Raw genomic sequence first — 72,089 nt, forward strand, 5'->3', positions numbered from 1 at the left:
TGCGACGAAACCTTTGTGTCGGCGCCGCTAATCCTCCGGGAGCAGGAAGGTAGCACGCGCTTTGTTTCGGGAGTGAATGAAGAGGAACGCCTGCACCTTGGCGCTAACCAGACAATAAACTAATCCACTCGAAGGTTGTTATCTGAGATGGGAGCTCAGCCCCACATACTGTACCGGGGAAGGGGTTTATTTCCAACCCCTTTTCGTTCCTTTAAAAAAGAGAGAGAGAGAGAAAAAAAAAAAGAAATGAAGTCAAACAAATCAGTGCTTCCAAATAAAGGGGAAAGGCCTTTTATTATTAATGATTGGAAGCGCTTTGGTGATGGGGGCGCAGCTTTTGGGCTCAAGGCCACGCCCACCTTTACAGCCCCCAAGGTGCGCGCTCCCCACCCCACCCTCGCCCCCATCCAGGACTTATTCTGCTCTGAATTCCCCTGCAGAGTTCACCTACCCAGAAAGCTTTCGCTAGCCTGAAATGGGAAGGATGTTAGCAGAGCGTCTCCCAAGTGGCTCTCCAAACTTGTAATAGAGATGGGGGGGGGTGCGTGGATGCCGTCGGAAGATGCCCACTTCATCCGCAGGAACACACTGAGCCAGTGGTGGAGGCCTCGCCTCATTTTCCAAAAGTATCTTCCTTTCTTGGCTTGTTTGCTACTGTTGAGAGCTCGTCGCTCCCCCGATAGGGGGCGTGAAGCCCGGGTGTAGGGAAGTGAGACGCTGGGAACGCAGAGAGCACCAGGGCCGCCCCCATGCCCCAGAGCGCAGAAAAAGGCTCTCATGTTTGAGCTACCTGGGAAAGTAAACAGGTAAACACTGGGCCTCCTTGGAGGGCCACTTGTCCTGGAGTGGGGCCACTTAGTCTGTGTACATTCGCCTCCCCTCCTGCACCTCGCCGCGATTGTTCAGCTCCGCCGTCGCCCCCTCGGACCGCCGGCGCCGAGCTTCCACACGTCCCGGATCCCAGAGCAGCAGAGGCGAGCTGAGCGCCCGAGAAGCCTCCCAGTGGGGGCTCCTCTCTAGCCTCCAAGGAGAGCAGTTCTCTTCCTCCCCTCCCCCAATTCCCTTGGGGACTGCAACTCTCTGCGCCCCTCCTTGTAGCTGAAGGTAGAAGCATGAGTACAGATTAAAACGATTTGTAAGGGACCTCAAACGCTGAGAATAAAGACCAGGGGCAGGGGCACCAGCCGCTCAGGTGAACCAGCAGGGGTGCATGGGAGGTCGGACCACCAAAGAGTCGCCAAGCACGCTAGGCCCAGAACGTCCAACCCTGGTCCCAACTTTGTCTCCCAAGTTTGTAGGGGAACGAGAAGCAGGGCAGAGCTCTCAAGAGCTCGCCACCGGCAGCTGAGCCCAAAGTCCACCCCTCTCGTGCTCCAGTGAACCAGTAGGGGCCTTCAGCTTCTCCTGGCTGCAGAAGGAATCTGGAAAGATTTAAGAAAAAATCCCTAGTGGGGAATGGGCAGTGTGGGGAAGGGTAGAGAGACTGCAAGTTGAGCTGGAACTGATGCAGGCCGACACTGATGTTTCAGGACATGCAATGGGGACATTAGTAGAGGACTCTGGGGAGAGGGCAAGGCGGCGGGCCTTGGGCCTTCTCTGCACCCTGGGTGTTCAGGGGCGCGGAACAACTTCCCGGACTAGAAAAGGCCAGGCTCTAGCGCTCTCGGCAAGGCCTCTTGGGTAGCTCTCAGGGTGCAAGCACCTTTTAATTTGTATGGAAAAGGTGTTTTTGGCATCTGGCCCCCTCGGCTATTCCGGCCGCAAGCCGGGCGCTCGCAGTCCGGGAGAGGCTGAAGCGTGCTCTTGGGCACCACGCTTGTCCCCGCCTGACCGCCAGCTGGGCCCGCGCGGCCTCCCAGCGTCCGCAGGACGCTCCTGGGGGACTTGCATTTTATGATCTTCCTCTAACAAGCCCAGTTTCTCCCCTTCAATTACGGACCTCCCAGCGGACTCCCTGAGCCTTTTCAATTGCAAATGTCAGCGCTTTGGAAGCGGACGCTGGAACCACAGGGAAGACGAAGCGATGGGGAAAATGGAGTCGCGAGGTCCCGGGAGAGAGACGCCGAGCGCCGCGGATCCGGGCGCAGAGCGCGGCGGGGGAGGCAAGGCCTAGGCGCTCTCCAGCTCCCTCCGTCCCTGCCCGGCCGCCCCAAGGCCGGGTAGAAGGAAAAACGCGAGCACAGACCCGGCTGAGGGAGGAGGAGGGGGTGGAGGTCCAGGCGGTGGCCTAGGCGGGCAGGGGAAGAGTGGCGCCAGCAGGTGCTCCTGGAAGGGGAAGGGCTTCGGCCGGTTGAGGCCAGGGAGGGGCGGCGGACAGGTGCCGAGGCTAGCTCGGCCTCTGTGAACTGGGCTGGGGGCCTCCTCCTCACTGCGCCCTTGTCAGCAACCCCTACCCCCTATGATAAATTCCCAGGAGCCTGGATTCCCGTAGGAAAACAATTGCCTCTCAGGTGCTCTGCGCACCTTGCAGACTCCCAAGGGTGAGGGGAGGGGACATGCTCAGGGGCTGCAGCGCCGATTAGATCCTGAAAAGAAAGGCCCACTATGCTGGGGGGAGGGGGTGGAAGTTGGGACTAAATGGAACTGGATGATTCCAAGCTAGGAAAACGTGCAGGTTCGTGGAAGGCATCTAGGGAGCGGCCCCCTCCGCCAAAGATGGCTCTGGGATATGGGAAGAGGGTGAGTTCTTGCCAGAAGAACCGGTTTCCATCCTACCCAAGAATTGGCCCAACCAGGCTCCATTCCGGCCTCAGTCCCCATCCCTGTCCCCAAGAACCAACCCCCCCCCCACACACACACACACACTGGGATAAGAGAACGGACAAAAGAAGTGTCTCTGCTGCAATACTTGGATCGAGGAACTTTTTCTCGCCAGTTATTTATTTAGCAGCTGAGTAACAATGGCCCTAACAGGCTTCCCCCACCCCCTCCCCATATCCAAACTCTGTGCCTCCCCGACTCCTGGAGAACAAACTTCCCTCCTCCGACAGGGCAGGGCAGCGAGCTCCCACGTGAAAAGGGGAGGGAGCGGCACCGGAGAGGGAGACTGAGAAAGACAGAGGCTGGAAAGAGAGCAAAAGAAAGAAAGAAAAGCACGAAAAGTGATGGGTTCGAGGAACACGATTCAAACCCGTTTCTAATTCTTGCAGGGAAACGGGGAAAGGAGGGGGAGAAAACAGAAAAGAAAAAGGAGGAGAAAGAGAGGAATCGGGGAGCGTCGACATGAAGGAGTTTCCTTAATATTGTGGACGGATTCAGAAATGAATGAAGAGATAGTCCATTGAAAAGGGTTGAATGCCATGACAACTAGGAACAACCTTAGATTTATTCCAAACAGTTAGGACACATTGAAAGAGAGCGTCAATCATGTATTATTTCGCCACTGAAATAAATGCAAAAACCGAGCCGGGACAAAGGCTTCCAACGGGAGCGGGACATTTGTCTACATTTCGCTCATTGTCCGCAGCTTAGCAATCGGTTTGTATTTGTGTTTGCCCGGGTCCGACCACCCAGGACGCGCCGCCGAGGGGCTCGCTCTAACCTGGGCCATTGTCACCCACATCACATACTGGGGGCGAGGCAGGGAGGGCTGCAGAAAGCCGCCAAGCGGCTTGGGGAGCGGCGCCCTCGCCGGGCACTGGCAACCAGGGGGCGGCGGGGGCGCGCCGGTGGCCACAGCTGCGCACCAGGAGGACGTTGCGCTCCGATCGGCTCTCGCAGAGGCGGCCCTGGGTGGTGGGTAATGGGGGGGATGAGGAGGGTAGGCGAGACTCAGACCCCCATAGGGGCCTTCTCTGCCTCTTCCGCCCTCACGCAAAGCATCTCCTTGACTCTCCTTTGGGGTGACTGAGCATCAGGTGGCAGGGCTTCCACCCCTCCAAAAAAAATTAGAACTGGAAGAAGGTGGAGAGGGGTGTTGGAGAAGTGCGTCGTGGACTTTTCCTCCTCAGCGCCGAGAAGGAGGTTCCATCCCGGGAAAGTTCAGTTTCCAGGGTGGCGAGAGTCTGGGAACGTTAACACAAACCTAAGGCAGGCGGGGGTCCTGGAGTACCTCCCCGGAACGCGCTCCTGGGGCGCCCAAAAGGAAACGATATGAAAGGCCTCGCTTGGGAGAGGAAAACTCTGGAGAGGGCGCAGCACAATCCGCCCTCCCTGCGATTCTCCCCTTCCCCGAGGCTTTAGGGGTCTTCACCCGGGCCGGAGACACTTAGCCCTGGCCCCTCCCCCACAACTCCCCCCTTCCCCTTCCAGCCGCTCCACAACCTGCTCGGAGGCTGGAGAGGAAGGGGGCCCGGGAGGGAGGCATAATAGAGGGCAGGGAGGGCGCAGAGCGGTCTGCCTTTCCCTCCTGCCAGCCCAGAGCCGGCCCTAGCCCCAGAACGCGGCCCGGGGAACCCAGAGGCGGAGGGGCCGGGCTCCGAACCCGGCGCAAGTTAGAGGCGGCCGCCCACTCCGCGCATCCCGGGGCCGCCGGCAAAGCTGAAAGTGAACTGCGCGTCCTCTTGGGCAGCAGAGAAATGGCGGGGGGGGGGGGGGGAGGTGCGGAATGAGGGGAAATAAATGAGTCTTTAGCAAATAAAGGGAGGCGGAGGGGGCGGGTGGGAGGCGGGAGGGCGCTGGGTGGCGGTGGCTCGGGCCGGCCCCGAGCCTACCCTCTCCCGGGTTTCGGGCTCTTTTCGGCGTTAACTAGAATCAATTACTTGCCTTGTCATTTCTAGTACTCATCCTTAAGCCTCAACCAAAATATTGACCTAGGAGGCTTACAGAAGTTGGGCCCTTGCCATTTGAACCGGATCTTGTTTGGGGAACCCTGAGCGATGGGCAGGAGAGATTTCCGCGGCTCAGCCTTCGCCCCCTCCCCCTTTTCCAAAAGCTCCACAAATCGCCGATTTCCCGGCTTGCTGGGGGCGGGGGCGGAGGGGGAGGGGGTTAGGAACCCGTGAATGTTAAAGAGGATTTTTTTCTCCTTCCCCTCCTCCTAGTTTCTGTTTTGTTCCATCACCCCCCCCACCCCGCATTTTTTTTTTTTTTTAAGATGCAATTTGTTAAAATGGCCCTTTCAAGTGTGCGGACTCGCGAGCGACAGCGGTGGTCCTTTGTATGTAAATACTGGGTTAAAAAAAAAAAGGCTCGCCCAGTCTTTGCAATTAATTGACACGTTACACCTCTCATCTTGCTGTAGAGGGCCGTTGGCTGGGAGCGCAGAGCTCCCCAAAACCCACAATTTCACATCTGCAAATACTGTCTTCATCCACTTGACTTCAAGACCTGCCCACACGTGGCCAACCTTTGCGTTTTAATGTCTCCCCCCCCCTTTTTTTTGTCCACCCTTCTCTCGCTCCCTCCCTCGCTCCCCCTCCCTCCCTCTCTCCTTCCCTCCCTCCCTCTCTTTCTCCCCCTCTCCCCCCAGGTTCGTGAGTGGAGCCCAGCCTTATATGGACTGATCGCTCGGGCAATGGCCCATTTTTTCCTCGCCACCAGCCGCCACTGCGCGCCGAGCGGTCGCCGGAGCCCGAGCTAACGCCGCCTTGGCACCCCTCCTGGAGTTACAAACTACTGCCCGGCCCGCGGCGCCCAGCGCGCAGGCCTCGGGGCGCCTCCGTCCATTTCCGCGTGGTTTCCGAGAAGATAGAGGCTCGGGGGTGGGCGGGCTATTTTCCCTCCCCTTCCCCACGGTTTGGTTGGTATCTTTTTTTCTTTTTTCTTTTTTAAATAATAATTATCCCAATAATTAAAGCCCGGCCCCCCTCCCCCCATCCTCCCCTCCCCGTCTCCCCCTCCCCCCGCCCCCGCCCGCCCGGGCTGGGGAGCGCCACGAATTGACCAAGTGAAGCTACAACTTTGCGGCATAAATTGTGGGGGGCCGAACCATGTCGCTGACCAACACAAAGACAGGCTTTTCGGTCAAGGACATCTTGGATCTGCCGGACACCAACGATGAGGAGGGCTCGGTGGCCGAAGGGCCGGAGGAGGAGAGCGAGGGGCCGGAGCCCGCCAAGAGGGCCGGGCCGCTGGGGCAGGGCGCCCTGGACGCGGTGCAGAGCCTGCCCTTGAAGAACCCCTTCTACGACAGCAGCGACAACCCGTACACGCGCTGGCTGGCCAGCGCCGAGGGCCTCCAGTACTCCCGTAAGTAGCGAAACTTCGCCGCCGCCGCCTGGGTTCCTGAGGCCTCGCCCGGGGCAGGATGCCGGGGAAGAAGGAGACAGGAGCCATTTAAGCCCGGGCCCCCTCTTCCCAGGACCCTAGAGAGGCTGTAACACTTTTTAGGATGCTCCGACTCTTTTCTCTTTGCCAGGCCCCCCTAGTCCTGGAAAAATACTTGATGTCGGATATTTTTTCAAGGCGAAGATTTGGATGGGGGTGAGGGGGAGGAGAAATGCTTCCCAAGGGTCGGTTACGGTGGCGAACCGGGTCTGATGGCTCCGGCGGGGAGCCTCCCTCCCCTGGCTCCGACTGCCCGAAGGGACTGGCCCGGCGCCCTGGAGCGAGTCAGCGAGCTCCCCATGCGGGCTTGGGCAAAGGATGGGAGAGGCTCCGGGTTGCCCGGGTATAAATAGCTTACCCTGCCCCCTGCGCTCTCATAGAGGACTCTTTGTGCGGCGCGGGGGGTGTCCGAAGAGCCCGAAAGCAAAAACGAAAGCCCCCAAAATCCTGCCCTAAATGGCCAAGCCGATCAATGCCGGGATTGTGGGGTTTTTCTTTTTAAAAATCTACCCACGTCTCTCCGGAGAGGAAAGCGCTTAAGGGGGCCGGAGCACTTAACCCGCGATGATCTTCACGCGCCACTCCCCCAAAATCCGTCCCCACACTGTGCGAACCCCTATAAACGCGAGACCCGAGCCCCTCCCCCATCGGCCGCTCCTCTTCTTTCCCCTGGGGGGACCGGGACGGCTTTGGCCAGGCGGGGGTCACGGTGAGGGCAGCGGGGGCGCACGGCGAAGGATCTGGGGCGCGCAGGCTCTGGCCCCGGTGGCGCGCGGCCTCCTGGCGCCTGACGCGCTTCTCTATCCCGCAGTGCACGGGCTGGCGGCCGGCGCCGCTCCCCAGGACTCGAGCACCAAGTCCCCAGAGCCCTCGGCCGACGAGTCGCCGGACAATGACAAGGAGACCCCGGGCGGCGGGGGTGACGCGGGCAAGAAGCGGAAGCGGCGGGTGCTTTTCTCCAAGGCGCAGACCTACGAGCTGGAGCGGCGCTTCCGGCAGCAGCGGTACCTGTCGGCGCCGGAGCGCGAGCACCTGGCCAGCCTCATCCGCCTCACGCCCACGCAGGTCAAGATCTGGTTCCAGAACCACCGTTACAAGATGAAGCGCGCCCGGGCCGAGAAAGGTATGGAGGTGACGCCCCTGCCCTCGCCCCGCCGGGTGGCCGTGCCCGTCTTGGTCAGGGACGGCAAGCCGTGCCACGCGCTCAAAGCCCAGGACCTGGCAGCCGCCACCTTCCAGGCCGGCATCCCCTTTTCGGCCTACAGCGCGCAGTCGCTGCAGCACATGCAGTACAACGCCCAGTACAGCTCGGCCAGCACCCCTCAGTACCCGACAGCACACCCCCTGGTCCAGGCCCAGCAGTGGACTTGGTGAGCGCCGGCTCCTCCGAGACTCGCGGCCCAGGCCCAAGGCCCCACTCCGGCGCGGCGGCGGTGGAGAGGAGAACTCGGTCCATATTGCGGTTATTATTATTATAATTATTATTACGGAGTCGAGTTGACTCTCGGTTGCGTTGGGGAGGCTCCGGGCGGTTGCCTGGATCCCCCTGGAGTGGCAGATTCCATCCGCCCGGCTCTGTCCCACCCAACTCTCCTTTTAAACCTTTGGAGGAGGCTGAACTATAAGCCGTGTTTACAGAATGTTTGCGCAGCTTCGATTCTTTGCTTCTCCCGGGGGCGGGGGGGGGGGCGATGGGGGGGCCCAACCCGTCCCAGCGTTACCGTCGTCACTTGAGAAAAAGACCAACGCCCTGCCCCTCGCTTTCGTGAATTTTGTAAAGTATGTTTGTGTGAGTAGCGATATTGTCAGTTGTCTTCTTCTAAAGCAAATGGAGAATACTTTAAAGATAGAAGATTTTCTCTCCCCACCCCTTTTTTTTTTAAATAAGAAAACGCTATTTATGGCCATGTAAACGTTCGGACAACTGGCAGCAGATTTCGGTTTTCGTTGTAAATATCGGTGGTGATTGTTGCCAAAATGACCTTCTGGACAGGCCTGTTCGCCCTCGGGGCCCAACTCCTTTGTGGTTTGTTTTGGTTTGGTTATGTTTGGGTTATTCCCACTTTACTTTCCTCCTTCCTTCCTTCCTTTTTTTTTTTTTTCTTTCAATTTTGTTCAGTGCAAACATTTCTCAAATGTGAAAAAAGAAAAATTGTGTAAGAGAGAAGCCCCTGCCCCCATCCTCCCGGGTCCTGAGTCCCGGAACTCAGCGGTTCGGTGCGGTTCCCCACGAGCGCCGGACGCTGGAAGCTTTCGATTTTTTTAAATAAGAATTTTAATAAAAATTCTGTGTTAAAAAAAAAAAAAAAAAAAAAAAAAGGTCGGTCCTCCCGTTTGTCTGACTTTTGTCGCCCTGTCCCGGGCCAGAGGCCTTCCTTCGGCAGGAACCGGGCGGGACTACATGCAGCTCTCCCCGCGCGGGTCGCAGGCCAGGGACGCCGGAGGGGCTCCCCGGGCGGACCTCATCCAGGTGCCCGGCGGGACCCAGCGCCTCGAAGCCAAGCCCGGGCGGAGGCAGGTGCGCTCCGGCTGCGGCCTGCGAGCTGTGGGCCCCAAGCCCGGGGTCGCTCACCCTCACCCGGTTGCTCTCTCTGGGCATGGCGAGCTGTCGGAACCCCGGGCGGCAGCGTCCCAGCTTGGGAAAGGAAAGTGACTTTGGGAAACGCCAAGGGGCGGAGAGAGCCCCCCTCGCTCGCCCAAATCTACGAGTGGCTCCTTCAGTCTGAGAAGCTGTTGAAGCCACTACACTCGATGACTTTCACTTTGTTGCGTTTGATTTACCTCGCGCTAAGAAGGTGGGGGTGGGGGTAGATGAGGTTGAGACTGGTCAGCTCTCTCCCTCTCCTCCCCACCCCTTTTCGAAATCGGCGGACGGGAGGCAGCCTAGGAGAGGGCTCGAGGCCTGGGGTTGGAGAGCGGCAGGGCGCCTGAGGCTCTGACTTTAAGTAGCGACTGGGGGACCTGGGTGCGGGTGCTGCGGGGACTGAGTCCTTCCCTGGGCTCTACGGCCCGGGGAACCCGGGAGCTGCAGCGGGATTCAGTGGCGTTTGCTTCAAACAGCGCCTTTCCCCCTCCCTTCCGCCCATCTCCGGGATTTCCAGGCCTCACTCTCCGCACTGGATCCAGCGCATCGTCCCCTCTCTGGATTTGGCAGCGCGCGGTCCCCCAGGCCTAGCCCCTGGGCTTGGCGCTAGGGAATTGCTAGAAAGTTGCGGTGTGGAGGTGGGGGGAGGATTGTGAAGGGGGGAGCGGGCTCTCCTCCCCACCCCAGGGAGAGCGCATCCGCCGTTGTCCAGTAGGAACTGAACCGTTTCATCCTGGTCGCTGGGAGCAGATCTCCTCGGCAGATGCTGGCGCACACTTTGCCGCGCGGGGGAGCGTCTCAGCGGGCCCAGGGAGGCCTGGGGGGTGCGCCTTTCTCGTCTCTTGCGCCAATTCCCGAAAAACCCCGGGGCTCTGCGGCTCAGAGCCCAGCAGGCGCTCGGAGCCGCTTCAGGATTGAAAGTCCGCCCAATCGGAAATTGTCTCTCTCCTTCCCTCCCGAGCTCCATCATCAAGGCTGGGGGGGCCGGGGAGGGGGGCGAGGAGGCCGGGCAAAGGGAGCCGTCCCAGCTGACTTTCTTGCTCTCTCTAGTTGATAATCAGATTTAATTCAATATCTAAAGCAAACATTATCTGTGTGACCAAATCTGCGCCTCAGTAGCACTGGGTGCAACATGCCCAGGGACGTGCTTCGCGTCATTCCCGCGTGGCACATCAGCCCCTGGATAATCGAGGGCGCGGGGGTCTTTCTAATATCCCCTTAAATGTCTTTTCTCATCTCCAGGTTCAGCTGGGGGGAGGGGGTGTGGTATTCCTAAATGCGGAAAATTCCCGCTTTGTTCTTCATCCTAGCTTGGAAATGTTTGGGGAGGGGGGTCTTTCCTGTTTTTCAAGGCCAGTGAATTTCCCCCAAATCGTTTGTTTTGCCTTGGTACTAGCCATCCAACATCCCACTCACAACTTCCTGTAACCCCGGAATCCTCCCGGAAGAGCGCTGAGTCCCTTGAAGCGGGATTGTCACAGGGCCCCAAGGGGGTCAAGTTGATTTTGAGTGTTCCAGGCCGGAGGCCGGGAATGATCATCGGAGCCCCCCCGGGCCTCCAGGGTGAGGAAGGTCCAAACCTCGCAGGCTTCCACTGAGTGCCGTTAGGGGCACTTTGGGGGCGGTGGCCAGGCCCGCAAGCCTGAAGTCTGGGTGTGTGCTGGCGCAGCCGGGAGCCGGGGAGGTGGGCCTTGGCGCCCGCCTCTCTCTGTCCTCAGGTCCCCATGGAGTCAATAAAAGCGCCCGCGAAGCCCTGTGTGGCCCTAACCCCAGCGCCCTGAGCGCGCACCCGGCGCGGGGGCAGCTTCGGCAGTCTATCTTCGCCCAATCTACAGCGGGCGGTACAAAACGGCACAATGGGAGAGCTGGGAGCTGGGGATGTTAGAGGCGTGCATATTAAAAAGGGAGAGAAAAGCTTGCAGGGGACAGAGAGAGGGGAAGAGGGAGAAGGGGCCCGCCCCCCCACCACCACCACCACCACTGCACCATTCAGTGCGCTTATCGCGGGCAGTGAATCCCGGAGTCAGGCAGAAGTCTCCTTAGGGTTTTGTTGGGCCTGTCACTGGGTCCCTTTGTCATCCGCGGGCTCCATGCTGGATTCCATATGGCCAGCTGGGCCGAGGGAGCGCGAGGAGGGACCCGCACAAAACCCAAATTGTGTCCGGCTTTCAAACCCTGTATTGTTGTCTGTGAAAGGAAGACGCATTAAAAATTCGTGCTATATCTATTGGAGGGGGGCAGGCTGGAAGAGGGGGAAAAAAGCCACCCCTGTCTTTGATGGCATCAGAGGGCGCTTGCCCCTTCTAGGCCGCGTGACACGCTGTTAGCTGGATCTCTCTCTCTTTCTGACTCTCTCTCGCTCTCTGTCTCTTCTACAGTGGCTCTAAAACTCCGGCGCGGGTCCGTGAACCTGCAGCCATCAGGGTTTGATTCTTTGTGAGCACTTTGCGCGCTCCTGGGCGTCGGCTCTAGCAGCTAGTCTTCTCCCGCCTGGAACCCCGGCGTCGCAGTTGTCGGATAGTGCCCAGACTCGGGAGGTGGTTCGGAGTGCCTGGGGCCTAGGGGATGCTTGGCTCCCCTCCGGCTTCGTGACGCCAAATTAGACGAAAATGCAGTCCTTTTGTTCCCGCCCTGAGGCGCCGCGCACGGAGTTGCTCCTTTGCGCACGCAGGAAAGGCTCTGAGAGTCTGAGACGGACGCACAGGCTTTGGCCCAACTCGGCGTCGGCCGCAGCGGGTTCCGAGGCCACTTCCGCCTGGCCCGGCCCCTCGTTCACCAACCCGGAGCAGCTAAGGGGCGCCCCCTTTCGTTCGAATTACGTGCGGTATCCCACTGGCGTCTCAGGGCTACGGGAAACCTGTACAAAAACTTCCAGTCTTTTCTCCTCCCCATGTTGGAGGGAGGACGAAATTCCTCTTTAATACCTCAATGTCTTCTTCGTTTTTACTTGCAAAGTTCAATAAGAGGGAGATAAAATCAAGGCTTCCAAGAATTTTGCCCATTTTTGCTTCATCCAAAGCGGACCAAGCTTGGGGCAATGGAAGAATTTGGGTGATGCCCATCCCCCAATAGCCGGGTTAAAAAACTCTCATTAAGCAGCCCAAACAATCAGTATGTACCAAAGAAAAGAGCTCACGCCCCGCACTGTGGAAGTAAAAATAGAACCAAGACGTCCCCCATGGGTCAAAGTCGCCCAATCCTTAAGGAGCACTACTGAGATGGCAGAAATTCCAGCTAATACGAAGCTTTGCACCCGCTCTCCCCCTCCCCTTTGTTTTCCCATTTAGTCCTGTTTAGTAGAATTAGATAACTTGATAAGAGTGGGAACCCCCTTCTCAGCTCCCCAACCCTAGCCAGGGAAAGAACTTATTTTCCTTACCTATTGACTGTTGGGCTTAGTTGAGACCTGGTTTGGATCTCTCGAGCCTTTTCAAGAGCCTGGTCATTGAAAAGCTAATCCAATATTTACCGAGCATAAGGACAGTTCTCAGATGTATTTATTAAGGTCCATCACTAAGTGAATTACTTGGACCAAAGACAAAGGCAAGGGGGAGTGGGCGTTGAGACGCACCAAATCCTGCGCGGGTGGGGTCTTCGCCCCCCCCGAACTGTGGAGCCAGGCACGAATTGGTGAGATGCTGAGGCTTTCCTCCCGAGCTTAAGTGGCATGTGGATTAGATATTGTGTTGGGCGATATTTCAGGAAATATGTACTTGTGGCTTCCTGAGAGGCCAGGCGCATGATACTCTAAACTGTGTCGATATATCATCTTTTATCCAGGATCTGCAAATAAACCGCTGATCCCCCCGGCGCATTATAGCCGCGCTATCTCGCCGAGGAAACGATCTGAGTTTTATTGCTTTCACCAGCCCCCCAACTCACACACACACCCTCCCTTCTCCCACCCTGTTTTTTAAATGATCTTTTTTTTTCTCCTCGCGGGGCATCGTTATTAATAAAGAGGCGGATAGGCCTTGGCGCCGCGGTCCGAGCCTCAGGGGGAACGGAGGCGAGTGGTACGCGGGTGGAACCCGGGTGCCCGGGACGCACCTCTCTGGACCTGAGAAACTTGTGTGTCCCGCGGATCGCCGCCGCCAGGAGGCGTCCGAGCTCCGCGCTCCAGCCGCGTCGCCGCCGCGCTGGGCCTTGTCCCCCGGGAGCGCCGGGGAGCAGGTCCAGTTCCCGAAGTTCCAAGCTGCGTTTCCACCCGAGCGCGACCTTTGGTCCGAGCTGGGCGAAGGAGCCGAGAGGAAATCAGCGGCTCCAAACCCGCAGGGTCAGAGCGCATGAGTCGGACCGCGGCGGGAGTCCCAGCACCCGCTCCACCCTTAGTTTGCTGGTGGACTTGCGTCCCGGAAAGTGCGCCATCAACAGAGGACCACCTACACTTGCGGACAAGCCTATGCTTCGATTGAAATTGTTTCCTCGACCTTTTCGCTCCACATCCCGTCCCCGCCCCAGCTTACAGCGCGATTGGGCGGAAGCAACAGCAAACTGGTCCTCTGGTCCAGGCGCGCTCTGGCCGCTGGGAGAGCCCCACGGAGCCACTACAGCGCGTCCGCGTGGTCCTGAGCAGATCCACGAACGCAGGGCGCGGCGTCTGCCTCTTCTGGTGAATGCGGAGTGGGCAGCTCTGTGAGGGTGCGGTGAGTGGGTGCCCAGGTTCCGTGCCAAGGAGTGGTCCAGGGACGATGCCAAGGAGGGATTCTGATTTGGGTCCAGGTTCCGGAAAGCGGAGAGTAGTAAAAAGGACAGCCCCTTACCTTTGCTTGAGCCACTCCTGCTCATCCCAGATGCGCTGCGGGAATCCTGGTGTCTGCCGCAGACAGACCGTGGGCGGGCGGTGCAGTGGCGCCGCCTGGCCACCAGGGGGAGACGCGGCTCTGGGGCTGGGCTCGGGGGTCTGGGCGGAGGAGGCCCGAACCCCCTACCCCAGTTGTGAGCATCCGGGTGACCCCGACCCTGTGTGGAAGCCTCGACTGGCGCACAGAGGTTTCCAAGAAGGGAAGGGGCACCAGAGTGTGAACTGCCTCCACCCCAGACCTGGTGCCTTTCTGAGGGGCTGGTTCTGAGGCAGCGGACTAGAGGCCGAGAGGGTTAAATTCCAGGAATTTGAGAGTTACCAGCGCCGCCCCCACTTTTCCAGGCATAGCTGAAATCTTAGACTTGGTTCCTGTTGGTCCTCAACGCCCGCCAAAATAAAAAGGACCCCAATTCCGCCTTGTTTCGTTGGTCGGTGGGTGCAAGAAGTGGAACTGCCTCCCGTCAAAGCTCCAAAAGTTGATCCCTTTGCTTTCTGAGGCCCGGGGTCCCAACGCCAGCGGGTGGCAGTCAGCTTCGGGAGTCCGCAGTGCCCAAGTCGTCCGCGCGATGGCGCGATTGGATAAGGAAAGACTTGTCCGTCGGCGGCTGTCCGGGGCCACGGAGCGCAGCTCGGACACCTGCAGCGTTTGGGACGTCTCTCCGTGAGCTGTCCCTTACACCAGGGCAGAAAACCCTCCTTTGTTTACAGGTGTGTGTGTATGTGTGTGTGTGTGTCAGTGTTGTCCTTATTTTGGAGGAGGGAAAAATTGTTAAACCTTAATCCCGAAAGAATTAAAAACCTCTGCCCTTGAACTTGGAGCCTGGAGTGTGCTGGAAGAGGCTGAGGGTGTCTATTCCAACCCAGTCCCCGCTTTCCCCCGGTCTTCACGCGGCTAATGCTGACACCCGCCACCACTGTTTTATTGTAACTAACGAATAAGGTAATCCTTACAGGAATCAAATGAGAGCCTTAGATGAAACATCCCACCCCTTAAGGGAGCTGCTTGTTTACACCTCGTTTTCCTTCATTCATAAAATGGTACTAATAAAGCCATAGTCCTCTGACTCCAGCTCCCCTACCTTGACAGACTGATAACAACCACTTGTGCACCTGCCATGTGCTTCTCCTACATCCCCTTATCTGATCCTCTTGCCCAATCTGTCCTTTTACACATGAGGAAACAGTCTCAGAGAAGTTCAGCTCCGTGCGCTTAGGAACAAGGCAGTGTTCTTACAAATAAAGAAGTTCTGGAAGTGTGTGTGTGGGGGGGGTGGGATAGAGTAGGGGGTGCGTTTTACCAGTCTGTCCTATTTCCTGAGAATGGGGGAGGGGGCAGGGACAAAGCCTCCATCCTGTTCTGCAGAAGGCAGCTGGGTGGCAGGCTTCTCCGCGGATCGTGCAGGGCACGCCAGCCCCTTCCAGGAAGGCTGAACACTGGGTGGGTACCTGTGGCCATGCTGGGCCAGCAGGTGTTCCATGAAAATTGAGGGGGAACAGGCCCAGGGTTCTCCAGACGGCCATACTCTGGGCCCTTGCTTTTGGTGACATAAGCAACTCCCCCTTGCCCCAGAATAATAAAGGGTACAGGAAAAATATATTTTCACCTGCCAACTGACCTTTTTCCTTTAATTAGATGATTACCTGATGTGAAGGGCAAATAGTTTAATGGGTTCTTTGGGATATAGTGCTGGTCTCCCTAATTTGAGTGATTTAGAAGAACAAACAAACATTGATGAGGCAATCCTTTTATTTTGCAGTGAGCAGAGTTCAAGAAACATGGAGAAGTCTGGAATTCAATATTAACTTAAAACTGCCTTTCCATGCTCCCTTATCTCTGCTCACCACAAAATAAAAGGATCACCTTATCCATGTCTGTAGAAGAGGCTAAACTGTATAGAATGAGGGTAAAAATGGGAGAAAGATTTATTAGGTAAAGGCAAAGAAATCAGATCTTTGTGTGGGGGAGGTCTGGGTAAGATAAAACCAAGAGAAAACTCAACCTTTTTGAGGTTCTGGAGGGTTAGTCTCTGGTAGAGGATGGGTTCTTGACAGCCTGAACAGGAGGGCACCTTGCAGAAATCTCTAGTCCTCGGCCGATTAGCATAGTCAGCTCCCCCACCCCGAAGAGACATAGCCGGAGTTTCTGTTGCTTTGACCACCCGGAGGGGAAGAAGTTTGGGTTGCTGCAGTAGGCACTGTCAACATGGTACCCACAACCCCCCCAAGGCCCTGTCCTCAGATGTGCCGTGGGCTGCCCTGCTGGCTCCTGCGTGCCTCGGCCTGAAGATCCTTGGGAAATGCTGGGAAGTTAACCACCCTCAACCAATTTCAGGTGGAGTTTGATGGCTAGATGACCCTTCAGGACGCATCTGAGGCAGGTTCTGCATCGCCTCCCAGAGGCCCCGGTGGGACTGACCCCCACTGCCCTCAACGGCGTTCTGCTCAACATGCCCATTCTGGCTTCCTTCCTTTCCCTCTCTTACTCCCCCACTTCCTTGTTGGTACTTCTGGAATCATCTCCCTATAACCACTTGCACGTGAATCCTTGTTTCAAGATCTGCTTCCAGGGGAGACCAAACTTAAGATACTTGAGACCTCACTTCTGCCTTCATCTTGGGCCTGGAGTTGGTCTCTCAGAGGTCACCCAGTGGCTGAATGGCCCATCCCAGTGTCCTCTTCGCCCATGTGTTCCTTGAGAATCTCCACCATTAGCACATCTTTCTGTACTAGTTAGAGTTTCGGGTAGCAAGGAAGCGATGGAGCCAGGCAACTGTGTAACGAGGGGCATGAAGACTAAGCAACAGCTGAGCGGTCACTGACCCCTCACGTCCTGGAACTAGAGCTGGCCTCACATGGGTCCAGAATGAAGGCTCTCGTTCTCTCCGGCCCCAACCCCAAGGCCGGAGACTTGGTCTTTTCCCATCAGAAAGGAGCTCCCAGCTGCTCTGAGTGCAGTTCACATTCCTGTCTCCAAGCAGGGGAATCTGGTTGGATCTGGGAGGTGCCTCCAGCCGGGAGAAGGCCCCTTGGTCAGGCTCTGGATCCAAACCACTGAAAGGCGTCAGCCTACAGGGGTGCTTTAGGCTTGGGCACGCAGGACCCAGGGGCACACAGCACAGACCCAGGGAGTGACAACTGCACCCACGAAGAGCTGCTCTCACTCCTCCAGAGGCTGTGCAGGTGGAGGTGCTTAGAGCCTCGTGGCCTAAACATATTCTACTCTGAATTTCACCCTGCCTTACTGTACCCTGAATCCCACCTCATTCTCTACCTCTCCTGTAGGTTGAGATGGCCACTGTCCCACGTTCTAGTCTGGTGGAATCAGGGTCTTTCTTCCCTCTAGTAAGAGGCAATGATGTCCCTCCAGCCTCCAGTGCACTCTGGGACATCAAGCAGCTGCTCCTAGAGCCATTAGGTGACTCGGCTGCACTTTCTAAAGTCCACCTACCCCGAAGCAAATCCCAGAGAAGCAATACTTTAATTCCTGGTGTCAAAGGTCTTGCAGGACCACGGGGTACCCATGAGAAGGCTGCTCCAAGTCAGGGAGACCGGGTTTCACTGTAATGAGCTGTCGGGTAGAGGTTGGAGTTGGAAATGAAGAGTCTCTAAGCCAGTAGACTCCAGAGCCAAAAGTGTTGTCCATGAATCCTCCCCATGTTTCTTGAGAACCTTTTGCACAGAAGGAAACAGATGGAGGACAGAATACAGCTCCACAGAGGGATGGCGCTCAAAGCAGAAAACGCCAAAGGGAGTAGCCACTGTCAACCTGGCAGGGAGGGCTGGCAGTGCTGGGCAGTCTCCTGGGTTGCTGACTCCCTGATGGCAGATTTATGTGCAGGTGAGTTGCTTTATTCTTGTCTCTCTAGGGCTGGGATGAGAGTTTCTCAAACTTTGAGGTGCAAATGAATCACCTGGGATTTTGAAAAGATGCAGATTCTGATTCAGCAGGCCTGAAATGCTGCCTTTCGAACAAACTCCCAGAGGATGCTAATGTCTCTGGTCCAGGACCACATGTTGGATGGTGAGGGCTTATATTACACCTCCAGATGTCTTACTGGAGATGACCTTTTCTTAAATGAATGATACGAAGCATGCCAGAATGACCGCCACCCACAAAATAAGGGCAGGGAAGCTTGTTTTTTTAGTGGCCAGTGAATAAATAAATAAATCAAGAGCCATGTGAGTAGAAATAATCTAAAATATGTGTTGCCTTTTAGAGCCAGAAGAAGTCTTAGCATTATTTTGCACCAGCTCCCTCTCCAAATTTTCCAGATGAGGAACCTCAGATCCAGAGAGGGAAAGAATTTGCCACAGATCGCACAGCAGATCTTCCCGCTCCCATTTCAACACTCTTTCCACAAAGATACCCTGCTGGAGAGATGGAGCAAGTGCTAAACTTACCTATTTTTAAACTTAAGACCACCTGACTTCAATAAATATTTTAAGACACAAACTACAAGAAGCCTGTTCCAGAAATCAGAAGATGGCTTGTGCCCATGTGCAACCTTGGACAAATTGGTTATTTAAGCTCTCTGAGCCTCTGTTTCCCCACTGGCTAAAAAACATTATAATAAAGGATATACCTGTCCTCCCTAATCCAAAGGGAGTCACAAGGAAGTAATTAATGCACTGAACCATTTGGAAATGGTGGAGCTGAACTCATGGTGGGAATGCCATCACACACATCTTTTCATGGTAAAGGACCTCAGTAAGGCGAGGGAGGTGGTGAGTCAAACATTCAGAGAATGAGCAACGATGGGAGGTGAAAGGCATTGGGGTAGAACAGGAGGAAGCCAGAGGGACAGCCCCAGGTGAGGCTCTGAGGTGAGTTGGGGAATCAAGGGAAAGAACTAGAAAGCCATCCAATGGAGACTTTCTTGGCAATGGAATTATTCCACGTCTGTACTCTAATATGATAGCCACCAGTCATATGTGGTTGTTGGTGCTTGAAGTGTGGCTAGTGTGACTGAGGAACTAGTTTTTAAATTTTTATCTAATTTTTATTAATTTAAATTGAAATAACCACATGTGGCCAGTGGGTACCCTACTAGACAGCACAGGCCTAAGACGACCCCACACGTTGCTTTGCAGCTGTCAAAGGAAAAGTATGTGTCATCCCTTCTCACCTCCCTTTAAAATGCTAATTAGCATCACTGCGGTTAATTACCATTCATAGCTCTTCAGCTGCTCTTATGAAACGTTCAGTTCACCCTGGAACAAATAGCCACAGTGGCAAGGGCTGGGGAATGGGGTGGACTGGGGAAAGTATATTTATCCCTTTGCACACTCTTTCTCTTCTCAATCTGAATGCTTCAGGCTGGATAAAATCCTATAAATAAAAAAGAGAGGCTTTTAAAAAATTGTGAGTCTTGGTTGATTCCTAACTATATATCTGGTGGGGATGGGGCTTGCTCAGAAAGGCTGACTGCTGATCAGCTGGAAGGAGGAACGGGGCCATCTTCCAGAATTAACCTTTTGTGTACCAAGGACCCCTTTGGCATACTGGAAGATCCTATAAAGCCCGTCTCAGAAGAATGAATTTGGGTGGTACAGGAAATTAGACTGAAATATAATTCTACCCCTTGGGGACCAGCAATTACAGATTTTGAAGTCACCCTTGGACAGCGTCATGTTGAGACGATGGAGGGGACACAATCAGAGTGCAACAATGACTCCAAGCAGAACTTGGCTCTTAATGGGGATGTGGGCTGGGTGAGGTGCTGAGAGGTGGGCTGCAGCATTTGCTCCCTTGTTAACCCTTCCCCACTCCCATTTCCCTCCTTTCTATGGGCATAATGACATTTCATAAAATTAGCCATGATATCAGCCACAGGAGAAAATAATTTAACGAGGCAAATTGAAATACCACTCTTGATGCAGATACCCTTTTAAAGTTTACCACCCTGATCCTGTGCAATTAGACAAAGCAATTATGAACACCGTTGTCAGGCACCCTCCCCAGATGGGCTGGTTGAAATGAAAGCCCTCTAATGGGGACTTGGTCATAAGGCTGGAGAGGCAGCCGGGGATGGAGAGGGAGGAGGGGGGGTGGAATAGTGGGGAAAGGGGAGACAGAGAAACAATTATTGCAGCTGGGTTAATTAATCACACGAGGAAAGAGGATAAAAACTCATCTTGCAGCAGTAACCCAGAGAGTTCCAATGCAGAAGGTGTGAAATAAGGATATCCATTCTTACCTGAATCCTTCCTTTTAATGACCGTAAAGTTGGAGGCTCTCGCTGTGATTGAGTTCAACTACATCGTTGAAAAGGAAGAGAAGACAGTGCTAACAGTTAATAAACATCCCCGAATAATAAACTGGTAGTATCAGATCCCACAGGATTGTCTCCATTTTCAGGTTGTTGTTTTTCTTGCTGCTCGCCCAGCATTCATAATATGTACACTTATGCCACAATATATGCTTCATGGATTCTGCTAAAGCTAGTTTTAAAAACAGATTTGTTTCTTTAAAGTTCTACACCACATCAATTTAAAACGTTCTTCAGATTTTGCAAGGCATGCAAGTTATTCAAATAGGATTGATATGCACATTTAAATGCATATTTAGTGATGGTTGGAAGGAGGCTGTTCATAGCTGTCACATATTTAAAACATACTTTTACTTCAAATAGTAACATTTTAGAGCTCTTGGCTGAAAATATTAATAAAGTCTGTTTCTAAAAGGTACCATGGGCTAATAATGCCTCTTAGTAAAAGAAAATAATAAGCTGTACCGTATTATATGCCATTCAGATTTTTGATAAGCATTCAAAAGATGTGCACTTTCTGGGGTAAATAAACAATTTAGAAGCAGTGTTAATAACCACCAGAACTAAAACAGAGATGAAGAAATATGGTATCTCTGAGAAGTAGGGCTAGAAGATTCTAACTTTTCCTTTGGTACTTGCTACACTGCTTGGATGTTTATTTCTACATGCATAATAACTTGAACACTCATAATGGTAATAAATATTAATAACAGTTAAAGGTTTGTCTTTTCAGATAAACAGTTGAGCAGAAGTTAAAAGGCAATACTTTGAAATGTAAAACTCTCAAATTATTCCAAATGATTTTTGCGTGAGTGAAAATTCCTTCCTTTTATATAAGATTTCAGAAAATTAAGGGCATTACCAAGTAAAACCTACCCATCTTTGAAGACTGGATTATTTATTGTTAATAATTTCAAACTCACTAATGACTGCCCTATTATTTAATACACCCTCTGTCTTAGTTTGCTGTTCTGCTGTGACAAATACCACACAGTGGTTTGCCTTAAACAACAAGCATTTATTGGCTCACAGTTTGGGAGGCTAAAAGTCCAAAATCAAGGCATTGGCAAGGCCATGTTTCCTCCCCGAAGTCTGCAGTGTTCTGGTGCTGGCTGGTTGCAATCCGTGGGGCTCCTCGGCTTGCATCTCTGCCTCTGCCACTTGGTGCTCTCTTCTCTTATGTCTGCTCTTCCAGTTTCCGCTGACTTCCGCTCCTCCCTGTGGCTTCCTCTGACTTCTGGCTTCTGGTTTGGCCACAGCTTAGCTCAAAATAACACCTTCGAAAGGTCCTGTTTGCACATGAGTTCACACCCACAGGAACACTGATTGAGATTAAGAACACGTCTTTTGTTGGGGCACATAATTCAACCTACCACACCCTCCAAAAATTCTAATACTGTTTAGATAAAACTCAAAGAGATGCACCCCTTTCTTCTTGTAATGGGTACCATCCTTTCTGTTTGTTTGTTCATAAAACCAGGAAGTGATTCTCAGCTTGCTGAAAGCAAAACAGCACCCCGTCCTCCCTCTCCACTGGCTGCCCACTTGGCTTTCCCGGATGCCCTCAGCCATGCACCACTGTCTTCAGGCACACAAGCCTGATGTTATATTTCACTCCTTGTCCCTCCCTCCCCACATTCATAGTGCTCAGGTCAGTTTTTCACTTCATTCCACTCCCACCACAGTGGTCCAGGCCTTTATCATTGCAATGAGAAGGTGAGAGCTACCTGACAACCCCACTCCCAGTACCAAATGTGTGCAAAGCACCAGAACACCACCTGGCTGCCAGGGCCGTTTGATACATGGCCCTTTCCCTTATTATCATTATAATCACTGCCATCATCATTTGAATGTTGCATACCAGTTAAAAATCCCAGGTCTGTGACCAGTTAACACAAGTGTGCCGGTTTGAATGTATTATGTCCCCTAAAACGCCATTATCTTTGATGTAATCTGGTGTGAGCAGACATACCAGTGTTGATTAGATTGTAATTCTTTGAGTGTTCCCATGGAGATGTGACCCACCCAACTGTGGATGATGACTCTGATTGGATAATTTCCATAGAGGTGTGGTCCCACCCATTCAGTTTGGGCCTTGATTAGTTTACTGGAGCACTATATAAGCTCAGACAGAAGGAGCAAGTTTGCTACAGCCAAGAGGGACTCTTTGAAGAATGCACAGAAGCTGAGAGAGTAGCTGCAGATGAAAGACAGTTTGAAGACGGCCATTGAAAGCAGACTCTTGCTCCAGGGAAGCTTAGAGAGGACAAACACCCCAAGAGCAACTAAGAGTGACATTTTTGAGGAACTGCAGCCTAGAGAGGAATGTCCAGGGAGAAAGCCATTTTGAAACCAGAACTTTGGAGAATATGCCAACCATGTGCCTTCCCAGCTAACAGAGGTTTTCTGGACACCATTGGCCATCCTCCAGTGAAGGTACCCGATTGTTGATGTGTTACCTTGGACACTTTATGGCCTTAAAACTGTAACTTTGTAACCAAATAAACCCCCGTTTATAAAAGCTGATCCATTTCTGGTGTTCTGCATTCCAGCAGCATTAACAAACTAGGACAAGTTTTAATGAAATTTACTTTTGTGACCTTGATAAGACTATGCTACTCAAAATCTCAACTCTCCCTTTTCGTATCTATAAAATGGGGACAATAGAAACTTAGTCCCTAGGGACACTGGGTGGATTAAATGGGATTATGAATATTAGCTGCTTTTATTAGCAACACCTACCAGTTAGTGTTCTTGTCTTAGTTTTTTATTTTTTTCCCTCAGTCCTGACTGTTTCTACATATTGCTTCAAATAAATCTTTCTAATAAAATTTTATTTGTTCTTACTTTAAAAAGTTGACTGGCTTCTCACCATCCATGTAATAAAATACCATATTTTTTTTTGGTTTGGCCAGGGAGGCCTTCCCACTTGGATGCCCACCCATTTTTCATCCAGTCCCCCTACTACTTGCCTTCTGCCCTAGCCCCAGACATTCTTTCCTCTACCCTAAAATTCAGCACCTCTTTCCTGCCCTGATGCCTATGCTTCTAGATTTTATTTTGGTTGACAGTGGGTTTAGTCCTTTGCATTCATCCTACTCCTCAGCTAGGCTGGCAGTGGCTTCAGGGTGCTACTCCTGATAGGGACTCAATCAATGTTTGCTGTTGCTACTGAAAAAAAAAAAAAATGGGGAAATGCTATTAAACCCACAAAGCATGGCATAAACTGAAGCTGTCAATTATAGTGTAACCTTTACATAGATTATTAGTCATCGCCATGATGAAAGAACTCTGAAGTGCATCAACCGTGAATCCAGAATTCTTCCAGGTTATCTATCTTTCTTCCTGGCATTTTTCACCTAATGAATCTTAGATGTTTGGCCTATGAATGCTCCCATTTAATATGAATCCAAATGAGAGAAAACACTAGGGAAAAAAAAGTTTTAAAAGCCCTGGATCAACTTTGTAAAGAGCAGAGGAGTTTCTCAAGGAATAAAAACTCACACTTTTTCCATCCTCCCCTCATGCCAGTACCTCAGTGAATCATGAAACCTCTTAACTGAAGAAAACACCATTAGGTTTCCTACTATGCTTCCAAAAGTCAGGATTTGGGATAATATAGGACAAGTTGCCAGTTTGGACAAATATAAAGTTCTTTCCACTCAGCTACAGTTAAATTTTGCAATATATTCAGTGCATCTTTTTACTTTCACTGAATTAAAAAATGATACATTACATCATCAGGCAAAGTTTATTTTTTTGGTATTTCAATTTGTTCTATAAGGTGGAAAGAATCAGTTTTAAAAAGCTCATTATCATAATTCATTTTTTGAAGCAAGAATCCTACAATTTTACAACTTTATGTCTGCCAGGCCTATGAAACCTGCCAAAGCAACTACTTGTATTTGAAGACTTCCTGTTGAGAAGGACACCTTTTTATTCTTTTTTTTTTTTAATTTTTTTTGAAATTATTTTAGAATTTATGAGAGTTTCAAAAATGTTTCAGAGAGTTCCTTCCTATCTATCCCTCACCCAGATTTCTCTGTTAACATCTTACATAGCTATGGTATGATGATCAAAACCAGGAAATTAAGATTGGTACAATACTCCTGAGTAAAGACTTTCTTTGTTTTCATCAGATCCTTTTTATGGTCCCAAATCCAAGCCAGGATCCCACTTTCCATATAGTTGTCATGTCTCCTTAGTCTTCCCTAATCTGTGACAGTTCCTAGTCTTTCCTTGTCTTTTATGACCTCAATACTTTTAAAGAGTACTGGTTGGTTACTTTGTAAATTGTCTTTCGATTTGGATTTGTCTGACATTTTCTCATGATTGAGATTGAAATTGTGTATTTTGGGCAGGAATTCTACAGAAGTGATGTTGGGTTCTTCTCAGTATCTGGGGTATATTATGTTAATATGTCTTATTAATAGAGATGTTAACCTTGGTCACTTAGCTAAGGAAGGGTCTGCCTGGTTTCTCCAGGGTAAGGTTACTGCTTTTGCCTTTGTAATTAACAAATATCTTGGGGAAGATATTTAGACTATGCAAATATCCTGTTGCTCTTCAAACTTTTGCCCACGGATTTTAGCATCCATCAATGGACCATGCCTGCAGCCATATTACTGTGATGTTGGCTGTGCCAGTTTGTATATATTATGCCCCCAAGAAAAAGCCTTATTCTTTCATGCTGTCTTGTGGGGCAGATTGAGTAATTGTTTTGATTAGGGTGTGACCTCTTGATTGGATGTTTCCATGGAGATTTGACCCTGCCCATTCAGGGTAGGTCCTGATTAGATTACTGGAGTCCTTTGAATGGAGCTTGTACAGAGAGCAGAGAGAGGAAGATGCCCCGGGATATGCTAAGCCAGGAAACACAGATGTTAGAGGCTTGGAAGCCAACAGAGTTGCTTGCTGACTCTTTGAGATGCTGGCCCAGAGTTTGCTCAGGAGAAGCTAAGAGAGGACAAACACCCCAACGGCAGCTGAGAGAGACTTTTGGAGAGACACTTGGGGGCTAATGCTTAGAAATTCTTGGAGACGCAGACAGAAGGATGTTTGGAGATGCTAAGCTAAGAGAAACCCAGCGACATTTTGGAGAAAGTCATTTTGAAACCAGAACCCCAGAGCAAGGAATCAGCAGGCGCCAGCCACATGCCTTCCCAGCTAACAGAGGATTTCTAGACACTATCAGCTGTTCTTCAGTGAAAATATACTCTTGTCGAAGCCTTAGTCTGGACTCGTCTATGGCCTTAGAACTGTGACTTTGTAACCAAATAAATGCCCTTTATAAAAGTCGATCCATTTCTGGTATTTTGCATAATGTCAGCATTAGCAAACCAGAATATTGGCCTAATGTGATTCTGTGTTTCTCTCATTCAGAAGGACACTTTTGAATAGATCTGCAGGTCTTTCAAAATGGGGTTCCTGTACTTGACAATTTCTTCCTAAGAGTAATATCCAAAGATATTCATCTTAAGAGCTATCCATAGGGTATTTACTCCCCTCCCCTTGCCTCAATGATTGCTCACAGTTGATGTTTGGTCTGGTCAAATCAAACATTAAAGGCAACTTCAAATATGAAATGTTGAAAAATGATGTCATGAACATTGAGAGAAGGGAAAGAAGGAAGAGGAAAGATTGATACTGAGCAACCAGTCAGGATCCACACCTCTCCTCCCCATTTTTATACACTTTTTGGAAGCAGCCACTTTTTTAAAAATTCAGTTTTATTGAGATATATTCATATACCACACAATCATCCATTGTGTACAATCAGCTGTTCACAGTACCATCATATAGTTGTGCTGTCATTACCCAATCTATTTTTTGAATATTTTCCTTGTACCAGAAAAAGTAAAAATAAGAATAAAAAATAAAAGTAAAAAAGAACACCCAAATCACCCCCCACCCTATTTTTCATTTAGTTTTTATCCCCATTTTTCTCCTCATCCATCCATACACTGGATAAAGGGAGTGTGATCCACAAGGTTTTCACAACCACACTGTCACCCTTGTAAGCTACATTGTTATACAATCATCTTCAAGAGACAAGGCTACTGGGTTGGAGTTTGGTAGTTTCAGGTATTTACTTCTAGCTCTTCCAATATATTAAAACCTAAAAAGTGTTGTCTATATAGTGCATAAGACTACCCACCAGAGCAACCTCTCGACTCCATTTGAAATCTCTCAGCCACCAAAACTTTATTTTGTTTCATTTTGCATCCCCCTTTTGGCCAAGAAGATGTTCTCAATCCCACGATGCTGGGTCCATATTCATTCCTGGGAGTCATATCCTGCATTGCCAGGGAGATTTACACCCCTGGGAGTCAGGTCCCACGTAGGGAGGAGGGCAGTGAGTTCACCTGCCAAGGTGGCTTAGCTAGAGAGAGAGAGGGCCACATCTGAGCAACAAAGAGACACTCAGGGGGAAACTCTTAGGCACAATTATAAGCAGGTTTAGCTTCTCCTTTGCAGGAATGAAGGAAACAGGCATTTTTAATAGGAGATACATTTAAAATGTGCTGTTTGTATCTCTATCTGTGGGAGTTTATTTTAGTGTTCATTAACTGGAATCTTCTTCTAAACATGATAGCAGTTGTCCTCAAAGCAACTAAGAACATGCCAGGATGGCTCTGAATATCCATGTTCAATATGAGTACTGTATTCTTTGGTTGATTTCCCAGAAAAATATATGATCAAGGGGTGACTGTTGTTTGCCCAGGAGATGGGGGATTCAGTGATCTTCCACCCAAAATTACAAAAGGCTTAGATAAAAAACTTGTTATGAAAGGACTGAGGCTGCCTGGGAGCTATGAGTTTCTCAGACCCTGCAGGGCTGGTGAAGGCAGCTTTGATTTTCATAAGACATTGAAACACATACAGACTGAGAAAAGGGTTGTTGAAAACATTGTCTGCAAAGACAAACAACAGAATGGGAGAAAATAGTTTGAGACCATGTATCTGATAAGGATTTAATATCCAGAATAGATAAAGAGCTCCTGCAACTCAACAACAAGAAGACAAACAGCCCAATTTAAAAATGGGGAAAAGGCTTGAATAGACACTTCTCCAAAAATATATAAATGGTCAATAAGCACATGAAAAGAAGCTCAACATCATTTGTCATTAGGGAAATGCAAATCAAAACCACAATGAGATACCACCTCACATTCACTAGAATGGCTTTTCCTTAAAAACTGGAAAATAAGAATTGCTGACAAGGATATGGAGAAATAGGAAACTTAGTACATCATTAGTGAGAATGTATAATGGAGCAGCTGATATGGAATATGGTTTGGCTGTTCCTCAAAAAATTAATCATAGAAATACCATATTGCCAAGCAACCCCACTTCTAGGTATATACCCAAATAATTGAAAGCAGGGACTGGGACAGATATTTGTACACCGGTGTTCATAGCTGTATTATTCATTATAGCTAAAAGGTGGAAGCAACTCAAATGTCCATCAGCAGATGAATGGATAAACAAAATGTGGTATATATATCCAGTGAAATACAACACAGCCTTAAAAACAAATGGATTTCTGATACATGCTACAACATGGATGAACCCTGAAAGCATCATGTTGAGTGAAATAAGTTAGACTCAAGGACAGATATTGCACAATTCCACTTATATGAAAAAGCTAGAATATGAGAATTCATATGTACAGGAAGCAAAGTTTAGGTTACCAGGGGTGGGGAACAGGAGTTAATGCATAATGGATGCAGGGTTTCTGTTTGGGGTGAAGGGAAAATTCTGGCAATGATGGTGGTAAGAGTAGCACAACATTGTGAATGTGATGAATCCCACTGAATTGTATGCTTGGAAGTGGTTGAGCTGGGAAAGTTTGTATTATATATGTGTTTCCACAGTTAAAAAGAAATAAGAGCAACTAAAGAGACGACAATTAAATGCAATACATGATCCTCAACTGAACCTAATAATCGAGGACAAAAGGCCCAAAGGACATTATTGGGAAATGATTTAAAAGTGGAATAGAGACTGTAAGCTTAATATCGATGTTAAATTTCTTGAATAGTAATTAAGGTGGTCACATAAGTGAATGTCCTTGGTAAGAAATTCACATGAAAGTATATTAAGTGTTCAAGGAGCATGATGCATACAACCTACTCTCAAATGTTTAGAAAATAAATAGATAGAAGGAAAAGAAAAGAAAAGAAAAAAAAAAAAAGAAAGATGGATAGAGTGATGTGGCCATGTGGCAAAATGTTAAATGTTGGTGGATATGGGTATTTTATCTGGTTGGGGGCGGGGTATGTTGAAGTTCTCTGTATGAGTTTTGTTTTATTTTTGCAACTGTCCTGTAACTTTGAAATTATTTCAAAATAAAAAAGTTAAAAAAAAACATCTGCCCAGCCCAATGTCTTGATTCTGTTGAAATCCAATGCCTTGATTCTGTTGTAATCCTCTTGCTATCAGTTGTCCTTACCTGGCTAGGAGAGTTCTTGATCCTGAAGAAAGGAAGTGATATGGGTGCTGATATAACTTCTGGCATTGTCTGTGTAATTTTTATAATGAGGGATGGTAAAATCACAAGTCAATTTTAGATGACAACTGCTCATCACTCCCTAGAAGAAAAGAAATTTTAGTAATCATGGTCCATATTTGCAGAGTATTTACTATTTTCATACACTGGCCCAACTGCTTTATATGTATTAATTCATTTAATCCTCACAACATCCCTGTGTAGTAGGTACCACTTAGTGCGCCCATTTTTATAGAAGGGAAAACCACATCATGGAAAAGTTACTTGTCTGAAATTACACAATAAGTGGGTTTCAAATTCACACTGTTTGGAGTCAGAACTGGTATCTTAACCTTCATGCTCTACTGGCCATGAGAAAAATGGCTCAGGCAGTATCAAATTTGATACAGGGAGTATCAAATAAAAGGCAATATTACCTTTTACAACATGCAATGTTAGTGCAGATGCTTAGAAAAATTCCCACCAGAGGCCATGTACCAATCTACAGGCCCATCTTAGCTGTCACGATCATGTTTCATAGCTGTCATGCATGGCCATCATGGGTGTGTGGCTCCTCTGGGCCACATTGAAGGTATGAAGCAAAGGTGCATCTTCCTACCTGAGGGCAGGCTCACCTGAGACCCAACACCCTTTCCACCTGCCTTCCACTGGGAGAGATGTGGGGATCAGAAAGGACACACTTGCCATCAGCCCTCTATATCCAGGCTGGCTCAGGTGAAGCTGATCTCAGCTAACATGAAGGCTGTCTTGATGAAAAGTAAGCCCAAAGCAGGCAAAAGGTCTTTCAGTACAATCATACCTGAGTATACATGTATATGTATGTGTATGTGTATGTGTATGTGTATATGTATATGTATATGTATGTGTGTATGTGTGTGTGTATGAGTCGTTCAAAGTAATGCAACTAGAAGTAGTATGTTTTCTTTATGAAGTAAAGAGTAGAGTCTTCGGAAGAAATGCATGGCTCCTGGCTGTGGCTAGGTGTTTTCTCCTAGGTGAATTCCGGGGAAAGCAGCTACAGCATGGCTGTCAGGGAGTCCAAATGGGAAGGGAAATTCCTCCAGCATTCCCACCGCCCCTGGGCCAACATCCAAATTGCCCTCACCCCCTGGAGTATTGGAGTCCTGGGCAAGCAAACCCCATTAACATCCTGCTGATGGAGGCGGCCCCAGAGTTTGCAAGAAAGGAAGAATTGAAACCGGAGACGACTATTCTTCTACTAAGAGGCAAGTTTCCTAAGGGAGGGTTTGAGAGGGAGGAGGGGGGATTAAAAAGCGGCAGTTAGAGGAGGGAGACGGGATGGGGGAGATGGTAGAGCTGCTCTGCTTTACCTTTCAAAGGGTTACATGCAAATATCACCTAGATTTCCACTTCTGTTTCTTTCAAATTTTTTATCTCACTGGAATAGCAACTTTCTGAGGTATCAGATAGAAAGCATTTCATTGCATTAAATTATACTGAAATGTAAGAAACTGCTGAACTCAATCTCCTAGAGACCATGGCATTTCGGAAGGAGGATGAAGGGTCTCTATTTAGTTGTAGTCTAGGCAGGGTAATAAGTGAAGAACATGTATATGATGTGTAGACAGTTATGGGCAGAATATTCCACCACAGAAACACCAATTCTATGCAAGAACCTGTCCCCAGGCTCGAGCTCCATACCTGTAGCTGTTACTGCTTTTCATTTCACACTCATCCGCATTAACTCTGGTCTCTTTGCACTGCTTCTCAGGACACAGGGACACTAGGAGCTTCTGGGTTTGTGTTTGGAGGGGTGGGGCAGGGCAGCACAGTGACATTCTTTGTATGAATGACCAATTTCTAGGTCAGGTATTCTGGTTATCAATTACTGCATAACAACCTATCCCCAAATTTAGTGGCATAAAACCCTATTTTATTATGCTCACATATTCTTTGGTCAGTGTTCTAGTTTGCTAATGCTGCCAGAATGCAAAACACCAGAAATGGATTGGCTTTTATAAAAGGGGGGTTATTTGGTTACACAGTTACAGTCTTAAGGTCATAAAGTGTCCATCAACAAAGGGTAGCTTCACTGGAGGATGGCCAGTGGTATCCAGAAAATCTCTGTTAGCTGCGAAGGCATGTGGCTGGCATCTGCACCAAAGTTCTTGTTTCAAAATGGCTTTCTCCCAGGATGTTCCTGTCTAGGCTGCAATTCCTCAAAACTATCACTCTAAGTTGCTCTTGGGGTGTTTGTCCTTTCTTGGCTTCTCCGGAGCAAGAGTCTGCTTTCAATGGCCGTCTTCAAACTGTCTTTCATCTGCAGCTACTCTTTCAGCTTCTGTGCATTCTTCAAAGTGTCCCTCTTGGCTGTAGCAACTTGCTCCTTCTGTCTGATCTTATATAGTGCTCCAGTAATTTAATTCAGATCCACCCTGAATGGGCAGGTCAACACCTCCATGGGAATTATCCAATCAGAGTCATCACCCACAGTTGGGTGGGGCACATCTCCATGGAAACACTCAAAGAATTACAATCTAATTAACACTGATAGGTCTGCCCACACAAGATTACATCAAAGATAATGGCGTTTGAGGGGACATAATACATTCAAACTGGCACAGTCAAGTATTCGGAAAGGGCACAACTGGGACAGCCCATTGTAGCTCCTCAGTGTATGGGGACTCTGATAGTATGAACTGGGGGCTGAAACCACCGGTGCTGGAGGATCCACTTCCAAGATGGCTTCTTCACCCCCTTGTCTGGGGCCTAGGCTAGGATGGCTGAAGGATGGGCTCAGTGGGGACTGTTGCCCAGAATGCCTACAAATGCTCTCTCCAACATGATAGCCTCAGAGTACCTGAACTTTTTACATGGCTTTATAGAGTTCTAAGAACAAGTGTTTCCTGGGGGAAAGGCAGAAGCTTTTTGACTTGTTATGACCTAGCCTTGTAGATCACATAGCATTATTTCTGCCATGCGCTGCCGGTCTGAGCAATCACAGAGTCTATCCAGCGTCAACAGGGAGAAAAGATAGGCCCCACTTCTTGAAGGAAGGAGCATCAAATAATTTATGGCCATATTTTATTGCTGCTACAGTGGTGCAGTTTTTTTTTTTTTTTAAACCAGCGAGTGCTCTGCCACCTTCTCATGAGAGTTTTCCAGGAAGCCATTTAAACTGTTGCACATGGTTCTTAAACTGTAGGGTATATAAGAATCCACTGGCAGAGCTTGTGCCCAGAGTCCATCCTTAAAGATTCTTACTGGTCTGCTTATCACCCATAATCCCCACCCATGCCATTCTCATACTTCTGTTTATTATTAGTTATTACTTTTTTATTGGACCCTTTTTCTATTCTTAACTGATTTGAAAGTTATACAAGCTATTTCTATTGTTGCAATATTTAGTGAAATCCTTGAAATTTTACCTTGCACATTTACCTTAAGAAACTAACAGTATCTTAACATTCCTCCTGATTAATACGTTAGAATATTTAACTCTGATCACCCATTTCTCAACTTAAATGTTACTGTTGCATATTTTAGCGCTATATATTTTGAGTTTCAAACTTTTCACAGACACTGTTAGTGCCCTGCCACATCTCCCTAGTCCATCCTGGAAGCCACTTGCAGCTTTGGCGGACAGGATTTACACACACTGATGGCTTCCTGCTGTGAGCATCTGCATGCCTCTTCTGGGAGTTTTCACTTGTTGCAGGAGCAGGCTCCACCTACAGCAGTCCCAAAGAGTTGACAACAAAGAGCAATCCTCAGCCAATGAGGGAAAGAAGTTGGTGGATAAATACCCCGGCTTCTTCACTCATTGGTGAGGAAATTCTGAGGTACAAACAGACTTTCAGAGGATCCCCAACAGGATCAAGTTCCAGTTTTCCAGCAGTTACTTGCTTACTGAGATGTACCTTCCATTGCCTTTCTTCCCCTCCCTGTCTCACTTCCCCACACCATTATGCTTCCTGGCATCACATTCTAAATAAATGATTTGCACCCAATTGTTTATCTCAGGGTCTTCTTTTGGAGGAATCTGAACCAAGATAGACCCCACAAATTAGATTTTTTTTTTATAATTTTATGAAGAACAAGCTTTAGACATATCGTACTTACTATTTTCTTTGTTCATCATTCCTTCTTTTTTCTCTGATTTTCTGGGATCATTTTTCTTTTTAAATAATATCCTTTAGAAGTTTCTTCATCGTAAACTCTCTGGAGTTTCTGTGTGAAAGTGTCTTTATTTCACAAAAATTCTTGAAGGATATTTTTGCTGGGTATAGAATTCTAGGTTGGCATGTTATTCTGGCTTCCATTGTTAAGCGGTCGAGAAATCTACTGTAACTCTAATTTCCATTACTTTGTAGGTGACTTAATTTTTTCTCTTTGGCTACTTTTAAGATCTCTTGATCATTGGGATTCTTCAGTTCTACTATCATGGGCTTAAATGTGTTTTCTCTTTTACTTATCTTGGTAAGTAATAGTTGTATTCTCTGTACCTGTGGATTGATAGTTCTCATCAGTTCTAGAAAATTCTCAACCACTATCTCTTTTTTTTTTCTTATCTTCATTTTATTGAGATATATTCACATACCACGCAGTCATACAAAACAAATTGTACTTTCGATTGTTCACAGTACCATTACATAGTTGTACATTCATCACCTAAATCAATCCCTGACACCTTCATTAGCACACACACAAAAATAACAAGAATAATAATTAGAGTGAAAAAGAGCAATTGAAGTAAAAAAGAACACTGGGTACCTTTGTCTGTTTGTTTCCTTCCCCTATTTTTCTACTCATCCATCCATAAACTAGACAAAGTGGAGTGTGGTCCTTATGGCTTTCCCAATCCCATTGTCATCCCTCATAAGCTACATTTTTATACAACTGTCTTCGAGATTCATGGGTTCTGGGTTGTAGTTTGATAGTTTCAGGTATCCACCACCAGCTACCCCAATTCTTTAGAACCTAAAAAGGGTTGTCTAAAGTGTGCGTAAGAGTGCCCACCAGAGTGACCTCTCGGCTCCTTTTGGAATCTCTCTGCTACTGAAGCTTATTTCATTTCCTTTCACATCCCCCTTTTGGTCAAGAAGATGTTCTCCGTCCCACGATGCCAGGTCTACATTCCTCCCCGGGAGTCATATTCCACGTTACCAGGGAGATTCACTCCCCTGAGTGTCTGATCCCACGTAGGGGGGAGGACAGTGATTTCACCTTTCAAGTTGGCTTAGCTAGAGAGAGAGGGCCACATCTGAGCAACAAAGAGGCATTCGGGAGGAGGCTCTTAGGCACAATTATAGGGAGGCCTAGCCTCTCCTTTGCAGCAACTGTCTTCCCAAGGGTAAAACCTACGGTAGAGGGCTCAACCCATCAAACCACCAGTCCCTATGTCTGTGGTCATGTTAGCAACCATCGAGGTGGGGTAGGTGAATACCCCTGCATTCTTCACAGGCTCCTCAAGGGAGCACTACATCTTTTTTTCCTTGTTTTTTTTTTTTTTTTCTTTTTTTTAACTTTCCCTTCTTTTTTAAATCAACTGTATGAAAAAAAAGTTAAAAAGAAAACAAACATACAATAAAAGAACATTTCAAAGAGACCATAACAAGTGAGTAAGAAAAAGACAACTAACCTAAGATAACTGCTTAACTTCCAACATGTTCCTACTTTATCCCAAGAAAGTTACCTAATATAGAAACATTTCTGTGAACTTGTTCCTACTATATCCATCAGAAATTAACAGACCGTAGTCATTCCTGGGCATCCCCAGAACGTTAAATGGCTTATCTGTTCTTCTTGGATTATTGTTCCCCCTTACTTAATTGCTCTCCATTGCTAGTTCCCCTACATTCTACATTATAAACCATTTGTTTTACATTTTTCAAAGTTCACATTAGTGGTAGCATATAATATTTCTCTTTTTGTGCCTGGCTTATTTCGCTCAGCATTATGTCTTCAAGGTTCATCCATGTTGTCATATGTTTCACGAGATCGTTCCTTCTTACTGCCGCGTAGTATTCCATCGTGTGCATATACCACATTTTATTTATCCACTCATCTGCTGAAGGACATTTGGGTTGTTTCCATCTCTTGGCAATTGTGAATAATGCTGCTATGAACATTGGCGTGCAGATAACTGTTCGTGTCACTGCTTTCCGAACTTCCGGGTATATACCGAGAAGTGCAATCGCTGGATCGAATGGTAACTCTATATCTAGTTTTCTAAGGAACTGCCACACTGACTTCCAGAGTGGCTGAACCATTATACAGTCCCACCAACAATGAATAAGAGTTCCAATTTCTCCACATCCCCTCCAGCATTTGTAGTTTCCTGTTTGTTTAATGGCTGCCATTCTAATCAGTGTTAGATGATATCTCATTGTGGTCTTAATTTGCATCTCTCTAATAGCTAGTGAAGCTGAACATTTTTTCATGTGTTTCTTGGCCATTTGTATTTCCTCTTCAGAGAACTGTCTTTTCATATCTTTTGCCCATTTTATAACTGGGCTGTCTGTACTATTGTCATTGAGTTGTAGGATTTCTTTATATATGCAAGATATCAGTCTTTTGTCAGATACATGGTTTCCAAAAATTTTTTCCCATTGAGTTGGCTGCCTCTTCACCTTTTTGAGAAATTCCTTTGAGGTGCAGAAACTTCTAAGCATGAGGAGTTCCCATTTATCTATTTTTTCTTTTGTTGCTTGTGCTTTGGGTGTAAAGTCTAGGAAGTGGCCGCCTAATACAAGGTCTTGAAGATGTTTTCCTACATTATCTTCTAGGAGTTTTATGGTACTTTCTTTTATATTGAGATCTTTGGTCCATTTTGAGTTAATTTTTGTGTAGGGTGTGAGGTAGGGGTCCTCTTTCATTCTTTTGGATATGGATATCCAAGTCTCCCAGCCCCATTTGTTGAAAAGACCATTATGACTCAGTTCAGTGACTTTGGGGGCCTTATCAAAGATCAGTCGGCCATAGATCTGAGGGTCTATCTCTGAATTCCCAATTCGATTCCATTGATCTATATGTCTATCTTTGTGCCAGTACCATGCTGTTTTGGCAACTGTGGCTTTATAATAAGCTTCAAAGTCAGGGAGTGTAAGTCCTCCCACTCCGTTTTTCTTTTTTAGAGTGTCTTTAGCAATTCGAGGCATCTTCCCTTTCCAAATAAATTTGATAACTAGCTTTTCCAAGTCTGCAAAGTAGGTTGTTGGAATTTTGATTGGGATTGCATTGAATCTGTAGATGAGTTTGGGTAGAATTGACATCTTAATGACATTTAGCCTTCCTATCCATGAACATGGAATATTTTTCCATCTTTTAAGGTCCCCTTCTATTTCTTTTAGTAGAGTTATGTAGTTTTCTTTGTATAGGTCTTTTACATCTTTGGTTAAGTTTATTCCTAGGTACTTGATTTTTTTAGTTGCTATTGAAAACGGTATCTTTTTCTTGAGTGTCTCTTCAGTTTGTTCATTTCTAGCATATAGAAACATTACTGATTTATGTGCATTAATCTTGTATCCCGCTACTTTGCTAAATTTGTTTATTAGCTCTAGTAGCTGTATCGTCGATTTCTCAGGGTTTTCTAGATATAAGATCATATCATCTGCAAACAATGACAGTTTTACTTCTTCTTTTCCAATTTGGATGCCTTTTATTTCTTTGTCTTGCCGGATTGCCCTGGCTAGCACTTCCAGCACAATGTTGAATAACAGTGGTGACAGCGGGCATCCTTGTCTTGTTCCTGATCTTAGAGGGAAGGCTTTCAGTCTCTCACCATTGAGTACTATGCTGGCTGTGGGTTTTTCATATATGCTCTTTATCATGTTGAGGAAGTTTCCTTCAATTCCTACCTTTTGAAGTGTTTTTATCAAAAAGGGATGTTGGATTTTGTCAAATGCTTTTTCAGCATCTATTGAGATGATCAATTGATTTTTCCCTTTTGACTTGTTAATGTGTTGTAATACATTGATTGATTTTCTTATGTTGAACCATCCTTGCATGCCTGGAATGAACCCCACTTGGTCATGGTGTATGATTTTTTTAATGTGCCTTTGGATTCGATTTGCAAGTATTTTGTTGAGGATTTTTGCATCTATATTCATTAGGGAGATTGGCCGGTAGTTTTCCTTTTTTGTAGCATCTTTGCCTGGTTTTGGTATTAGATTGATGTTAGCTTCATAAAATGAGTTAGGTAGTGTTCCATTTTCTTCAATGTTTTGAAAGAGTTTGAGTAAGATTGGTGTCAGTTCTTTCTGGAAAGTTTGGTAGAATTCCCGTGAAGCCATCTGGCCCTGGGCATTTATTTGTGGGAAGATTTTTGATGACTGATTGGATCTCTTTGCTTGTGATGGGTTGGTTGAGGTCTTCTATTTCTTCTCTGGTCAGTCTAGGTTGTTCATATGTTTCCAGGAAATTGTCCATTTCCTCTACATTATCCAGTTTGTTGCCATACAGTTGTTCATAGTATCCTCTTATAATTTTTTTAATTTCTTCAGGATCCGCAGTTATGTCACCTTTTTCATTCATTATTTTGTTTATATGGGTCTTCTCTCTTTTTGATTTTGTCAGTCTAGCTAGGGGCTTGTCAATCTTGTTGATCTTCTCAAAGAACCAACTTTTGGTGATATTTATCCTGTCTATTGTTTTTTTGTTCTCTATGTCATTTATTTCTGCTTTAATCCTTGTTATTTCTTTTCTTGTACTTGGTTTAGGATTGGTTTGCTGTTCATTTTCTAGCTTCTTCAGTTGATCCATTAGTTCTTTGATTTTGGCTCTTTCTTCCTTTTTAATACATGCGTTTAGTGCTATAAATTTCCCCCTTAGCACTGCTTTTGCTGCATCCCATAGGTTTTGGTATGTTGTGTTCTCATTTTCATTCGTCTCTATATATTTAGCAATTTCTCTTGCTATTTCTTCTTTAATCCACTGATTGTTTAGTAGTGTGTTGTTTAACCTCCAGGTTTTTGTGAATTTTCTAAGTCTCTGATGGTTATTGACTTCTAATTATATTCCATTGTGGTCAGAGAATGTGCTTTGAATAATTTCAGTCTTTTTAAATTTATTGAGGCTTGTTTTATGTCCAAGCATATGATCTATTCTGGAGAAAGTTCCATGAGCACTAGAAAAGTATGTGTATCCTGGTGATTTGGGATGTAATGTCCTGTATATGTCTGTTAAATCTAATTCATTTATCAGATTGTTTAGGTTTTCAGTTTCCTTATTGGTCTTCTGTCTGGTTGATCTATCTATAGGAGAGAGTGATGTGTTGAAGTCTCCCACAATTATTGTGGAAACATCAATTGCTTCCTTTAGTTTTGCCAGTGTTTCTCTCATGTATTTTGTGGCACCTTGATTGGGTGCATAGACATTTACGATTGTTATTTCTTCTTGTTGAATTGCCCCCTTTTATTAGTATGTACTGGCCTTCTTTGTCTCTCAAAACATCCCTGCATTTAAAGTCTGTTTTATCTGAGATTAATATTGCTACCCCTGCTTTCTTTTGGCTGTAGCTTGCATGAAATATTTTTTTCCATCCTTTCACTTTCAGTTTCTTTGTGTCCCTGTGTCTAAGATGAGTCTCTTGTATGCAACATATTGATGGTTCATTTTTTTGTATCCATTCTGCGAATCTATATCTTTTAATTGGGGAGTTTAATCCATTTACATTCAACGTTATAACCGTGAAGGCATGTCTTGAATCAGCCATCTTATCCTTTGGTTTATGTTTGTCATATTTTTCCCCTCTGTCTATTAATATCCTTTATTGTACCCATACCGAATCTCTTTAGTACTGAACCTTTCTCCAAGTCTCTCTGTCCTTTCTTTGTTTCTCTGTCTGTAGGGCTCCCTTTAGTATCTCCAGTAGGGCAGGTCTCTTGTTAGCAAATTCTCTCAGCATTTGTTTGTCTGTGAAAAATTTAAGCTCTCCCTCAAATTTGAAGGAGAGCTTTGCTGGATAAAGTATTCTTGGCTGGAAATTTTTCTCACTCAGAATTTTAAATATATCGTGCCACTGCCTTCTCGCCTCCATGGTGGCTGCTGAGTAGTCACTACTTAGTCTTATGCTGTTTCCTTTGTATGTGGTGAATTGCTTTTCTCTTGCTGCTTTCAGAACTTGCTCCTTCTCTTCCGTGTTTGACAGTGTGATCAGAATATGTCTCGGAGTGGGTTTATTTGGATTTATTCTATTTGGAGTTCGCTGAGCATTTATGATTTGTGTATTTATGTTGTTTAGAAGATTTGGGAAGTTTTCCCCAACAATTTCTTTGAATACTCTTCCTAGACCTTTACCCTTTTCTTCCCCTTCTGGAGTCTTATATTCGGACGTTTCATATTATCTATCATATCCCTGAGGTCCATTTCGAGTTTTTCAATTTTTTTCCCCATTCTTTCTTTTATGCTTTCATTTTCCATTCTGTCATCTTCCAGGTCACTGATTCGTTGTTCAACTTCCTTTAGTCTTGTACTATGAGTGTCCAGAATCTTCTTAGTTTGGTCAACAGTTTCTTTAATTTCCATAAGATCATCCATTTTTTTATTTAGTCTTGTAATGTCTTCTTTATGCTCTTCTAGGGTCTTCTTGATTTCCTTTGTATCCCGTACTATGGTCTCATTGTTCATCTTTAGTTCTTTGAGTAGCTGCTCTAGGTGCTGTGTCTCTTCTGATCTTTTGATTTGGGTGCTTGGGCTTGGGTTATCCATATCGTCTGGTTTTTTCATATGCTTTATAATTTTCTGTTGTTTTTGGCCTCTTGGCATTTGCTGAACTTGATAGGGTTCTTTTAGGATTTGTAGACCAACTGAAGTCCTTATCTCTAATTTATCAGATCTACAGCTTCGTGGAGTACACTTTCTCTAACTAACCAGCAGGTGGCGTCCACGAGCCACCTGTTCTCCACAAGCCAGTTCTCCCCTGCTTAGCCTTTTTGGTGAGTGGGGGAGTGAGTCTTGTGGGGTCCAATTGGTGTACCAAGCTTGCGTGTGTAGTTGGTGTTGCCCGCCCTGTATATGGGGCGTGTTTCTGGGCAGTCAGGGAGGGGGGTTGGCTCTAACAATCAAATCTCCCTGGTGATCCTAGAGTTTTAAAGCTGCTGCAATAGTCTAATCCTTCAGTTCAGTCCTGCCACAGTTTGTCTCTGCCACTGACCCACAAGTCCTTGGTATTGGCGTATGGCTCCTGAGACTTGCAAGTGGGCCCCTCTTCCAGGCTGTGCACCCCGGGTCCTCTGTTGAGGGATGACTGTGCTATGTCACCTCAACCACTATCTCTTAAAATACTATCTCTCATTCTCTCTACTATCTCTTATGGAATTCTGATTTTCTATCTGCTAGATCTGCTCATTTTATCCTCCATGTTTCCTTATCTGTTGTTTACATTTTCTATCACTTTGTCTCTCTGTGCTGAATTTTGGGAAATTTCTTCAGCTCTATCTTACGGTTTACAAATTTTGAATTATGTATGATATTTAATTTAATTAATCCAATAAGTTGCTTTGTATTTCAACAATTATATTTTTATTTGTAAAAATTTTAATTTATCCTTTTCCAAATCCACCTTGCCATTTTTAGTCTCTTCTTGATTACTCTTTTTTGTGAAGTCTTTGGGTATCTAAATATGTCATTTGTTATTTCTGCTGACTCTCATTCATGGTGAAGTGTTTCCTTTTATATTTGATAATCTTTGATTTTGAGCTCATATTTCATAATTTAATGTGAGGAAAACTTGAGAGCCTAAATTGAAGATGCTTTCCTCCAGAGGGGATTCATAACTGATTCTGCAAAGATCCAGAGGTACTACTGACTTGAGACCCCTTCAAAGGTACCCAGCTTAATCCTGGAATCTCAAACCCAGTTTCCCATATCATCAACTTTCATCCTCTCCCACCCTTGCCCCACATGTGCATGCCCTTTTATCTCTGGAAATGCTGATAGTAGCTTTTGTCCTCAGGGTAATCTATCATTTCTTGTGTGTGTGCCTGGCTTATTGTTCTCCACTCTGGTTTGAGCTCATTATTTTTTCTACTTCTTACATCCTACAAGCCCAACAAAGCAGTAAATAATGTATTCCATGTAAGATTTACCTGTTCCACAGTAGAAGGGTCCTTCAGGGAGTTTAGTCTACCATACTACCCAAAGTGGAAGTGATTCTTATGATACTTTATCTCTGGTTCACACATTGGGTAATGATGTTTAATACCATTTAGGATGTGTGTGTGTTTTTTACTGTATTATTTTTCACAAACAATCACTCTTCTGTCCTTCCCCATGGGAGAAGTCTCTTCCCCAATCCATTGATGTTAGACTTAGCCATGTGACTCACCTTGGCCAATGAGATGGACATAGGCACAAGTCACAGGGACCCAGTCCCAAGCAGAGGTTTTAAATAATATTAGAATTTTCTTCCAGTATTTTTCAGCTCCAACTCTTTGCCCTAAGAATAGTGTGCTTAAGGTAGCCATTGCTCCTTCATCTCAGATCCCAGAATGAAAGACCCACAAGTAGTGTTCAGACCGATAACCTAGAACAGACCACTACAGCTGACTTACAGACCAGGAGCAAGAACTAAATATTTGTTGGAACAAAATAAGAACCGAAACTAAACTAAACTAAGAACTAAATATTTGTTGCTGGAAGCCACTGAAATTTGGACTAATTTGTTAAGCCACATTATCACAGAGACACTGAATACTATAGCATGTGTATTGAAATAGCACTGTCCTCTGTGTTTGTGGTGTGGGGAGCTATAAACAGCTCCTGAACTCCAAAATGGAAGGTAATGTTTATTGCTGAGGAGAATCCCTCTTTTGTTCTAGGACGGATCATTTTGGTAAGCCGTTTCTTATCAAGATGTAAGGTAGGAAAATACTGATTGCATTAGTAGGGGAATCTTTCAGATTGAGACATTAAATATCCTATTTAATGCTGAAAAGTGTTCTTTATTGGAGACAGACCATCTCCACTGAAATGATGAAATTTGTACCTACTCTTTTGCTTCCTGAAACCTAGGACCCTGGACACAGAGGAGGGTCACAAAGTGAAGAGGATTCCCATTTCAGGGAATGAAATTTCTGGATCAGTAGGAGGGAATCCTGTTGTCCAATGGATCTTAAGAAGAGTGGTATCCAATATACCCTTTTTTCTTTTCTTTTTTTTTTTTTTATTAGAGAAGTTGTAGGTTTACAGAAAAATCATGCAAAAAATGCAGAGCTCTTATATACTACCCCTTATCAACACCTTCCATTAGTGTGGTACATTTGTTACAATTCATGAAAGAACATTTTTATAATTGTACTATTAACTATAGTCCTCTGTTTACATTAAGGTTCACTGTTGTGTTGCACAGTCCTATGTTTTTTATTTTATTTAAAATTTTTATTCTACTAACATATGTATAACCTAAAATTTCCCCCTTTAACCACATTCAAGCATATAATTCAGTGCTGTTAATTACATTCACAATGTTGTACCACCATGACCCCCATCCATCACCAAAACTTTTCTGTCAACCCAAATAGAAACTCTATACAAATTGAGCATTAACTTCCCATACCCTACCCCAACCCCAACCCCTGATAACCTATATTCTACTTTCTGAATGTGTGAATTTTCTTATTCTAATTATTTTCTATCAGTGAGATCATCATACAATATTTGCCCTTTTGTGTCTGATTTATTTCACTCAACATGATATCTTCAAGTTTCATCCATATTGTCAAATGTATTAGAACTTTACTTATTTTTACAGCTGGATAATATTTATTATATATATTTATACTTCCTTTTATTTATCCATTCATTGGTTGATGGACACATGGATTGTTTTCATCTTTTGGAATTGTGAATAATGCCTCTGTGAACATCAGTGTGCAAATATCTGTTTGATTCCTGCTTTCAATTCTTTGGGGTATATACCAATTCTTTGGGGTATATACCAGGATTGCCAGGTAATATGGTAATTCTATACTTAACTTTCTAAGGAACCACTGAACTATCTTCCATAGTGGCTTTACCATTTTACATCTCCAGCAGTAAATGAGAGTTCCTCTTTCTTGACATCCTCTCTAGCACTTGTAATTTTGCTTTTTAATAGCCTTTCTAGTGGGTGTGAAAGGGTATTTCATTGTAGTTTTGATTTGTATTCCCCTAATAGCTAATGATGTTGAACATCTTTGCATGTGCTTTTTGGCCATTTGTATATCTCCGGAAAAATGTCTACTCAAGCCTTTTGCCCATTTTTAAATTGGGTTGTTTGTCTTCTTGCTGTTGAGTTTAAGGATTTCTTTATATATTCTGGATATTAAACCCTTATTGGATATGTGGTTTCCAAATATTTTCTCCCATTTTATAGGTTGTTTTTTTTACTTTCATAATAAAGTCCTTTGATGCACAAACATTTTAAATTTTGATTAAGTCTCATTTATGTATCTTTTCTTTTGTTTGTGATTAGAATGTTAATGTCTAAAAAACCATTGCTTAACACAGGTCCTGAAGATGATTTCCTGTTTTCTTCTAGGAGCTTTATAGTTCTGGTTCTTATATTTAAGTCTTTGATCCATTTTGAGTTGTTTTTTGTATGCGGTGTGAGGTAGGAGTCTACCTCCCATCTTTTGCATAAGGACATTCAGTCTTCCCAGCAGCATTTGTTGAAGAGACTATTCATCTTTTGGCAGCCTTGTCAAAAATCAGTTGGCCATAAATGTGAAGGTTGATTTCAGAACTCTCAGTTTGATTCCACTCTTCTATATGTCTATCCTCATGCCAATGTCATGCTGTTTGGATTACTGTAGGTTTGTAATAATTTTTAAGATCAGGAAGCATGAGTCCTCCAACTTCATTCTTCTTTTTCAAGATGGTATTGAGTAATCAGGGTCTTTTATCCTTTCATATTAATTTGATGATTGGCTTTTCCATTTCTGCAAAGAAAGTTGTAGGAATTTCAATTGGGATTGCATTGAATCTGTGAATCCCTTGGGTAGTATTGACATCTTAACAATATTTTGTTTTCCAACCCATGGACATGGACTATTCTTCCATTTATTTGGGTCTTTTTTATTTCTTTTAGCAATGTTTTGTTTTTTCTGTGTATATCCTTAGAGTGTATATCCTTAGAGTGTATATCCTTAGAGTTATTCCTAGATATTTGATTCTTGTGGTTGCTATTGTAAATGGATTTTTTCTTCCAATTGTTCATTACTACTGTATAGAAACACTACTGAGTTTTGAGTCTTGATCTTGTATCCCACCACTTTGCTGAATTTATTAGTTCCAGTAGCTTTCTTGTGGATTTTTCAGGATTTTTTGTATATAGGATCCTGTCATCTGCAAACAGGGAAAGTTTTACCTCTTCCTTTCTAATTTGGATGCCTTTCTTTTTCTTCCTTTTGCCTAATTGCTCTAAGTAGAACTTCCAGTGCAATATTGAATAACGTGGTGAGAGTAGGCATCCTTGTCTTGTTCCTGATCTTTGAAGGAAAGCTTTCAATCTTTTACTAGTAAGTATGATGTTAGCTGTGGGTTTTTCATAGATGCCCTTTATCATGTTAAGGAAGTTTCCTTCTAATCCCAGTTTTCTAAGTGCTTTTATCAAGAAGGGATGCTGGATTTTTTCAAATGCTTTTTCTGCATCAATTGTGGGGAACATGTGGTTTTTTTCCTTCATTCAGTTAATATGGTGTATTACATTAGTTGATTTTTTTTATGTTGCACCACCCTTGCATACCAGGGATAAATCCCAGTAAACCATGGTATATAATTCTCTGGATGTACTGTTGGATTTGGTTTGCTAGTTTTTATTAAATATTTTTGCATCTATATTCATAGGGGAGATTAGTCTGTAGTTTTCTTTTCTTGTGGTGTTTATCTGGCTTTGGTATGCAGGTGATGTAGGACTCATAGAATGAGTTGGAGAGTATTATGTCCTCTTCAACATTTTGGAAGAGTTTGAACAGGATTGGTGTTAATTCTTCTCAAGATGTTTGGTAAAATCCCCCTGTGAAGCCACCTGGTCCTGAGATTTCTTTGGTGGGAGGTTTTTGATTACTGATTCAATCTCTTTACTAGTTATTGGTTTGTTAAGACCTTCTATTCCTTCTTGAATAACAGTAGATAGTTTGTGTGTTTCTAGGAATTTGTCAATTTCATTTAAGTTATTTAATTTGTTGGCATAAAGTTTTTTATAGTATCCTCTTATAGTACTTTTTATTTCAGTGGGGTCAGTAGTAATGTCCCCCTTTTCATTTTTTCTTTTTTTTGTTTGTGTCTTCTTTTTCTTTGTCAGTCTAGCTAAAGGTTTGTCAATTTTGTAGATCATTTCAAAGAACCAACTTTTGTTTTTGTTGATTCCCTCTATTGTTTTTTTATTCTCAATTTGATTTATCTCTTATCTTTGTTATGTCCTTCCTTCTGCTTACTTTGGGTTTAGTTTGCTCTTCTTTTTAAATTTAGATCTATAAGTTTCCCTCTAAGCACTGTTTTTTTTGCATCCCATAAGTTTTGGTATGTGGTATTTTCATTTTAATTAGCCTCAAGATATTTCCTAATTTCCCCTGTGATTTCCTCTTTAACCCATTGGTTATTTAAGAGTACTTTGTTAAAATTCCACATATTTGGAATTTTCCATTTCTATCTCTATTATTGATTTCTAGCTTCATTCCATTGTGGTGAAAAGACACCCTGTATGATTGCAGTATATTTGAATTTATTGAGACTTGTTTTGTGATCTACCTATGGTACATCCTGGAAAACGAGCCAAGAAGAATGTATAATCTGTTGCTGTTGGTTGAAGTGTTTTATATATGTCTGTTGGGTCTCGTTGGTTTAGAGTATCATTCAAGTCTTCTATTTCCTTGTTGACCTTCTGTCTAAATGTTCTATCCATTATTGAAGGTGGTGTATTGAAGTCTCCTATTATTAATGTAGACCATACATTTCTTCTGTCAAATCTGTCAGTGTTTGATTCATATATTTTGGGGCTCTGCTGTTAGGTGCACATATTTATAATTGTTACATCTCCTTGTTAAATTGACCCCTTTATCAGTATATAATGACTGTCTTTGTCCCTTGTTACTGTTTTTGATTTAAAGTCTATTTTATTTGATATTAGTATGGGTACCCCAACTCTCTTTTGGTTACTACTTGCATGGTATATGTTTTTCCATCCTTTCACTTTCATCCTACTTATGTCTTTGAATTTAGTGTGGGTCTCTTAGAAACAGCATATAGTTGGGTCATGTTTTTGTCTGCCTTTTGACTGGGAAGTTTAATCCATTTACATTTAAAGGAACTACTGATACTGAAAGACTTTCTTCTGTCATTTTGCTATTTGGTCTTTGTGAGTCACACTTTTTTGTCCCTCAATTCTTCTGCTAATACCTACTTTCATATTTATTTGATTTTTTGTATTGCACCATATAAAGCCCCTTCTCATTTCTTTGTGAATATGTTTCCATACATTTTCCTTGTGGTTCCCATGGGATTAAAATTTAACATTCTAAATCTTCACAAGCATATTTGATGATACCAACTTGACTTCAATAGCATACACCCATACTTTTCCTATTCCCCTCTCCCTCCGCCTTTTTTCGTACTTGTTACAAATTATATCTTGGTACATTGTATGTCCAAAACCATAGATTTATCATTACTTTTAATGCCTTTGCATTTTAGTACCTGTACAAAGTAAGAAGTGGAGTTACATACCAAAAAATACAATACGGTAATATTTTTATAATTACCTGTACCAGAGGTCTTCATTTCTTTATGCTACTTTGAACCATTTATAGTATCGTCTCCTTTCAGGCTGAAGAAGTCCCTTTAGCATTGCTTGGAGGGCAGGTCTAGTGGTGATGAGCTCCCTCAGCCTTTGTTTATCTGGGAATGTCTTAATCTCTCCTTCATTTTTGAAGTCTCATTGTACATAAAATCCTTGGTTAGCAATTGTTTTATTACAGCACTTTAAATATTTTGTACCACAGCTTTCTTGCCTCCATGGTTTCTGATGAGAAATTGGAACTTAATCTAATTGGGACTCCCTTATACATAACACATTGCTTTTTTCTTGCAGCTTTCAGTGCTCTCTCCTTGTCATTTGAATTCTACAGTGTGATGAGTATGTGATGGGGCATATTTTGCTTCAAGTTTTTCCTGTTTGGTGATCTTTTGGATTTTTGGATATTTATATTCACATCTTTTGCTAAGTTTGGAAAGTTTTCTGTCTTTTTTTTTTTTTTAAACATTCTTTCTGCTTTTCTTCTTCTTATGGAACTCCCGTAATGTGTATATTGGTATGCTTGATGCTGTCCCAGAGGTCTCTCAGGCTATTTTCACTTTTTATAATTCTTTTTTTTTTTTCCTGCTCCTCAGCCTGAATCATTTCCATTGTCTTGCCTTTGAGTTCATTGATTCTTTCTTCTGCCAGCTCTAATCTGCTGTTGAAAGCTTCCTGGGAATTTTTCATTTCAGTTATTGTGGACTTCAACTCCAGCAGTTCTGTTTGGTTCCTTTTAAAAATTTATGTCTCTTTGCTGAGATTCTCATTTTGTTCATTCATTGTTTTCCAGATAACCTTTAGTTCGTTCTCTGTATTTTCCTTTGTCTCTTTGGGTATACCAAAGATCATTTTTCAAAAGTCTTTTTCCAGTATGTCCACAACCTGGTCTTCCTTATTGATGTCTTCTGGATCTTTATCCTCTTCCTTTGGATGGGTCATCATTTCCTGTTTCTTGAGTTTGTATCCAGCTGGTGATATGACAGAGATTTCTGAGTGTCAGGATCTAACAAAACCAAGCAAAGCTAAGCAAAAAATACCTTTCGCTGTCTTTGCAAATTGGCTTTGTGTTGGCTGGTTCTCTCCATCAGAATTCAGCCTTCCTATCAGAAAAGTCAGCCCAAGTTGAATGCAAAATGCAGGGTTCTCCCTGTCTTTTCTGGGCCTGGCTCTTGTCCTAGGCTTGGGCATGCTAGTGGCCATAGGAGTTGCTCTGTTTACAGGAGTTTGAATGCCCCCTCTACTTTCTAGGAAACAGATTTTCTCCTTCTCTTGGGTGTTCCACTGAAGGTCTTAAGCAGGTAAGCCTTTCCACAGGCTGCCTGACTCAATTGTTTCTTACTCTGCTTTTATTGTCGTAAGCTGCTTTTGCCTAGAGGCCAAATTCTGGAAGGTGGGGCATGCCAGAGAGGAGTTTCCCAAGTCAGTCTTTCCCAGCCAAAACAAGGCCAGGAACCCACAAAGGGAATAATGGCCAGCTCCAAGCTGCCCTGAGGAGGGGAAGAGGGACGAGGTGGGAACGGTGCCAGGAACTTCTTCCACAGCTTCCCAAAGCTGCATTTTCTTGACTCAGCACCTGCTCAGCAAATGTAGCCCTTCAACTGTCCTCTGCAGCTCTGAGGAAGTATATTGTCTTTAAGTCTCCTATGCAGCCTTTGTCCAGGATGGGCTATATAATCTGTTATATTGCTAGCTCAAGGGAGTGGGGGAGGGATCAGCAAGGGCACCAGGAGCTTCTTCTATGGCTTTTGTAGCTGTAGTTTTCCTGATTCAGCACTTGCCCAGTTAATAAAGCCCTTTAACTGTTTTCTGTAGTTTTGAGGAAGGTTACTGTCTTTTTTTTTTTTTTAATTCAGTTTTATTGAAATATATTCACAAACCATACAGTCATCCATGGTATACAATCAACTGTTCACAGTATGATCATATAGTTATGCGTTCATCACCACAATCTATTTCTGAACATTTTCCTTACATCAGAAAGAATCAGAATAAGAATAAAAAATAAAAGTGAAAAGAGAATACCCAAACCATCCCCCCATCCCACCCTATTTGTCATTTAGTTTTTACTCCCATTTTTCTACTGATTTTTTTTCAATTTTTTAACTTTGTTTATCAAAAAATTAAAAACAAACAGGCAAACAACAACCAAAAAAAACCCCACAACATTTCAAACAAAGCAATGGATTAAGGAAAACAAATAACCTAAAATAACTACTTTGCTTCCAATATGTTCCTACCATACCCCAAGAAAATTAATAAACCATGTCCAAACAGAGGAGTAAGAAAAACAAATAATCTAAAATAACTACATTGCTTCCAACATGTTCCTACCATACCCCAAGAAAATTAACAACCCCTAAGAAAACAAAGGAATAAGAGAAAAAAAAAAACCTAAAATAACTCTATTGCTTCCAACATGATCTTACTATATCCAAGAAAGTTTACAAACCATAATCATTCCTGAGCATTCCCATAACATTGAGATTACCCTCCATAGTTTATCTGTTCTTATTAGATTATCATTCCCCCTCCACTAATTGGTATCTCTAGGTCCCCTACATTCTACAGTATAAAACATTGTACATTTTTCACAGAATTCACATTAGTGGTAACATACAATATCTCTCTTTTTGTGCCTGGCTTATTTTGCTCAGCATTATGTCTTTTTTTTTTTTTTTTTTAATCTTCATTTTATTGAGGTATATTCATATACCACGCAGTCATATAAAACAAATCGTACTTTCGATTGTTCACAGTACATTACATAGTTGTACATTCATCACCCAAATCAATCCCTGACACGGAAGGTTACTGTCTTTTAAGATTCTTTTCCTGCTTTTGCTGGAGGGGACTTGGAATGATGGCTGTCCTCAGAGCTGGACCCCAGTGATCTGAAGTAACTGATCAAAGGTAAAGGTCTATAATCAGACCACACCCCCTTGGAGTTTGTAGGACTGGGTCTATATAACCCATCCTGGCACCAGCAAGCTGTGCCAAGGGTCACACCCCATTGCTGCCTGCTCTGAGAGTGGGGGTTGGGCAAAGGTAATCACTGTGCAGAGAAAGCAATTCACTGGTATTTACTATAACTTACCAGCTTCTTCCTCCTCTTCTCTGGATGCTGTGTAGTATTTTACTGGACTCTGGAACTTCAAAATAGTTGATTCAGACAGTTCCTGCCTGTTTAGTAGCTGTTTTGGTGGAGGGACTGATTCCTGCAACTTCCTACTCTGCCATCTTCCCACAATCCTCCTCTTTATAAACCCTTTTAAATCCTTCTTTTCTGTGTTGTAGTCCGGTATTTCCTATGGGAAAATTTTGAAGCATTTTGTTAGTTGTGTTAGCCTTGTTTTGTGTTGCTTTGGGGAGAAATGCATTTCTTTTGGGTCCACCATCTGGGGCAAAGCATCCTTGGCAGAACTGCTGAAGGATGGAGACACAACAATGAAAAAGACAGAAGGATGGATATCGAAGCCCCTTACAAACAGCACCAAGCAGTCACAAGGATGAGTTCATAGAGCTTGACAGTATTCCCTGGAATTCCTACAAATCCAAAGAAAAAGGAACCAATGAAAGACAAAGACTTTGAGCAGACCTTGTAGATGGGATCTTAGAAACTGCTTGTCATTATTAGGGGAGGAAAGCCCTTGAAGGATGATGACAGAAAATAAACACATAAACAAGTGCTTGCTTATGTGTTTATTTTCAAATACTTTAAAGTTTAATAAACATACAGAAAAGGCCACATATGATAATCTTGATGAGTTTTCACAAAGTGAACACACCCATGAAACCAGCATCCAGATGAACAAAGAAAACATTCCCAGCACACCCAGAAGTTCACTTTGTGCCCCCCTTTCAGTCACTACCCACCCAAGGGTAACCACTATTCTGACCTCTAACAGCATAGATTAGTCTTGACTGTTCTTCTACTTTATATAAATGAATTATGCAGTATGTACTCTCTTGTGTGCCTTCTTTCACTCAAGATGATAATTCTGAGACTTATGTGTATAGTTGTACATAGTGGTAGTTCATGCATTCTTATTGCGGCATCCATTGTGGAAATATAGCATGATTTACTTATTCGTTGTAATATAGATGTGCTTTTAGGGGTTTCCAGTTTGGAGTTATTATGACTATTGCTTTTATGGACATACTATTTATGTATTTTGGTGAGCAAATGTATACACTTCAGTTGAGTATATACCTAGGAATGGAATTGCTGGATTGCTTATTTTTTTTAAATGTTACCTAATTTCAAAAGGAATTTGTGACTGATTAAAATAAAAATAAGCCATAGATGCACTAAGATCCAAAGTTACTTATTCAAAATAAAAAGTCCAGGGTAAAGGAGGGACTGCATTTTTATATATGCTAACAAAAATTAACAATCATCCTCAAATATAGTTCATCTTGTTTACCTTCTTTTTACCAAAAACTAAAACAAACACTATCTTTAAATGATGGATTAAAATTTAATTCTGCATTGCTTGCTTTATGTGCAACTTCATTTCCAATTATTTGGGGATGGGGTGGGGGAGCAGTCTATTATATGTACTATATGGTTACTATGAGGTGGTTTATATTTATACCAAATAAATTGTTATAATAAATAATATTTTATTATAAAAATAATACAGTAATAGGCTTATGTTTGTGTTAACAGGATTGTGCCCATGTCAATTTCCTGGTTTTGACAGTGTACTATAATATGTAAGATCTTATCACTAGGGGAGGCTGAGTGAAGTGTACTCTCTGAAGTATTTTTGCTTCTTCTGAGTCTTAAATTATTTCAAAACAAAAGTATTAAATTAAAAAGTAATAATAAATAAAGGTTGCAATTACCCATAACTCTTTGCCCTAACAAAAGTACCCTAATTTTGCCTATTTTCTTCTACCTTTGTTCCTATAAAGTAAGTGCAGTTTTACAGTCCACCCTTTTCCGTCACCTAATATATTTTAAATATTTCTCCAAGTTTTCATACCAATCTTTGTAATGGCTGCACCAAGTTTAATTCATCTTGACTATTGGATGGCTAAGTTGTTTCCAGTTTTCAGGCCAAATGAGACCAGAGCCAATGTACTTACCACCTGCCTCACTGGGGTGGAGAAGTAAGGCAGGATGAGAATGAAGTCCCTGTGCATCCCCTCGTCAGCATTAGCTCCACACAAAAAGAAGAAGAGGGCATGCTGGCTGAGCTACCTGGCCCACAAAATGGCTATCAGGCTCTTGCCAGGAAAGTCCATTGAAAATTTTAATGCAACAATTTATATTCTGCAGACTATTCTGTGTGCAACAAGCCCCCTGGGCCACTCAAGACAGAACTTAATGTTTCATGTAAAATATAGTTAGCAAATTACCAATGTCCATGTCCTTGGACTCAGCAGTTTCACTCAATTCTAGACAGTCGTCCTGCAGAAATCATCACCCCTCTGCTGAGTGTGACACGTGTGAGGTTGTTCTCACAGCAGTGTTGTAAGAACAACCAGAGTGCCCACAACAGAACACGGATTACGTGAACAAGGGCAGGTCCTTAAATGGAATATTGTACTGCTTTTACTAAAATAATGACAAAGAACCCTTTGACAAATAGGGAAAGATCTCCAGGATATATGATGAAGTATAAAGTGCAAGTTCAAGTACTCTGGTATGTCCCCTTATAAGGAATATATAATCATATTTGTTTGAATTTACATAAAATATCCACATAATATGTTGATATAATGACTGTGGGGAAGAAAGCATGGAGGCTGGAGAAAATGGTAGGAAAGGAGAATGTTCACCGAATATCCTTTTGCTTTTCTAGATTTATGAAGAAGGTGATATTTTCTATTAAAGTCCACGATTTTTCACCCAAGTTTACATTTACACAAATAATTGCCACCCAGGCAGTTTGCTACTTGTGCATTTGCCATAGTCAAAACATTGAATAATGAAGAAGGGAACCATGAATTATCTCTCCATGGCCAAAGTATGTTAGAAGAGGGAGTTATACCATGTCCACATATGCACACTCACACACACACACACACATCTTTACTATCCCTTCCCACCTTGAGAAAATGAAATATTATCAGTTAGTGTGACCCTCCACCATGGATTTAAGGATATGTGGCATCCTGGCTATGGCAAGTTCTTTAACACTTTTACAAAATCATTGACAAACAAACAAACAAACAAAATTCTTGGACCAAGTATAAATAAATTTGGCATCAAACATTTGAAAAGTGTGGGGAAAAAGGGATGAACTATAAAAAATATTTGCAATGAAAGCTTTGATCCACAAGAGTGGATCTAGGGTGGCAGTTAGTTAGATGCTCATGGTGGCAGGATGAATGTTGTAACCCTTGGAGGATGTTCTGAAGAACGTGAGGAGAAGGAAGCTAGTTGGAAAGGACATTCAGGAGACATGAGAGGTGACTCATGTGTGCTGCTCAATCCCATGCAGACACAAGCTAGAGGCCGCATGGTAAAGCACTGACACCAATAAGCAAGAACAGCTGCAGCTCCACAGTGAGAATGAGGCGCTTTCCTTCTTCCAAGGAATCTCTGAGCAATCCATGGTGATGCCAGCACTGGCCAGGATTCAGCCCAGTGCAGCTGGATGAGATAAGTGTATTCAGAGAAAACACAGACCATTTTATAATTGTGCAGAGAGGACAATCTTTCTAGTCACAGTATGAAAACCAGAAACCTCCTAATAAAGTGTCTGGTTGCCAATTTCTCTTCATAATACTGTAAGGTTTTGCTTTAGCTATTTCAAGGCCATATTGTTAGGAGCATTCTGTTCCTGATTCTTGTATCTTCATTGTAGATTGTTACTTTTATTATCATCCCTATTTACATTGTTTTCTTTAAATTTTGTTTTTTGAAATTATTGCTACATCAGCTTCCTTTTGGTTAATATTGAATTGGTAAGTCTTTTTCCATTTTCATCGCTATTTACGTATTGTGATTGCTAAAATATTTGGACTGATACTTACCACTTTCAATTTTATATTTGTCCTCCTTTTCCTTTGCTTCTTTTTGTTCTTCTTTTCTGTCTTCTGTTGTATTGATAAAATTTTCATATTCCCTTGTTTGATCCTCTGCTCATTTGGAAACTTTATTCTTTTAATGGTCATCCTTCAAATATTACCATCTACAATTATCTATAGATTTTTCTAATAGTTATTCAATATTTCTCACCTTCTGTAGACCATAGCAATGATCTTAGCCTACTTTAACCATTGAATACTACTCAAAATCCCCTTTGTCATATTGTTGTTTAGAATTTGAATTTTATCTTGCTTACACACTAAAACAGTTATTTTTTTTAAATTATACAGTCAATAGAAAATTAATTTTACCTATATATTTTATTTGTTGACAGTAGATCCTCTCTGTTGTGTTTTTTATAGCCTATGATCTCCCTCTGGTTTCAATTTTTGTTTTACTTATTCAAGTATATATTTTTAAAGTTATTTTAGAGAAAATCTGAAAATAATATTTGCATAACTAAAAATATTTTTATGTTGCCCTCACTCTTAAAAGATAGGTTAACAGTTATTTCTTCCTCAGCACCTTGAAGATATTGCTCTATTGTCTCTTTTTTACTTTAATTTATTTTCTGTTGTCTCTTGACATTTAAGAAGTCTGCAGTCAGTCTAGACACAATCCTCTGTGGTAATCAGGGGATATCTTCAATCCTGCTCTCAGTACCATTTTTAAAATGAGGTAAAATTACATACAGTGAAATGTGTAGGTATTAAGTATTCAATTGAATAAGTTTTGCTAAATGTCTACACTTGTGTAGCCACCACCCCAATCAAGATCTAGAATGTCTCTGGTTTACTATTGCTGTCTGAATGCAATACACCAGAAGTGGGTAGATTTTTACAATGATATATTAACTAAGAATTTACAGTTCTTAGGCCATGAAAATGTCCAACTTGAGGCATCAATAGGATGATACCTGGACTCTGAAGACAGGCTGCTGGCATCTGGGACACCTCTGTCACAGGGAAGGCACATGGCTGACATCTGCAGGACTTCTCTCCTGGGTGTCGTTGCTTTCAGCTTCCGGCTTCAGCAGCTTCCTCTCTGTTTTCTGTGGGTCTTCTCTCAGCTTCTCCAGAGCTTTTCTATAAACTTCTCTGGGACTTTTCTCTATGAGCTTCTCTTAATTTCATCTCTTTAGCTTCTGTGTCTCTTTCTGTCTTTTATCCTCCTATAAAGGACTCCTGTAAGAGGATTAAGACTCAGCTTGAATGAGGTGAGTCACATCTCAATTGAAATAACCTAATCAAAAGGTCCCACGTATAATAGGTCTGCACCCACAGGAATGGAGTAAAAGAACATGATCCTTTCTGGAGTACATACAACTTCACACTATCACAGTTTCTATAACCCTAGAGTCTAGACCAGTAGTGTATTTTAAGATTTGTCACTTTTTCCTTGCTGTTCCGAAGTCTCACTATAATGGGTCTAGATGTGGATTTATTTTTATTTATCCTCTTTGTTATTTTGAATGTCCTTTTGATTTAAGGACTACAAAGTTTCCCAATTCTGGAAAAAATTTAAGCTATCGTCCCTCCAAATATTGTTTCCCAGCCATCACCTCCAGTCTCTTCTTCTGTATTTCCTATTAGATGACAGTTGGGTCATTTAATCTATCATTTGTATATTAACTGAGTTTTCATTTATTTATATGTATATGCATTATGCACACATAATTATTTTAAAGTCTCTGTATCTCTGTTCTACATTCTACATTCCAATTCACCAACGTTTCTTCCCTCTCTTGAATTTTTTATTATAAAATTTATTTTCAAGATTTTCAATTGATTCTTTATTATTTTAACCAACTCTTGTTCTCTTTATGCTTGTTTCATTATTGCTAATTTTTAAGAGTTAGTCTCTTTAGTTTTCTCATTTTTTTAATGGAAATTTTTACACTCTTAGAAAAGTTGAAAGAACAGAATGAACACTCATAATCGTACCACCTAGAATCAGCAATTGTTAACTTTTAGCTGCAGTTGCTGTCTCTCTCTTTCTTTACCTTCTTTTATATACTTTGCTGAAACACTTGGAATTGGCTGTGTCCTTTTGGTTTCCACTCTTTACATTTAACCATAATGGGATGTGTTTGGATCAGAGGGGTTGATTGGAGTGTACACACCCTGCACATACTCATCAGAGATCCCCCAGCCATTTTCATAAAGTAGACAAGCAAGGCTCTAGGCTGAATTGGTTAACTTTAGTTGAATCTTGGAAAGAAAAGAACAATATGGTGGTGGTGTTAAACTACTGGAAGTGACTCAGCCAGTGACTACCAAAAATATTGGCTATATAATTTGGTTGATCATTTGAAATTAAAATGCACAAAATTTCTTTGCATTCTATACACATATGCCTGTCTGTGTGGTCTTTATGTGTCTCGTATGTGTGTATATGTTTTGAGTGTAATTGGGAGAAGGAAGTGGTGCAGGAATTGGAGAGTATTTCAAGAAAAGAGCTCGGGATGTGTGGACATGGAGTACCTGGACTCTCAAACATGACTGGTGGGAATGTTGATGGGTACACCCACTTCAGAAAACTGGTATTGTCTACTAAAGCTAAGCAAACTCTTATCTTATGATCCCACAATTCTATTTCCAGGGATAGATAAATGAGTGCCTATATCCACAAAGAAACCTGTCCTAGCATGTTCATAGCAACTTTGTTCATAATAGCCAAATAGAAAAAAACAAAAACAAAAACAAGTGTCCTTCAATAGGAGAATGGCTAAACAAATTGTATATTGATACAATGGAAGACTGCACAGATATAAAAAAGAACAAATAACTGATGTAAACACAGCATGGATGAATCATTATGTTGAATGAAAGAAGTCAGATACAAAAGAACATGTATCGTATGTTTCCATTTATATTAAGTTCAAAAACAGGCAGAAACTAATCTATGATGATAGAAGTTAGAATAGTGGTTACCTTGGGCAGGGATTCTGTATGAATTGGGAAGAGGTGGGAGGAAGGAAGGAAAGGAGGGAGGGAGGGAGCCAAACCTAGGAATATGTCCTTGTTCAGTTCCTGGGGTTGCTAGGAATGACAGATCCAGCAGTCTATCCTAAGTAAGGAGTGAGCTGTTGAAAGAAGGACTAATTTGAAAACAGGAGACAGATAAGGCTATTACAAAGCTACTGGGTCTCTTAAGTACCTTATCGGCAGAGCCAGAACAGAGGCATTTTTACCAAGTAATCAGAAAGAATAAGGGATTGGTTCATTCATTTTCCCTATACCACCATTTGAAATTCATACTCAGTGTCACTGAGTGTGTGAGTCTCTGGCTCTTCTACCATGCCAAACCCACGTTTGTCAGGGACTGAAAGAAGTGCCATGAGATGATTTGTTGCTGCTACTGCTGTACAGAGGTTCAGAAGCAATATGGAGGCACAGCAAAAAGGATTGGGTTCATCTGAGAATGACAGAAAATTCCAAATGTTATATTTTTCTCTCTCATAAAATTTCTCTCATAAATTTATTTTTCTCTCTCATGAAGTAAATCTGGAGGTAGACAGTCCAGGGCTGACAGGGAAGCTATGAAAAGTCATCAGGAACTTAGGCTCCCTGAAGTTCTCTGTTCTACCATCCATAGAATGACTCTTGTCCTTATGATTCAAGAGGGTGGTTGGAAGCCCAGCCATCACATCCATAATCCAGGCTAGTTAGAGAGGGAAGGAACAAAGAAAAGTGTGCTGCTACTCTTGAAGGAACATTGCACAACACTTTTATTTTCAACCCAGCCCAAACCTAATCACATGGTCACACCTAGGTGAGAGTTTGGGAAAGCTAGCCTTTTAGCTGATCACATGTTTGCCCTAAATAAAACTGAAAGGAAAAGGAAAAAGGAAGAAAGAAATCTGTGATAGGCAAACATCAGTCTTCTGCAGAAGCCAATACATAGAAGAGTTTACAATAATTTCCTCCCCAATACCTGGTTTTATCTGTTAATCAGAAGTAATATATTGTCTTAGCTTCCCAGGGATGCTGTGACAAAATACCACAAACTGAGTGGCTTATAACCACAACCATTTATCGTCTGACAGTTCTGGAGGCCACAGGTCTGAATCACAGTTTCAGCAGGGTCATGCTTCCTCTCAAAACTGTAGGGTTCTGGTGGTGGCTTGTCAGCAGTCCATGGCATTTGACTTCTGGCATGAATCAGTCACTGCCTCTGTTCATGACCATCTGTCTCCCTGTTTGTCTCTCAGTGACCAAATTTCCTCCTTATAAGGATCCCAGTCACAGTGTATTAGGGCCCACTCTAATACAGTTTGGCCTCATCTTAACTAATAGTATCTTCAAAGATCCTGTTTCCAAATAGGATCACTTTCTTGAGACCAGGCATTAAGACTTGAACATATCTTTTTTGGGGGCACACTTCAATCCATAACAGATATATATTTTAAAATTCTGTATAGTTTGTCCATATTTGGGAAAGATGCTCATGATCTGTGGAGTTGAAGCTAGGCAAATAATTGAGGCAATTATCTAGATAACAGTATTGAGAAAATAATTTCTAGATCTTTATTTCAGCACTCATAAAATCTTGAAGCCTAAGTAATGCAGAGAATTGTTCAGGTATTCAATCAATTTTGGATAATTATATTTGTATCACAAAGAAAAAGTCACCATGCTTTGAAGTGGGAACAGTTTTTTAAAATAGCTGAAGGTTTTTGGTGATCAATAAAGTGATTATAGAATGGTGGTCATGAGACATAGTAAATGAGAAGTGGGTACAAAGAGAATTTGGACAAGGTGTAACATATAGGTAAGCCTGATATAGAGAACATTTCAAAATTTTATATTAAGGAAGCTAAGAAAATATTTACTACTGTTAGAATTAAATTGTAAATCTTAGTGTGAATTCAATAAACTTAAAAAGAAATATCTTTTCCCTCTATGTCACTGAGTTGTCATTATGACTGCCACCATTACTTTGAAGAAACAATCTGAAAAGGATGCTGCATTAGTCAGCTTTCACCACAGAATGCTGCGTAACAAACCATCCCCAAACCTCAAGGGCTTACAACTTCAAGTATTCACTGTCACATTTGTGAGTCTACAGGTCAACTATGGCTTGAATGATCTAGCCTGGGATCAGCTGGGTGGCTCTGCTTCAGGCTGCAGATTGGCTCACTTGGCTTGAGGCTGAGGTTTGAGTGCAGGTCTCCTCCACAAGTATTCATTCTGGGCCCAGCTGAAGGGGCAGCAGCTACCTATGGCAAGTTCTTCTCATAATGATTCCAGGGGCATAAGACCTAAGCCAAATGACACAAGCATATTTAAATCCTCTGATCACATCACTATGACAAACATTCTGTTGGCCAAAGCAAGTCACATGAGCAAGCACAAGGTCAAGGGGTGACGAAATGCTTTCCATCTCTAGTAGAAAGAACTAGAGATGTAGGAAGAACTATGAAGTGTGATGGAAAAGGGTTTGGAACAGTGTGAAGGACTTGGGGGATGTCAAACTTATCACATATACCCAGTGCATAGTTTGTTCTGTAATACTATTCTCCAATAAAAGGTATCATGTCTCCTTAGAAAGGGACTGATTCTATATTTCTGGGTAGGGAAAAACCAGGGTGGATGTGTAACATCTTTCTTTGCCAGAAAGCAAGAATGCTTTTAAAAATATCTGGAGTGGAGCTAAAAGGACAAAAGAGCCTACTTACTGGGTAGGGCTCCACTTGCCAAGCTGTGAGAAAGTGAACATTAAAAGAAAAATTATGGGTATAATTCTTTCAAAAGATTTGAAAGCAGACACTTGAACAGATATTTGCATACTGATGTTCATGGCGGCATTATTCATAATTGCCAAAAGATGGAAGCAACCCAAGTTTCCATTAACTAATGAATGGATAAACAAAATGTGGTATATACAGACAATGGAATATTATTCAACTGCAAAAAGAACTGAAGTGTGGTACATACTACAACATGAATGAATCTTGAAGACATCATGTTAAGTGATGACAAACACAAAAGGAGAAATATTGTATGTATACAATACTTATTTCATATCTCACTGATATGAAATAATTAAAATAAGCACTCATAGAGTCAGAATCTAGATTATAGGTTACCAGGGGATGGAGTGGGGGTAGGGAATAGGGGAATCAAGGCTTAAAATGTATGGTGTTTCTATTTGGGATGCTGGAAAAGTTTTGGTAATGGATGGTGGTGATGATAGCACAACCTAATTAACAACTGTAATTAACAGCACTGAATTATATTTTTTAATGTGGTTAAAAGGGATAGTGTTGCATTGTATATATGGTACCAGAATAAAACATTTTTTAAAAAATCCACAGAACTGCCAACACAAATGGTGAACCTTAAATTAAACCATGAATTATAGTTAACAGTACAATTACAAAAATGTGCTTTTATCAATTGTAACATATGTACCACCTCAACAGAAGGTGTTAATAATAGGGTGGTATATGGGAACCCTGTGTTTCATGCATGAATGTTCTGTAAACCCACAACTTCTGAACTCTCCACAAGTCAAGAGAGCTTGCCCAACTGCTTTATCACATCTGCTACTATCTGATTGGATGAAGCAAATCACATGCCTTAGCCCAAAATCAAGGGATTGCAAAGTCCACTCTGCCTTTTGTGGGAAAAACTGCAATGTCACACGGGAAAATGCATGGGTACAGGAAGGGGCAAAGAATTGGATTCAATAATCCCATCTCTCACAGGTAGTATTTAAGGAACAAGGAAAAGTAAGCCTTTTCCTTCCCAATCCCTTCCCCATTTCCTCTCCCCAGAAGCAGTCACTTTTACTTGTTTCTGATGAATCCTTCAGAGATATTCCAGATCATAAAAATGAAATGTCCTTGCAGCTTATTATGTAGCCAGAATGATTTAAATGGCTCAACAAAGAGGCACAAAGTGTCTATCATGTGCTCTAAATGAGTGCCTGAAACATATCTGATGTGGGGAAAGCACATGAAGTCAAAGTTTCACTGTCCAGTTTAGCATGTGCATGTGCATGTATATGTACACACATACCATATTTATAAACAGAATTATTCATAAATACAAGTCAAATATTAAATCAGTTCTGTATTGATCATATCCAATATGTAATGTGAACCTTAATAGCAAGTATTTAATGATAATTTAATGATAGAGATTGTTCATGAGGAGACACATTAGGTAACTAGCGCTTAAGGGTAATGTACATTCAAGTAAAGTGCTACATTCTTCCACAAACCCTGCATAACAAACCACCCCTAAACTTAGTGGCATAAAGCAACAAGTTTTTTTTTTTTTTTTATGGTCTTGGATTCTAAAGGCAGGTATTTATACAGGGCACAGCAGGATGTGTTGTTTCTTCTCCATGATACCTGGGGCCTCAGCTGGGAGCGACTTGAGCATCTGAGACAAGAAGATGCACTTCCAAGGTGGCTTCTTCACTCCCATGTCTGGTGTCTTGGTGGGGATGGCTGGAGGGCTGGGTTTATCAGGGACCGTGGGCCAGAGCGCCTGTGCATGGCCTCTCCAGCATGGCGGGCTCAGGTAATCAGACATCACATACAGAGACTCTGTCTTTGAGACAACATGCTGGAAGCTGCATAATCTTTTATGACTCAACCTCAGAAGTCACTTAGCATCACTTCTGCAGTACTCTATTGGTTCATACATTCACAACTCCTTTCAGATTCTCAAAGAGAAGATGACAAGCTCCTCTTTTCAATGGGAAGAGTCAAGGAATTTGCAATCATTTGTTTAAACTATCTCAGACTCCACAGTGATAATATTCTAAGACATTGGAGTCCTCTGAAGAGACAGATCCGCACATTTCCCGTAATGAAAGGCACCTTGGAGATCATCTGGTACCACTCCATCACAGTGCAGGAGAGGGAGCTGAGCCCTGGAAAAGGTGCTGTTATCCTTTAGTTGGAGGGGATGTGATTTCAAGGGAATTGTGTTTTTTTAATGGTAGAAACATAAAACTAGGCATAAACTGATTATGCATAGATCTCTTATACAATTATGATGTGAATTGTGTACCCCAGTTTGGACATGTTCTTGGTCTTGGTCTGCATTCTAATGGGTGTGGACATATTGTAAGTAAGAGCTCTTCAAGATGTTACTTCAATTAAGGTGTGGCCCAAATGAATCAGGTTGGGCTTTAATCTGGATTTCTGGAGTCCTTTAGAAGCAGAGGGAGAGTCAGTGAGAAGCCACAGGGAGCAGCCAGAAGCTGGAAGCCAATGGAACCAAGAAGAGACAGGAGAAGGTGCCGCCATGTGCATTGCCTAGTGCAGAAAAGCTAAGGACAAGACAACGAACAGACGGCCCCAGAATGCCAGTCTTTGGGGAGAAAGTATCACCTTGCCTAAACCTTGATTTTGGACTTCTCCCAGCTTCAAAACCATGAGCTAATAAATTCCTGTTGTTTAAGACAAAAAAAAAAAAAAAATTGCCATAATCATTGGCTGGTGTTACTGCCACTAGTAGAATTTTGAGGGCTACCACACATGGACACCAGTGACATAGATATCAGAGAGTATGACAGGATCATGAAAGACAAACTCATTCGTGTGGCAGATGAGGAAACTGAGGCCCAATAAAGTGAAGCGACTTGCCTGAGATGACATACACAGGTGAGAGCTGAAGTGAGGCTAGAATCAAGATCAGTGCTTCTCAAGCTTCAGTGTGTTTTGGAATCCCCTGGGATCGCATTAAAATGCAGATTCAGTATTAGTAGTTCTGTGGGAGGCTGAGATGCTACATAATAAGCCTCCAGGTGATGTCAAGGCTGATTGTATAAGGATTACACTTTGAGAAGCAAGTCTCTGGACCAGCGCTGTCCAATGGAACTTTCTACAATGATGATATGTGGTTATTTAAATTTAAATTAATTAGAATTAAATGAAATTAAAGATTTAATTCCTCAGTCATGCTAGCCACAATTCAAGGGCTTGATAGCCACATGGCTTGTGGCTACAGTATTAGACAGCATAGTTTTAGACCACCTGATAACTAAACCCTTTGTATCTTTAATACTTCCAATGGTAGGCTTACCAGTTACTTACATAAGAAATTTTTAAAATGATCATTTTTTGATGGTTAGAAATATGTGATCAGTGCAGAGAAACAGGCTATCTCACATATTGTTATTAGGGGTATAAACAGATACAGCCTCTTTGGATGGGGTATTTAGCATTATCTATCAACAGTTTTAAAAAGTGTACATGCCCTTTTATCATTGGGAATTTTTCCTACAGATATGCTGGCATAAGTGTAAAGACATATATACATGAGTATTCATTGCTTCACAGCTTGCAGTAGCGATAACCTGGAAACAGCCTAAATATCCACCCCAAGGGGACTGGTTAAATAAATTATGGTACATCATCCAATGGAATTCTAGGCAGCCATCAAGAGGAAAGAGGCATATTTATAACTGTGGAGATGAAGTGATCTCCAGGATATGGTGAAAAAAGGCAAGTACAAAACAGGGTGTACAGCCATCTACCTTTTGTGCAAAATACATAGCTGGGTATAGGGGTGTATGTGTGTGTGCGCACACATGCATACAGAGAATAACTTGAGGATACATAAGAAACTGAGAGCAATGGTTGTTGGTTCTCTGGGGAAATAAATTGACGTATTAAGCATAAAGGGTAAATGAGCAAGGCTTAAATTTCACTATTTTCCTACCATTTGAAAAAAAATTATCATCTACCTGTTGCACCTTTTGAAAAAATATTTTTAAAGAAAAGAAATATGTTCGCTGATTAAGAACTAAGAAAATCTGCCTCATTTCCTCATTTACTTTGGGAAGAAAGGGGATTTAGGGGATTTGGGGACAGTGAAGTTCAAGATCAGCAAAACCCTTATATGCCTCCATTTTTGAAGGCTTGTGCAAGAAATTGTAAAACTGAGATGAGGTAATAATGTTGCTTTGCTCATACTTGTTATTTTCAATAGAACTCATTTGTTCTCCCCATGACTCTTACAGTTTAATAAAAGCCTAAATCAAGAGACTCTGGTTCTTTCCCTTTCCCCCAGGAGGCAATCCTTAGTTAGACAAAGAGCAAGCTTAGATTTGGTCGTAGCTTACATTTCAGTAACAGTTACTTACGATTCTTCCATTGTGCCTATTTTAAATTCTACCACTGTTTAAACAAATTTACTTTCAACTCTCCACTGAGTTCACCAAAGACACGTAATCCTCCTGCAACTGGTAGGACTGAAGATTAAGCATCCTGGGCAATTAGCGTATCCTGAGGTTCAGCTGGCATGCTGCAGTTTACATTAATTACAGCCATTTAGCGAGTTTCTACAGCTCACGCCCCTGCTTTGAATGCGGATTTGCATCCTTCATTAGCACTCCTGTACCAGGCTAGGATGCTGTAGCCTATAGCACCGACAGACTGTGTCACAGCATTATGAGATTAGGCTGTGAACTTCTCCCTTCTGCTCTAGAGGAACCCTCTAGTACTTGGCCTCTGTGAGCAGCTGTGCCAGTCTTTGAAGGGAAAGTTGGCATGGGTGCCAGTAAGGGAGTGTAATAAACCAAGGCTGATGAACATGGTTATACAGCTAAGATACCTTTGAAACTGGGTGTGATGGTTAGGTTCACGTGTCAGCTTGGCCAGGTGATGGTACCCAAGTGTCTGGTCAAGCAAGCACTGGCCTAATCATTACTGCAAGGACATTTGTGACTGGTTAATAAGCCAGAAGGCTGGCTTATTAAATCATCAGTCAATTGACTGCATCAACAAAGGGCGTGTCTTCCACAATGAGAGAATGCAATCAGCTGGATTTAATCCAATCAGTTGAAGACTTTTAACGGAGAAGAGAACAACCTTCTTTGTCTAGCCAGCGTCTCCTGGGGAGTTCATTGAACACCTTCATCGAAGTTGCCAGTTCGCTGCCTGCCCTACAGAATTTGGACTCATGCATCCTGCCCTACTGAATTTGAACTCATCCAACCCCACAGTTGCATGAGACACTTTTATAAAATCTTATATTTACTGATGTCTCATGTTGCTTCTGTTTCCCTAGAGAACCCTAATGAATACACTGGGGATTCATTTTTGAATCAGGGCCCCAAATGGGTAGAATAGAGCATATTGTTTAGGATCTCCAATTTGGTGTTTTTTAAAAGGGGCCACATGTATGGTAGCCTATGGCATATCAGGAACCATTGCTGCATGCAACAATAAGCACTTAGTGCACAAATTTGCAGGTTGGCTGGGTGGTTTGGCTGATTTCAGCAGGGCTTGCTCATGTGTCTGGGTGTCAACTGATCTAGCCTGAGCTTGACTAGGTGACTCTAGCCTCTCATCCTCCTCCTGGGACCTACGCATATCCTTCTCACGGCAATAGCAGAAGTGAGAGAGTGAGATTTCACAAGTCCTGTCCGAGCTCTGTTTGTGACTCATCTGTTGACACCCCATTGGCCAGCACAAGTCCTATGGCCAGAGTAGAGGTGTGTAGAAGTACACCCCACACTGCAAAGTTACATGGAAAAAGACAAGGATACAGAGAGGAATGAAAATTTTAATTCAATCTACCAGATGGGACAGAGACTTGAAAACATACCCCTGATTAATGATGGAGAAAAGAAATCAGGGGGAATAAGTTAATGAATAAATTCAGTCCCTCATTTAAAAAAACATTACTAACAGAAGACTGCCAGCTACATTTATGAGTTAGAGGATTGTGGAACATTATAGCTGGAACTGAATTTAGGATCATCTACACCAGAGGTTATTAGCCCTCCCAGGTCTGGATTCTTCTTAAAAACGGAACATTTTACAAGCATTCTACAAGATTTCTCTGAAGGTTGTCCTGAGCCCCCTGGAAATCCATAAGCCCAGATTAAATCTGTATTCTAAGGCAAGCTTCCCATTTTACAGGTGAGGAAACTGAGTTATATCATGATTCCTTTATGCTTCAAAGAGATCTTTCAGCTACTGTGAAACTTATACATTCACTTGAAGTTGGCATTGAATCAAAATGAATATGAAGTAGAGTGCAATAGTCCACTGCTTAAAAACCTCTTAAAGCTCTCCTACACACAGTATAAAATCCCTATTCCTTCAAGGCCCTCAAGAACTGACCCCTGCCCACTTTTTCAACCTTGCTTCCTATACTGGTTTGTATATTTATGTCCCCCAGAAAAAGCCATATTCTTTAATACATTCTTGTGGGGGCAGATGTATTAGTGTGGATTGGGTTGGAAACTTTTGGTTCAGTGTCTGTGGAGATGTGACCCACCCAACTGTAGGTGATAACTTTGGATAATTTCCATGGAGGTGTGGCCCCATCCATTCAGCATGGGCCTTGTTTAGTTTACTGGAGCACTATATAAGCTCAGACAGAAGGAGCTCATAGCTAGCTGGAGCTGAGAGAGACATTTTGAAGATGGTCATTGGAAGCTGATGCAGACATTCTGGAGAATGCCATTTTGGAACACAACCTGGGGGCAAGCAGACACCAGCCATGTGCCTTCCCAGCTAACAGAAGTTTTCTGGATGCCATTGGCCATCCTCCAGTGAAGGTACCCTTTGTTTATGTGTTACCTTGGACCTTTATGGCCTTAAGACTGTAACTGTGTAACCAAATAAACCCCCTTTTATAAAAACCAATCCATTTCTGGTGTTTTGAATCCCAGCAGCATTAGCAAACTAAAACACTTCCATCTCCCTTTCCTCTTGCATAAGCAGCCAGCCACACAGGTATCTGTACTGTTTCTTGCACTTGCCAAATTTGTTACCTTTGCAAATGCTGTTCCCTCTGCCTGTAATACTCTTTTCCTGCACATTGGCTCTGTTCTCTACCTCACTTCATTTAGAATTCTGTACAAAGAGAGCCTTTCTCTAAACATCACTCTCGCTTTATTTGTAATTTCAGTCATGTGTTTTCTCTCTCCCCCTCTATACCTAAGAGCAAGGACTTGGTTTATTTTTGTTCCCCAATGTATCCCCAGCATCTAGCACTGAGCCTGAAATGTATCAGGCATTTGAATAGGTATTAAGTGACTAAACTGACAAATTATGCTACAATGTCTACATCCACAGAGAAACCCAGAGGAGAAAATATACTAGAATTACAACCAAATTGTAAGAGAGATATTTTATACAGCTGAGTCTTGCAAAGAAAGTGGAGCCCCTCTATTGGTTTTCTGGATGTTTCCTATATAGTTGGCTTTCATTTAAGAATCTTACAGTTTAATATCAAAGTAAATAACAACAAGTCATCAAATTGAACTATTAGCCATAGCTAATTAGCCCTATCAAGGATCTTGTAGGGATTTTATGATTTAATAATAGATCTTTTGGTACAAATGAGAAGTTGTCTGAATAAAGCTTTGGAGTAAGAGTTTGTAATTGACCCTTACGGTTGGGTGCCATAAAGCTCAGTTGCTTGGTGTGTGGCTTTCTTCTGCATCACCAATCTGAGATTTGGAGCATCTTATAAAAAACCAAATGAAGGTGGTGAGATGGCTGTGAGGAGGTTATTAGCAGGGCTTACCAATGATTAATGGAGGCTCTGATTTCAAAGGTTAACAAGGATTTGCTTTGGGTTTATGTGCTGTTTTAAAGTCATTCTGAACTGACCGACGAATGTGTGGCCCTTATTGTTGGCGCCTTTTACGGGTAGGTGCAGCTGGATGAAAATCAGCCACAAAGGAGATCCCGGTGTTATCATTAATGGTGACTTTGTGTAACAGATGTTGTCTACATATTAGAGGAGGCTGCTTAATTTGTCTCTTGCAAACATGAAGCCTCTTAAAACTATTATGTACTAAACATTGTCTGGAAAATTCCATTCTTTTGTAACACAGTCCTCCTTCAGCAAGAGCAGCAGTTTAGAATTAAAAGAATAAAAGAGAGACTCAAATGAAGGAATACTACATCCATTACATTTGTGTTCATCATGATTATGGAAAAGAGACAAAAAAAAAAAGACATTACAGTATTGCCAAGGGAAAATACATGTATTAAAAACAAAAGTCTAAATGAATAGGTACTGAGCAAGTGATGAGAAATTAGGGTGGAGATGGGGTTTTGCCTCCTGTCGTTAGCCAGCAAGCATCCCATTGACTTTTACTGCGGGAGAAGAGCAGAGTGGGTGACAAAGAGTTAGAGACCTTGCACACAATGGTAGAAAAGCAATTTCATCCCACTCACCATCTGGTCAGCTCAGCCTACTTTTCCGGCAAAAGATGAATTGTTTGCTAGGTACATTAAGCCCCAATTCCCCAACTGCCCACCACATACACACACACGTGCACACACACAGAGTTGTGATTGTCCTATGCCATATTTTTCTCCCTTCTCTTCTCTACAAATATGTAAAAATTCTGTTTTTATTTTGGGACCACTTTAGATGGTGGAGTTGTACATTGGCATAACCATTTGGGAAGGAAATTTGGCAATTATGTTGAGAACTAAACAGACTTCAAACCTTTTGTCCAAAAATTCACTTCTTGGACTATACTCTTAAATTTAAATTAAGAAAAAAGGCACATACACAAGAATGCATTTTTTATAACAGCAAAAATATTTTACAATAGTAAAATTAGAAGCAAACTCAAATTCTTACAGTAATATTTAAATAAATTATTATAAATTATTTAAAAAATATTTTTCAGCCATTACACTTCTAGATGTGAAGACCACATAATAACATGAAGACATTTATGCTATGTATTAAATGATAAAAAAGTAAGGCAAAATTGTGCACACATGATTATTTAGATCCTTGTAAAATATGAATATGAAAAAAGATTGTAGGGGAAAATACCATAACGATAAATTTTTTTTTGGTAAAATAAAAGAAGGATGTAGAAAGGAAGCACTGCGCTGCCTTAATTGTTTTCCTCAGTAAGTACCAGCTAGTCTCTCTTAGAAGAAGTTTTCTGCATATTTAACTACTTTATGATATGCTTATCATCCCCAGCAATCAACCCCTCCCCACCCCATCATAATTTCAGAGTGTTCATTAGGTCATCAATGTAAATTAACAGGCAAACGTTTGAATCTGCTTCATTTCAATACTAAAACCAGCATGCTTGTTTCTCCTCTTGACTTGAGGGGTGGGGTGGTGTGGGGACACGGGTGTAGAAGTTTCTCCATCCTATTTCCAAGGAACCTCCAGTTCCCTGAACAAAAGCTGGTATGGGAGAATTGAAGCAATAAACTGTCCTACAGTGTCGCCTCTAACTTAAATCTCCAGCACAATGAATTCCCTACCAGTGCACACTGGCAATGGGGAGGGCCCACTGCATTTGGGCCTTGGAAGGGGACAAGCAGCCAAAAGTAAAGCATGGCAGTGAGCAGGAAGATTTGGGAGGTCAGCAAATATGCTCATTTTGGTGAGGCTATTACTTACGTTGCTATGGCAACTGCTGCTATCCAGTTTAAAAATAAAGTTTATTATAAAAATTTCAAGCATTCAAAAGAATATACAACCAACCCCTATAAATCTACCACCCATTTTCCACAGTTACCCAGATGTTGCCACATTTGCTTCATCTGTCCCTTTTAAAATAACCACTTTTTCTTGCTGAACAGTTTAAAAGCGAGCCCCAGGCACATCACTTCACTCCTCATCCTGTAATACACATCTCTAAAAAATATGGATGCTTTCTTGCATAACCACAATGCCATCATCACACCCAAGAAAAATCATTATTTGACAGGGCTGGGACTCAGGTGAGGCAAGATGCCAAGGGCACAAAATTTAAGGAAGTACTCCCCTCAGGGCAGGGCCAAGTGTATGGTTGATCCCCAAGAGCAACGGCACCCTGGGCACAATAGTGCCTCACCCTGGTGCCAGCCCTGTTATTTGATGTCATCTAATCAATCCTCAGTCCATAGTCACATTTCCCCTATTGTTTCAAGGTTTCTTGTTACAGTTGGTTTGTTCAAATCAGGCTTCCTTTAGGTTGCTCTGTCTCTATGCCTCTTGTATGTCACATAGTACTCACCCCTTTATTTTTCCTGCTGTTAATTTGTTGCCGATGCTGGGACACACTCTGCATTTCTATATTTATTTCCTTAGTGGTTTCTTTAAATCTGTTTCTCTATTCGCTGTGTTTCTTGTAAAAACTGGGATTCATTGTTATAGTAATCCATTCAACTTTACACCTATTTTATAGAAAATATTTCACCTACAGTTTCTTATTTAGTGAAATAAAATTGACCACAATATTCTCTCAGAATTCATGGTCTCTGCATCTGTAATTATATATACTTTCTCATTTATAACAGATCTCTTTGCTTCTTGGTCATTTCTCTATTTTATTACTATTTCCAAAGAACCAACTTTGAATTTTATTGAACTACTCTCCTGGGGATTTTTGTTTTCTTTTTTCTGTTTATTATTTTCATTATTTCCTTCTATCCTGCTGCCTGACACCTCGCAAAAGGAGGGGGCAGATCTCCTGGCTTCTTCCAGTTCTGAAACTCAAGCAATCCTTCCCAGAGTGCATTGCTCAAAACAGGGTGGCCAGGGGTGCTCCCAAGCTGCAGCAGGCCTCTGGGAGTATCTTGGGCTAGTTTCTTCTTTTGGTCAATTCCACTTGCCTTCCATCTTTCAAGGATTTGTCCTTGTTCCAGTTAATTGTTACATAAGAAACCATTCCAAATCTGATGGCTTGAAAACAGCAACAATCATTTATATTGCTCAAGAATCTGCAATATGTGTATGTGGCATCAACTGGGAAGGTAGAACTGGGGGCTGTGGATACGCTTTTAAGATGGCCATTCACATGGCTGGTAATTTGGTACTTGTTATCAGGTAAGGGGCTTGTCTGGTTTGCTAATGCTGCTGTTATGCAAAATACCAGAAATAGATCAGCTTTTATAGAGGGGGTTTAATTGGTTACAATAAAAACCACCTACTGGGAAGGCACGTGGCTGGCATCTACTGTTCCTTTGCTCCCAGGTTGTGTTTCAAAATGGCTTTCTCCAAAATGTCTTTGGGTCTCTCTTAGCTTCTTCAGCTCCCGTGCATCTAAGCAGTGGAGTCCTCTCTTAACTTCTCCGGAGCAAACTCGGGGCTAGCATCTCCAAAGGTCTCCAAGCATCTCCAAGTGTCAGTGTCAGTGTCAGCCCTTAGCTTCTCTCCAAAATGTCCCTCTTCACTGCTCTGAGCTCCTTCTGTTTGTGAGCTCTTTTATAGGACTCCAGTGATTAAATCAAGACCCACCCTAAATGGGTGGAGTCCATATCTCCATGGAAATAATTTAATCAAACCTTTTGCCCACAGTTGATTGAATCACATCTCCATGGAAACATTCAATCAAAAGATTCCAACCTAATCAACACTAGTAGTCTGCCCCCACAAGACTGCATTAAAGAATATGGCTTTTGGGGGACATAATATATCCAAACTGGCACAGGGCTCAACTGGGACTATGGGCCAGGGGCCTTGGTTCCTCTCCACATGGACCTCCACAGACTGCTTGGGCTTTCTTTGGTTAGAAGAATTATTTTTAGCCTAGATTTAAACACTTTTATACTCTTAACTTACTGAATCAAATTCAAAGAAGTATGAAGTAGAACATATGGAAACTTACTTTTTTATTGTGGAATATAATATATTTAAATAAAAGTGATAACTTTCCAAATGCAATTTGAAACTTATTTTTAAGCGTTAACTGGCACTATGTGAAAGATTTTAAAACAGTGAGGTTTTCAGCTTTTTATGCCTGGTAAGTCTTAAAGATGCCAAAACTTGCAAATGATTACAATTTTAATTATTTAATATTTTATATTTGATAAGATAAAAAAACAATGTGTTGTATTTCTAATGAACCAAATAATGACCCTTCTAATACAAAGGCAATAACAATAATCCTGTTGTACACAGCTCTGTATTTCTGCCTACATTTCTGATTATTATTCAGTATAAACATCTAGGAGAAGAATTATCAGGTCAAAGGCTACATTTTCCTGATCTTGGAACACATTGCTAAACCCTTTTCCAGGTTGCTTGTACCAACTTGCATTCCCACCACCATTATGAAGGCCCTAGTCTCAACGTACCTTTAATAGAATCTTTGATTTTTAATGTTTTCAAATTTCATAAACAAAATCTCATTGCTGTTTTAATTGAAGTTTCTTTCACTACACATGAGTCTAAATTTTTTCACATAATTATTTGTGATTTAAATTTATCTTGAAAAATCACCTATTCCTGTTCCTTACCCATGTGTCTATAGGGATAGTGGTGTATACATTCTTTACAGTTTAAAGTGATCATTTTTGAGGGAATATTTTTTCATATATTTTGTTTACTTTTTAGTATTTTATGATTTTTAAGCCTAGAGATGTTATAAAAATTTGTAAAGTTAAAAATGCTGATTTTTTCCATTGTGAATTCTTTTATAATTTTTATCCTTGGAAAGTTTCTCCTCTTCCAGAGACCAGTTAAATATTTATCAGTTTTTTTTCAAATATTATCTCATTTTTTACATTTAATCCTAAATTCATGTGAAATTTACACAGGCTTTTGGTGGAGGCAGAGAATCTATATTTTCACCAAACGGCTTGCCAACTTTGTCAAAAAAATTATTGAATTATCCATCCTTTTTCCTATTGATCTGTGATGCTTCTCTTATCAAATGTTTCCACATGTAATTATTATCTGTTTAGACACTATCTGTTTTGCTATACTCATCTGTCTGTTCTTATGCTTTAATCACTATTTTAAATAGTCTAGCTTGAAAGCATATTTTTACATTTCATAGGGCACCTTTTATTCCTGGCTTGATGATAACTGCCTGTTTATTTTTTCAGGTGAACTCTAGGCTTATTTTCTCAGACTTCAAAAGCAAACCTTAAATTATCTGTAAACAAATTATCTAATTTAAGAGGAATTGGGTCCAGTTACTCAAGTTAGTCATTTCATCCAGAAACACATTTACTCAAGGCATCTTTTATGCC

At 43.1% G+C, this 72,089-nt stretch overlaps 1 protein-coding gene and 1 long non-coding RNA gene across 2 annotated transcripts; both read left to right on the forward strand.

The window, feature by feature from the left end:
- The first annotated feature begins 5,819 nt into the window (after positions 1 to 5,819).
- NKX2-2 (NK2 homeobox 2) lies at positions 5,820 to 8,459 on the forward strand. Its single transcript, XM_037812330.1, has 2 exons — positions 5,820 to 6,129; positions 7,019 to 8,459. Exons 1-2 carry the CDS (start codon positions 5,871 to 5,873, stop codon positions 7,579 to 7,581), a joined length of 822 nt encoding a protein of 273 aa, XP_037668258.1. The 5' UTR covers positions 5,820 to 5,870; the 3' UTR covers positions 7,582 to 8,459.
- Positions 8,460 to 14,955: 6,496 nt separating this feature from the next.
- Positions 14,956 to 18,955, forward strand: LOC119516124. The gene is made up of 2 exons (XR_005213196.1): positions 14,956 to 17,433; positions 17,813 to 18,955. It is a non-coding gene; the product is annotated as an uncharacterized LOC119516124 (long non-coding RNA).
- Positions 18,956 to 72,089: the final 53,134 nt, after the last annotated feature.

The sequence above is a fragment of the Choloepus didactylus genome, chromosome 19 (genome assembly GCF_015220235.1).
Source record: "Choloepus didactylus isolate mChoDid1 chromosome 19, mChoDid1.pri, whole genome shotgun sequence".
Taxonomy (NCBI): domain Eukaryota; kingdom Metazoa; phylum Chordata; class Mammalia; order Pilosa; family Megalonychidae; genus Choloepus; species Choloepus didactylus.

What these genes read in the sequence shown, in the direction of transcription:
- NKX2-2 (XM_037812330.1), top strand. Translation starts at nt 5,871, where the DNA reads ATGTCGCTGACCAACACAAAGACAGGCTTTTCGGTCAAGGACATCTTG. An exon ending in CGAGGGCCTCCAGTACTCCC is followed by an intron (nt 6,130 to 7,018) that starts GTAAGTAGCGAA and finishes TCTATCCCGCAG; the next exon opens with TGCACGGGCTGGCGGCCGGC.